The 60,948-nt window shown below is 45.2% G+C and overlaps 1 long non-coding RNA gene across 1 annotated transcript; it reads left to right on the top strand.

Moving 5' to 3' along the window:
- Positions 1 to 881: 881 nt before the first annotated feature.
- On the top strand, positions 882 to 25,423 carry LOC308676047. The gene is made up of 3 exons (XR_014028256.1): positions 882 to 1,008; positions 23,043 to 23,094; positions 24,631 to 25,423. It is a non-coding gene; the product is annotated as an uncharacterized lncRNA (long non-coding RNA).
- Positions 25,424 to 60,948: the final 35,525 nt, after the last annotated feature.

Below are 60,948 nucleotides of genomic sequence, written 5' to 3'. Positions count from 1 at the left end.
CCTGGTTATTTTAACATTCAATCTTTATAGACTATCAATGTCCTAACTAGTTTTTCCCAATTTTTAGTTTCTGATTAATATTTAAATTTAACATTTAATATTTATAATTTCCAAGTTTTAAATAACCACAGTTTCTTTTATCCCAATTCATCACAAAATCTAATGTTCAGGATACACGTCTTATCTATTTGAATATATTCTATTTCTCACCATCTTACACCAACTAATAATACAGTATAACATTCTTATTTTCTGTTAATTTCCAAATGTCTTAAATTTAGTAACAAAAATTTCTCTTATTTCAACATTAAATACTTTCTCTCTTTCTCTTGATGTCTACTATCTCATATTTAAGGTAGTGATTTTTATTATAGCAACTAAGTAAACATTTATTACATTTATCAATAAATTTTTAGCTTATATATATCTTAATTACTTTTACATTCAACCTTTACAAGCAAATCAATATTCAAATTTAACTCTTAATATTTATACTTCCAAGTTTTAAATGACCAATATTTCCTTTATCTCAGCTCATAACAAAATTTAACATTCAAAGTACACATCTTGTCTATTTGAGTATGTTCTATTTTAATTCTCACTAATAAGTCAAAACCCCAATTTTCTTCAGCCTTATTCTAGCTTTCTTTCTTTGCCAACTCGCCTTCCATGTGCGTGCTTTAAAGTCATCAAATAGATCTCCCTGTGTTATATATATTGTTTGGAGTAGAAAAGGCCATCCGGTCGCCATTTTTTTGGAAGGATTAACAGATCGTCTCTCTATTTTTCCATCTTGACGTAGTTGTCCTGAAATGTTTATTTTCCCTTCAGTCTGTTCTTCTTGATCCTCAGGTTTCTTCTGGTTTATATGAAAAGTCTTCCATAATGTTGCCTTCTGAACATCCGCGGTGGCCACGGCAGCAAACCGGAAGTCCCTGGTAATAGGAGATTCTATCCTCAAACAAAACAGAATCATCCATCTGCAGACCGGACATACAATCCAGGGAGGTATGTTGTCTCCCTGGAGCAAAAATCAAAGATGTGGCTGAGAACCTAACCAAAATAATTAGGCCTACAGATTACTACCCTTTCCTCCTCCTCCACATTGGGACGAATGACACAGCAAAGAAACTGAGTACAATAGTGTGAGATTATAAACAACTAGGAAATAAAGTTAAGATGGGAACGCAAGTAGCGTTCTCATCAGTACTCCCAACGAAAGGCCAACAACACCCATTGAGGGAGAAAAGAATTCTGGAAATAAACCATTGGCTAAAGGGTTGGTGTTGCCAAGAAAACTTTGGCTTCCTGGATCATGGACTGCATTACCTACACAAAGGACTCTTGGCAAGGGATGGACTGAACCTTACCAAAAAAAGGGGAAAATGTACTCAGAAAAAGACTGGAGGGCTTTAAATTAAAATTGAGGGGGAAGGGTGACCAATCTTTAGAATCTCTAGAACCCAAAACCAATCATAAATCCCAAGAAAACAAAGAGGTAGGGAGTGATGAGAAAAAAGAAAAACTCAACAATCAGGAGATGCAGGAAACATACCCACAGACAGGCATAAAAGTCTTAAATGGAGGTGGAGGAGGGAACTAGACGTAAAGCTATACTGGACTTAATCCTTACAAATAGAGAAGAAGTGATAGAGGGAATTGAAATTGCCGGAACCTTGGGTGAAAGTGACCACGTCATACTGGAATTTAACATAATGCAAACACTAGCAATAGAAAACAGTCCAACCAGTGTCTTAAACTTCAAAAGAGCTGACTTTAACAAACTCAGAGAGAACCTAGGAAACATCCCATGGATGAAAATCCTAAAGGGGAAAACAACCCAAGAAGCATGGGAAACCCTGAAAAACGCTATCACAAAAGCCTAGACCAAAACAATACCACTGAGAAAGAAAAAGTCAAGAAGAAACCAGCATGGCTGCACAAAGATCTCTCTAACAAACTGAAAAACAAAAAGGACAAATACAAAAAATAGAAAGAGGGGCACGTAACCAAGGCCAATTATCAGCAGACAGCCAGAACATGCAAAGAAGAAGTCAGGAAAGCAAAGGCTCAGAACGAACAAAGACTTGCAACAGAAATCAAGGACAATAAAAAAAAGTTTCTTCCAACATATTAACAAGAAAAAACTTAAGGAAACTGTAGGTCCACTAAAGAGAGAGGATGGCAAGGAAGTAACAGGCAGTAGGGAGAAAGCAGAGCTGCTTAACTCATTTGCATCAGTCTTCACACAAAAAGAAACTACAGCCCAACATACCACAAAAACCACTGCAAAAGACAAACTAGAAACAAAAAATAAGCAGGAAAATGGTAAGAGAACACCTATGCGACCTTGATGAATATAAATCACCAGGACCCGACAGATTACATCCCAGAGTTCTGAAGGACCTGGCAGATGTTAACTCAGAACCACTGCACCATATCTTTAAAAAATCCTGGAGCACCGGGGAAATACCTGAGGATTGGAAAAGGGCTGATGTTCCCATCTTCAAGAAAGGGGGGAAAAACGGACCCAAGAAACTACAGACCAATCAGTTTAACATCAATACCTGGGAAGATCCTAGAAAAGATAAAAAAACAGATCTGTGAACAAGTAGAAGCAAATAAAGTTATAACTAGTAGCCAGCATGGGTTTGTTAAAAACAGATCATGCCAAACCAATCTTATTTCATTCTTTGATAAAGTGACTAAACTAGTAGACCAGCGAAATGCTGTTAGACTCCAGTAAGGCATTTGACAAAGTAGACCACAACCTACTCCTTAGTAAGCTAGAAAAAGTTGGAATAGACAACATCACCACCAGATGGATCTGTAGCTGGCTAACAAACCAAACTCAACAAGTAGTCCTCAATGGCACTACATCCACATGGAGAGAGGTAAGCAGTGGGGTACCACAAGGTTCCGTCTTAGGTCCAGTACTGTTCAATATCTTCATCAATGACTTAGATGAGGGAACAGAAAAGGGGAACTCATCAAATTTGCAGATGACACTAAACTGGCAGGAGTATGCAACACCCCAGAAGACAAACTCAGGATCCAAAAAGATCTTGACAAACTTGAACAATGGGTCCTATCCAACAAAATGAGTTTCAATGTGGAAAAAAGCAGTTTTAGGTAGGAAAAATCAAAGGTACAAATACAGATCAGGTGAGACCTGGCTGAGAGGGACTTTGGAGTCCTAGTGGACGATCACTTGACTATGAGCCAGCAGTGTGCAGCCGCCGCCAAAAAAACTAATACAATCCTGTGTTGTATAAACGGAGGCATAGAATCAAGATCACACAAAGTATTAAAGGTAAAGGTAAAGGTTTCCTCGCACATGTGTGCTAGTCGTTTCCAACTCTAGGGGCTGGTGCTCATCTCCGTTTCAAAGCCGAAGAGCCAGCGCTTGTCCGAGGATGTCTCCGTGGTCATGTGGCCGGCATGACTAGACGCCAAAGGCGCACGGAACGCTGTTACCTTCCCACCATAGTGGTCCCTATTTTTCTACTTGCATTTTTACGTGCTTTCGAACTGCTAGGTTGGCAGAAGCTGGGACGAGTAACAGGCGCTCACTCTGTTACGCAGCACTCGGGATTCAACCTGCCGAACTACCGACCTTCTGATCGACAAGCTCAGCGTCCTAACCCACTGAGCCACCGCGTGAAGTATTAGTACTGCTTTATAAAACCCTAGTAAGACCACACCTGGAATACTGCCACCAATTTTGATCACCATATCACAAAAAAGATGTTGAGAGTTTGGAAAACAAATTCAGCGAAGAGCAACTAAGATGGTCAAAGGCCTGGAGACTAAAACATATGAAGAACGGCTGCAGGACCTGGGTTTGGCTAGTCTGAAGAAAAGAAATAGGGGTGACATGATAGCAGTATTCCAGTATTTGAGGGGCTGCCACGAAGAGGGGGTCACGTTATTCTCCAAAGCACCAGAACGCAGGACAAGAAACAATAGTTGGAAACTGATCAAAGAAGCAACCTGGAATTAAGGAGAAACTTCCTGACAGGACAATTAACCAGTGGAACAGCTTGCCTCCAGAAATTGTGGGCACTCCATCACTGGAGATTTTTAAGAAGAGGCTAGACAGTCACTTGTCTGAGGTCCGTGGTGGCAAACCTATGGCACGTGTGCCACAGGCGGCATGCGGAGCTGTCCCTGTGGGCATGCATGGCATCGCCCCAGAGGGAGGCGGGGCCAGGCTGCTCCCCTCCGCCTCTCCACGTGCGCCTGCGCTCTCGCTTTCTTTCTCTCTGCATTGGGAGTCAGGGAGCAGCTGCAACAGCTGGGCGGATCCGGGCTGGATGGTGGAGGCAGCTGCCAGCGTGAATCCAGGTGTGCCTGCAGAGCGATTTCATGGCCCCCCCCCAGCTGATCTGGGTGGCAGAGGCCTTTTCCAAGACACTGGAGCTTGCATCCATGGCTCCGGGGCAATTTTGCAGCGTGGCAGTGGCTCGATCCGGGCTCCGAAGGCCTGGAAAAGCCTTTGCCACCCGGATCAGCCATGGGGCACAAAATTGCTGTGCAGCCCTAGATCCGGGTGGCAGAGGCCTTTTCCAGGCCTCCAGAGCCTGAATTGGGCCGCTGGCGTGCCGCAAAATCATCCCGCGGCCATGGATACGAGCTCCAGAGGCTTGGAAAAGGCCTCTGACTCCTAGATCAGCAGTTGGGGGGGAAGGTGAAATCGCTCTGCAGCCCTAGCTTTGGGCGGTAGAGGCCTTTTCCAGGCCTCCGGAGCCTGGATCTGGCTGCTGGTGTGATGGAAAATCACCCTGCGGCCATGGTTGTGAACTCCGGAGGATTGGAAAAGGCGTTTTCCAAGCAGCGGCAGCAGGGCAATCCATACAGGGGTGTGGGGGGGAAACGGCAGCAAGGTGATCCGCGTGCCAGGTGGGGAAAAGTTGGCGGCAGGGCAATCCACGTGGCAGGTGTGTGTGTGGGAAACCTGCCCCACTTGTTTCATGGTCATTTTCGGCCAAGCCGCATTGCAGCAGCATTGAGCACAATACGTGAGGTGGCTAACAGCTGCATCATGCTGAAACCGGCCATTTGCCGCCTCCTGCCCAATGCCGCTGCCATGAGGCCACGGTGGGCCGATGGTGTCAGGCAGCAGTCACCTCGGCCCCTGCCTCGCCTTGCCTTGCCCTGCAGCAATAGCACCCCTGCCCTGCCCCCCTGCCTTGCCTCGCCTCACCCCACAGGACAAGCCTGCCCATCGTCCCACCAGCCAGAGACCCCCTGTATGTCCCCCAACCCTGCCTGGCCCCACAGCGGTCCCTCCCCATGAGCAACATCGAGGCAGCCACGCCCACCCAGTCTGCCGTGACCACCGCAGCCATGCCCACCCACTGGGTCACGCCCACCTGGCACCCAACGATACATAAGTGGGTTTTGGGTTGCAGTTTGGGCATTCGGTCTCTAAAAGGTTCACCATCACTGGTATAGGTTCTGCTTGAGCAGGGGGCTGGACTAGAAGACCTCCAAGGTCCCTTCCAGATTTCTATTCTATTCTATTCCATTCCATTCCTATTCTATTCATCATCAGTTCTAGTAGGGAGTGGGGTTTGCTCTTATTTATATTCTAGCTTGCCCTGTCAGTGTTGGTGGCAGTGGTCTTGGTAGTTCCTTGTTTGGGCTGTTGTTTAATGTTAGCTTGAGTTGTGTTTGTGCTCATAAATAGTGTTCTTACACAGTTTCTCTTATTCTCTCCTGATGAGGATATCCCAGAAGAGGCAGTGATGGCAAATTGATTAGGCTGCTTTTTACTGTTACCTTCTTTGTCTGAGTTGGTAGTTCCTTGATTGGGGTATTTTTTGTGTCTTGATGGTTGGTCTGATGTTAATCTTTGTGTTAAATCTCTGTTCACCTGGGTGTTGATTGTTGGGGAGGTGTTTTGATCTTTTTGTTCCCCTTTTGGCTTGCTGATTATCGCTTTTGCATAGTACAGGTGAAACTCGAAAAATTAGAATATCGTGCAAAAGTTCATTTATTTCAGTAATGCAACTTAAAAGGGGAAACTAATATATGAGATAGACTCATTACATGCAAAGCAAGATAGTTCAAGCCGTGATTTGTCATAATTGTGATGATTATGGCGTACAGCTCATGAAAACCCCAAATCCACAATCTCAGAAAATTAGAATATTACATGCAATCAATAAAACAAGGAGTGTACATAGAACAATATCGGACCTCTGAAAAGTATAAGCATGCATATGTACTCAGTACTTGGTTTGGGCCCCTTTTGCAGCAATTACTGCCTCAATGCGCCGTGGCATGGAAGCTATCAGCCTGTGGCACTGCTGAGGTGTTATGGAAGACCAGGATGCTTCAATATTTATTATTTATTTATTTATTTTTGGGACTTATATGCCGTCCTATCTCCCGAAGGACTCAGGGTGGCTAACAACAATAAAAACAACAATACAAAAGTTAAAAGAAATTAAATAAACAGCCCCAATAAATAAGTTAAACTAAACAATTAAAAATTTAAAAACATTTTTAAAAACCCTGCTGTCAGTCCAGGTCAGTCAGCCTGATGAAAAAGGAAAGTTTTAAGGTTGCGGCGAAAGGACCAGAGCTCAAGGGGGAGTTGGTTCCACAGGGCTGGCGCTCCCACAGAGAAGGCCCTCCCTCTGGGGGTCGCCAGCCGACATTGTCTAGCCGATGGCACCCTGAGGAGGCCCTCTCTGTGTGAGCGCACTGGGCGATGGAAAGTCGTTCCTGGCAGCAGACGGTCCTGCAAATATCCCGGGCCTAGGCCATGTAGGGCTTTAAAGGTAAGTACCAGCACCTTAAATCTCACCCGGAAGACAACCGGTAACCAATGCAGCTCGCGCAGGAGGGGTGTAATATGGGAGTATTGGGATGCTCCCATCACTACCCGCGCGGCCGCATTCTGCACCAGCTGGAGCCTCCGGGTGGTCTTCAAGGGCAGCCCCATGTAGAGAGCATTGCAGTAATCTATCCGGGAGGTAACGAGTGCATGAGTCTTGGTGGAGCAGTGGGCTAATGCCTCCTTAAGTAACACCAGCTGCCTGCAATTAGTGCAGGTTTGCATCCCACCAGGCTCAAGGTTGACTCAGCCTTCCATCCTTCCAAGGTAGGTAAAATGAGGACCCAGATTGTTGGGGGCAATAAGCTGACTTTGTAATAATTCCGCTTGGGGTGTGTGTGAAAACCCTAATAAGCAGGCATATACATAGAATGAAGGCTACTGCTAAGCTTGTAAGCCGCCCTGAGTCTTCGGAGAAGGGCGGGATATAAATGGAATTAAAATAAAAAATAAAAATAAAATGAGTGACCGTACGTAGGGCATCTCGGTCCAGATAGGGGCGCAACTGGCGCACCAGGCGAACCTGGGCAAATGCCCCCTTGGCCACGACTCCAATATGATCTTCAAAACTGAGTCGTGAGTCCAGGAGGACGCCTAAATTGCGTGCCCTATCAACGGGAGGTAACACCTCTCCTCCCATAACCAAAGATGGAAACTCTTGGACAAGTCGAGATGCCGGTACGTAAAGCCACTCAGTCTTGGCCGGGTTGAGCTGGAGCCTGTTCTTCCCCATCCAAATCCGTACTGCTTCCAGGCAACGGGACATCACATCAGGGGCATCGCTGGGTTGGCATCGCTGGGTCTCATCAATAGCGGCCTTCAGCTCTTCTGCATTGTTCGGTCTCATGTCTCATCTTTCTCTTGGCAATGCCCCGTAGATTCTCTATGGGGTTCAGGTCAGGCGAGTTTGCTGGCCAATCAAGCACAGTAATCCCACGGTCATTGAACCAGGTTTTGGTGCTTTTGGCAGTGTGGGCAGGTGCCAAGTCCTGCTGGAAAATGAAGTCAGCATCCCCATAAAGCTCATCTGCGGAAGGAAGCATGAAGTGCTCCAAAATCTCCTGGTAGACAGCTGCGTTGACCCTGGACTTAATGAAGCACAGTGGACCAACACCAGCAGATGACATGGCTCCCCAAATCAACACAGACTGTGGAAACTTCACACTGGACTTCAAACATCTTGCAGTGTGTGCCTCTCCATTCTTCCTCCAGACTCTGGATCCTTGGTTTCCAAATGAGATGCAAAAGTTGCTCTCATCAGAAAAGAGGACTTTGGACCACTGAGCAACAGACCAGGTCTGTTTTTCTTTAGCCCAGGTAAGACGCTTCTGACGTTGTTTGTTGTTCAGGAGCGGCTTGACAAGAGGAATACGACATTTGAAGCCCATGTCCAGGATCCGTCTGTGTGTGGTGGCTCTTGATGCACTGACTCCAGCCTCAGTCCACTCCTTGTGAAAGTCCCCAACTCTTTTGAATGGCCTTTTCCTGACAATCCTCTCCAGGCTGCGGTCATCCCTGCTGCTTGTGCACCTTTTTCTTCCACACTTTTCCCTTCCACATAACTTTCTATTAATGTGCTTTGATACAGCACTTTGGGAACATCCAACTTCTTTTGCAATTACCTTTTGAGGCTTTCCCTCCTTAGGGGGGGCGTCAATGATGGTTTTCTGCACAACTGTCAGGTCAGCAGTCTTCCCCATGATTGTGATTCCCACTGAACCAGACAGAGACCATTTAAAGGCTCAGGAACCCTTTGCAGGTGTTATGGCTTAATTAGCTGATTAGAGTGGGACACTTTGAGCCTAGAATATTGCACCTTTTCACAATATTCTAATTTTCTGAGATTGTGGATTTGGGGTATTCATGAGCTGTACGCCATAATCATCACAATTATGACAAATCACGGCTTGAACTATCTTGCATGTAATGAGTCTATCTCATATATTAGTTTCCCCTTTTAAGTTGCATTGCTAAAATAAATGAACTTTTGCACGATATTCTAATTTTTCGAGTTTCACCTGTATGTAGACGTTATTTTTCTCTATGTGTCTGTTGATGGCTGATTTGTCAGAGTGCCAGGCTTCTGGGAATTCTCTTAGAGTTTTTGGACTTGGCTTGGTCTAGGATGGTTACACTTTCCCAGTTGAAATTATGGTGAAGTCTGTCCATGTGTTGTGAAATTAAGGCATTTTCATTATGTCTTCTGACTGCTAGATGGTGTTCATGGATGCATTCTGCTAGTCTTCTGCCTGTTTGTCCTATGTAGTGACTGTTGCAGTCTTTATACTGTATGTTGTAGATGGCTTCTGTTTTTTCTTCTGGGTCTTCTGGGTCTTCTGGGTCTTTTGATTTACTTAGGATATTTTGAAGGGCTTTAGTTGTTTTGTGTGCTACACTGATTCCATGTGGTTGCAGTAGTCTGTTGATGGTTTCTGAGAAGTTCTTTTTTAAAAAAATAATATTTTATTTTACAATTTTACATTTAAGTATTTAAAAAGCAACTTGGTGGCTGGGTTAATCAATAGTTCAATAACATACAAAAATCTTTAGTATGAATCTCAAGTTACAACATCAAATATTTCCTCTCTTTTTCCCTTAATATCTACTATCTCATATTTAAGCTAATACAGTAATTATTATATCAACTAAGTAAAAACATCATTACATTTATCAAATTTTTAACTTATACATATCTTAATTACTTTTACATTCAATCTTCATAGACAATGTCCTGTTATTGATTTTTTCCCAATTTTTAGTTTCCCATCAATATTCAAATTTAACATTTGATATTTATAATTTCCAAGCTTTAGGTCAGGGCTCTTCAACCAGTGGTATGGGTACCACCTGTAGTACATTGGCACCTGGCAGGTGGTACGCAACCATCCTAGAAAAGTGGTAGCGGGGGAGGGGAATGAGCTGAACCGGTGGCAGCATCACACAAGCCTAAGCGAGAGATGGCTGGAGCTAGGCGACTGGTGGTACTCGGATGTTGCCATATCCTAAAAGTGGTACAATGGGTGAAAAGGTTGAAAAGCCCTGCTTTAGGTAACCAAAGTTTCCCTTGTCTCAATTCATAACAGAATCTAATATTCAAAACAGACATCTTATCTATTTGAATATAGTCTTCTTCTATTTCCCACCATATTAAATCATCTAATTAATAATACAGTATCCCCTTTAATAAATCAAAACCATTATATAGTCTGGGTTAATCAAACATTTTTAATTTGAGGGGGGTGTCTAATTTTTAAATATTAAACAAATACAATCCTTATTTTCAACTAGTTTCCAAACATTTTAAATTTAATGACCAAAATTCCCCTTATCTCAACTTCTTCCTTTAACCCTCTAATTAGCAATATGAAATCCCCTCTAATAAATCAAAACCCCAATTTTCTTCAGCCTTATTCTGGCTTTCTTCCTTTGCCAACTAGCCTTCCATGTTAGTGCTTTTAGATCATCAAATAGATCTCCCTCTATTATTATATATATTATTTGAAATGAGACCATTTAGTTGCCATTTTTTTGGAAGGGCTAGCTCATTTGCATTCATTAAATCATCTCCCTGTTACTCCAGTTTCCCACAATTGCCCTGATAGGGTTATATTCCATTCAATCTGTTCTTCTTTCTCAAATTTCTTCTGATTTATATAGAAAGTCTTTTCCATTTTCAATGTTGTCACTCCCTTTTTTGGATTTTTCATTAACTGTATTTGTTGGTCAATTGAGTCCTCTGTCTTAGTATTTGATTGTTCCACTTCTTTTGTTATCTTCTGCGTTGTTCTTTGATTGTAGTAAAAATTTGGGTTTGTGTATCTAAGCTGGCATCTTGTTCTTTTATGTTGGGTCTTATTTTGCCACAAGCTGAAAGAATGGTTTCATGTATGGAAAGGATCTTTTCTTGGTCTTCATATTCTCTTAATAATGTGTTAAGTTGAGGACTTTAAAATCAGACGTTAAAAATAATTTTATAACTAGGTATGGGACCTTTATTTCACATGTTTATAGGTACTCTTTATAGTAGAAGTCGTTTGTCAAGTAAGATTTTATAGTCCAAGGTATTTCATCATTTCATATAATCAATAATAATAAGTTTGAAGGGACCTTGGAGGTCATCTAGTCCAACCCCCTGCTCAGGCAGGAAACCCTATACCATTTCAGGCAAATGGCTGTCCAGTCTCTTCTTAAAAGCTTCCAGTGTTGGAGCATTCACCACTTCTGGAGGCACGTTGTTCCACTGGTTAATTGTTCTAACTGTCAGGAAGTTTCTCCTTAGTTCTTGGTTGCTTCTCTCCTTGACTAGTTTCCATCCATTGCTTCTTGTCCTGCTTTTAGGTGCTTTGGAGAATAGCTTGACTCCCTCTTCTTTGTGGCAGCCCCTGAGATATTGGAACACTGTTATCATGTCACCCCTCACCCTTCTCTTCATTAAACTACACATACCCAATTCCAGCAACCGTTCCCTATATGTTTTAGCCTCCAGTCCCCAATCATCTTTGTTGCTCTTCTCTGTACCCTTTCTAGAGTCTCGACATCTTTTTTACATTGTGGTGACCAAAACTGGATGCAGTATTCCAGGCGTGGCCTTACCAAGGCATTGTAAAGTGGTATTAGTACTTCATGTGATCTTGATTCTATCCCTCTGTTAATGCAGCCTAGCACTGTGTTGGCTTTTTTGGCAGCTGCAGCACACTGCTGGCTCATATTGAAGTGATTGTCTAATAAGACTCCGGATCCCTCTCACAGTTACTACTATTGAGCAAGGTACCACCTATACTATACCTGTGCATTTGATTTTTCCTGTCTAAATGTAGAACCTTACTTTTTTCAGCATTGAATTTCATTTTGTTAGATAGTGCCCAGTGTTTGAGTCTGTCCAGATCCTCCTGTATTTTAAGCCTATCTTCTGGAGGATTGGCTATTCCTGCCAGCTTGGTGTCGTCTGCAAATTTGATGAGTTCCACATCTATCCCCTCATCCAAATCGTTGATGAAGATGTTGAAGAGCACTGGGCCCAGAACAGAGCCCTGGGTCACCCCACTACACACTTCCTTCCATGTAGATGCAGTTGCATTGAGGACCACACACTGAGTACTGCCTGTCAGTCAGCTACGAATCCATCTGATGGTGATGCTATCTAACCCACATTTTTCTATCTTATCAAGTAGTAGGTTGTGATCTACTTTATCAAATGCCTTACTGAAGTCCAAGTAAATTATATCTACAGCATTCCTCTGGTCCACTAGTTTTGTCACTTGGTCAAAGAATGCAATAAGGTTTGTCTGGCATGATCTGTTTTTGACAAACCCATGTTGGCTTTTAGTGATGACTTTGTTCGCATCAAGGTGTTCGCTGATTTGTTGTTTGATTATCTTTTCCAGAATCTTCCCAGGTATTGAGGTCAGGCTGATAGGTCTGTAGTTTCCTGGATCTATTTTTTTCCCTTTTTTGAAGATGGGAACTACATCAGCTCTCTTCCAGTCCTCTGGTAGTTCCCCAGTGCTCCAGGATCTTTGAAAAATATAGTTCAGTGGTTCTGAGATCACGTCTGCCAGTTCCTTGAGAACCTTGGGGTGTAATCCATCTGGTCCTGGTGATTTGAACTCGTCTAGGCTGGACAGGTGCTCACTTACCATTTTCTTGCCTATCTTAACTTGTGGTTCTAATCTGTTTTTTATGGCACTGGTTTGGGTAGGTTGGACTGTTTTTCCCTTTGTGTAAAGACAGATGCAAAAAACGAGTTAAATAGTTCTGCTTTCTCCCTGTTGCTTGTCACCTACTTGCCACTTTCCCCCACTAATGGACCAATCATTTCCTTAACCTTTTTCTTGTTTCTTATATGTTGAAAGAAGCTTTTTTTGTTATTTTTGACTTTGGTCGCAAGCCTTAGTTCATTTTGAGCCTTAGCTTTCCTCACTTCATCTTTGCAGGCACGGGCTGTTTGCTGATATTCTGCCTTAGTTATGTGCCCCTCTTTCCACTTCTTATACTTGTCCGTTTTATCTTTCAGTTTATCAGAGAGTTCTTTATGCAGCCATGCTGGTTTCTTTTGAAAGCTGTTATTTTTCTTCTTTGTTGGTATTGTGCTAGACTGGGCCTTTATTATCTCACTTTTCAAAATTTCCCAAGCTTCTTGAGTTGTTTTCCCCTTTAGGATTCTCATCCATGGAATTCTTCCCAAGGTCTCTCTAAGTTTATTGAAATTAGCTCTTTTAAAGTCCAAGACTCTAGTTTGGCTGTGTTCTGTTGCTTGTGCTTCCAGAATGTTGAATTCCAATATTGCATGATCACTTCCCCCCAAGGTTCCTGTGGCTTCAACACCTTCTATCATTTCATCTCTGTTAGTGAGAATTAAATCCAATATGGCTAATCCCCTAGTTCCCTTCTCTACTTTTTGGGAGAGAAAGTTGTCTGCTAGGTTTGTCAGGAATCTGTTTGATCTTCCACTTGGTGCAGAGTTTGTCTCCCAGTTGATATCAGGGTAATTAAAGTCCCCCATTACTATTGTGATGTGCTTCTTACATACCTTAGTTAGCTGAGTAGCAAAAAGTTCATCTATTTCCTCCCTTTGGTTGGGCGGCCTATAGTATACACCTATGGCAATGTCATTTTTTCCCCATTTTATATTGACCCAAATACATTCAAGTTTACAGTTTTCATCATTGTTGTGCTCTATTTCTGTAGAGATAAAGTTATTTCTTATATAGAAAGCAACTCCACCTCCTCTTTTGTTTACTCTGTTTCTTTTAAATAATTTAAATCCCTCTAGCTGTGTGTTCCATTTGTGGGTTTCGTCCCACGTTTCCGTAATGGCAACAATATCATATCCGCCCTCCTTTACCTGAATTTCTAGTTCACCCTGCTTACTGTTCATACTCTGTGCATTGGTGTATAGACATTTGAGTCCTTTATGACTGACCCTGTGTTTACTTGCTACATAACTTGTGTGGTGCCTGAGTTCCCCTATTTTCTTAGATTGCCGGGGACAGTGATGTTCTGTATCAATTAACTCACTGTCCCCGTTGTTTAGTTTAAATATTCCTCCAGAAAAGCTGTGAATTTATTGCCAAGTAACTCAGTCCCTTCCTTGGATGGATGCAGACCATCTCTTTTGTACATTTTGTCATTGGACCAGCTACAGACATCGTGACCAATATAACCAAAGCCTTCTCCTTTACACCACTCCTTTAGCCACATATTAAATTCTGCTATACGCTGGCCTTTTCCATTTTGCTCCTTATACACTGGTAGGACCTCTGAAAAAGTGAGCCTACAGCCTATTCTGCTGAGTTCCTGCCCCAAGCTCTGGAAATCATTCTGCACACAGAGTACATCCTTTTGGGAGAGATCGTTAGTGCCAAGATGTACAATAGCATCCACATCACAGTCATTGCTGGCATTGTTGACTATTTTGAAAATACGCATCTTGTCCCTACTAGCAGTAGCACCTGGAAGACACCTGACCCGTCAAAACCTCTGTATCCTTTCCTAAATTTACATCCCGTATAATTGAATCACCAACCAGAAGGTGGCTTCTCTTTTGGGGTACCTTTCTTTTCTTGCATGACTGATGTGTAATACCTGATTCACACTTCTCCCTGTCAAAAACAAGTTCATCTCAGACCATGGTCCCCTGCTTATTTGAGTGATCATCACAAACTACCTTGACCTGTTTCCTTAATGTCCCTATTAAGGTCAGCAAGGGCACTGTATCTGTTATGCAGGGACACAGCGAAAGCTTTGGGTTTATGGTTCACAGCTCTCACCCTGCCAGATCCCATGGTTGTCCACACTGCCCTTCTCCTGCAGGATCTTTGCGGTAGAGGGGGCTGATAGTGCGGAGGCTCAGTAGAGTAGAAGGGCTGAGCTGAACACCTAATTTCTGCCTGAAGAGCACAGATTACAGACCCTAGATAAATAATCTGTCCTTGTAGACTAGTGATTTGTGTACAGATAGGACATTTTCCCAGTTTGAAAAGAGTGCTGCGAAAGACAGCTACAAAACAAGTGTTGCACTGAACTAAGCCAGACATGTTGAGATGAAAGGAATCTCAGATGCACTTGCCCTGAATGTACCACCACTATTTTTGATTTTTGGTTATATCCAATTAGCAAGGGCTTAGCTACTTTGCTCCTCCACCCACCTTGACTCACAGTATTGTAGCTTTTCCCAGCAGCCTCTGGCAGTTTAAAAGCAAAGAGGGTCCAATCAGCAAGGGTTTAGCTACTTTGCTCCTCCACCCACCTTAACTCACAGTATTGTAGCTTTTCCCAGCAGCCTCTGGCAGTTTAAAAGCAAAGAGGGTCCAATCAGCAAGGGCTTAGCTACTTTCCTCAAATAAAGAGATAGGAAGGCAATTCCCCACATATAACTCTGAAAGTCAGTAAAGGTTTACATTCGTAGTTCAAGCGGGCCAGTTATGCCGCCCAGAAATTCTCTTTACAGGTGAGTTTCTCACAGGTAAATTTCAAAAGTATATGCATCCAATTAGATTAAAGTTCTTATAATTGCTTTGTTTCCCCTGGGTAGTCAGTTGCCGCTGTTCTTACAGGGTGGGGCAGGAATTCCCCCTCCTTCCTCACAGGGGGAAAAATACTTTGGGCAGCTTTTTCAGGAAAGATATTTAGAGTCTTAAAGAGAAGATCAGATCTCACCCAGTTTCATCTGCATTGCTTTAAAGGTGCTTGGTAGTAATTTTGACTTTGGCTGTCAGCAGCTTAATGACGAGCCATATTGCTATGGCCAGTCTTTCCTCCGTCGGTTTGGAGAGTTGCCCCTGATCAAGCGGGAGGGCTGCCCTCCTGCGATCAAGCAGGGATCCCCTCCTCGCTCGTCACCACTACAGGGCGACTTTCAACCCTTTCCAGGGTCCCCCAGTGGGATGAAATCGGATGCTGAAGACGGAGTTTGCCTCCATGCATCTGAAGGCACTGATGGCAAACTGGAAGTTCTTGAAGTATGGTAGTGTTATACTTGTTATGGCTTGTGTTGGTTGTGCTATAATGGGTTGAGTGGTCAGGCACTTTTTGATAAAGTTGCATGGATATCAATTTTGTTGGAAGATGATATATAGATGCTCTGCTTCCTTTTTCTGCTGTTCAGGGTTGCTGCAGTGAGTTTGTGCTCATCTAAATAAAATCTTATGCAGCTTCTCTTATGGGAGGTTGCGTTATTGCTTTGGTAGTGGAGCACTTGGTTGGTGTGGGTGGTTCTTCAATACACTTGTGTTTCTAGTTTGCCATCGTGGTTTCTGCTGATCAGGATGTCCAGGAAGGGTAGTGAGTTATTTATGGATTTTTATTATTATGGATTCCTTTGAAGATGATGTTGATGGTTTTGTGGGTGTTCTCTAATTGATCCTTTATTATGGTGAAGGTGTTGTCTACATATCTGATCAATAGTTTGGGTTGTATTTGTGGAAGTGCTATGGCTTCCAGATGTTGCATAACGACCTCCGCTATAAGTCCTGAAAGCGGTGATTCCATAAGTATACCTTTAATTTGTTGATAGGTTTGTCCATCAAATTGGAAGTATGTGGTTAGACAGAGGTTAATGAGATCCATAATCTTGGGTGTTTCAATCTTTGTGTATTTGGTTAAGTCAGGTGTGCTGTGGAGTAATGTGGTCATAGATTCTTTAGCTATTTCCAGATCTATGGACATGTAAAGGGCTATAACATCAAATGAGACCATGATTTCGTCATCTATAGTCACGTCTCTGTTTGAAGAAAGTGGGGAGTTGATGGACTGTTTGCTTCCCCTTGTGAAGTGCCCAAGCTTTTTTTGTTAATTCTTTTGCGATGTTGTAGGTAGGGGTCACTGCTTCTCATCCGCCACTGTTCCTCTTTGGTAAATTGGCCTTTCTTGATGGAGAACGGGACTTTTCACCTCTGCCACATACTCGCACCCCCTTCACCCCTGCCCTCCAGCCACAACCAATTGACAGCGAGCCTTCATACTCAGCTGAACCTCTGCTGGCATTTCTCTGACGCCAGTGGACCCCCAGCTCTGCCCAGGATTGGGCTCTTCATGAAGGCATTGGGGCTGTGTTGGCAGGCAGCATTCTCTCTCTCTCTCTCTCTCTCTCTCTCTCTCACACACACACACACACACACTCCACTGCAGGATCAGGCAGGCTATCCTTTTCTGTTGGAAGAGGAGGAGGGTCCCTCTCTCTCTCTCACACACACAAACACACACAAACACAAACACACACAGTTTTAATCCCCTGGATACTGTGTGGATGCCTGGCAAGTGTGTGTGTGTGTGTGTGAGAGAATGCTGCTGCCTGCCAACACAGCCCCCTCCCCAACGCCTTCACGGAAGCCCCGATCAAGGATTGCCTGCCTGATCCTGCAGCGGAGTGTGTGTTTGTGTGTGTGTGTGTGTGTGTGTGAGAGAGAGAGAGAGAGAGAGAATGCTGCTGCCTGCCAATGCAGCCCCCTAGCACCTTCACCGAGGGCCTGATCTTGGGCTGAGCATCCAGCTGCTGCTGCCCCCCGTCTACCTGCCACCACCATTGGCCAGCATCGCCATGTCTCAGCAGAGGCCCACCCCTTGGAGCTCCAATTGGCTCCTGGGAGGCACGGCTGCTTGTCCCTTGTGGTGAATCGCTGGAGTACAATGATCCCTCTACAAAACACCCACGAAAGGGGGACGGAGGTGGAGGGCTGGGGGTTCATTGGCATTGGAGAAACCCCAGCAGAGGTTCAGCTGAGTTTGAATGCTTGGTGTCAATTGACTGTGGTTAGCGGGCAGGGGTGAAGGGGGTGCAAGCATGTGGTGGAGGTGAAAAGTCCTAGACCCTCTTGGTGAGGTCACTGAGAGTTCTGTCAGAATCCATTTATATTTTATTTCTAACTCTCTTTCTGTGCAAACCCAAACCTCACCCCCCCCCCGGATTCTGCCATTCCCAAGGGAGGAAAGGGAATAAACGGGAGTTTATTGCCTCCATTTCCTCTCCTTAGACGTAACTGTTTATCTAGCCTGCCTGTTGGCCATCACAAAAAGATCGATGAAAGGCATCCTCTCTTTCTGATCTTACGAGCAACTAAGAAAGGGGGTAGGGGAATTCTGGTTTGTGTCTCCGGATGGAATGTGAAGGGGAGGGAGTAATTGTGCTGCGAATGGACTGATGGTTCTCCCTTTCCCATGAGGGGCTTGCCACCTGAAACCTGACTGATCCGGAACTGACCAAATGAACTGAGGGGTGGGGTTTTTTCCTGGGGACACTTTAAAAATATTGATCTGTGAGAAAATTTTTCACATCCTGTCTATTATACCTTCTATCATCCATGTCTTAGTAAAAGTTCCTGCTTGGACAATCTTGCCTCCAAGAGTCTTTCTTTCTTAAGATGTGGATTGGAGTGGGTTCTGACATTAGACAGGATTTGCATTAAGAGTCAACCTGGAAGGAAGAACCTTACTGGGGGACTTTGCAAAAAATACAATGTCTAACGACAAGGAGGGAAGCCCCATGGAAAGGGAACTTTCCCCCCGACCGAAATCCCACCAACTATCGGAAGCTGAAGCGTCATATTCCTCCGGGGAAGAGGTGATGGAGATGCATGACCACAAACCGTGGTGGTTGATGGGCGTTGGAAGGAAAAGCGAGTGGGAAAGGCATCGAGGAAAGTGACCCTGAGGTGGGGGGCCCACCAACCTGAATGGAAGCAAGAGATGGAGAGCTCCCTGCGTGTCAGGGAAGAGGACGGGAGTTATGCACCACATGCAGAGTGGATCCTAGAGAAAGCTATTGACCTGATGAAAAAAAACCCCTTGGCTCTCTAAGAGAGGAGAAACCTGAATCCCGCAGCTGCAACAGCGCCTGGAGCCGCAGCTGGAGAGACAGTGCGGGGGATCTGGAACCTGCAGCACTGGGGCTGTCCACTGAACCCGGAGCTACCACTTCAGCAGCCTCCAGCCCCCACCGACCCACAGACGATCAGGATGGGGGGCAATACCGCCCGCAGCGTAGGCACCGATCCATTCAAAGACTACCGCCCCTGGAAGCGAAATTCAAGGGGGAGCTGCCATGCTTGGGTTTTTTCCTAACTCAAGTCCTCAGTTATATGGAGGAATACGGACGGGACATCCCCAGTGACAAAGCCCACATCCACATTATGCAGCCACCCGGCTGCAGACGGGGTGGTGAACCTGCATGACTCCAACACCCCAGAACTCAACGACTTCAACCCGTTCATGTCATCCTTGAGGCGATTTGAGGACCCTTTGGCTGATCATAAGGCCCAGGAGAGAATGAAAACAGTGAGGCAGGGCAGACAGCCGGTGGCTGAATATATCCAAGAATTCCGGGCCATTGCCAATAAGCTGAACTGGCTGGAAGACATCCTCGTTAGCCATTTCAAAGACGGGCTAAACTACGACCTGTATGATGCTTGCCTGCCTCGGGGAGACCCACACCACCTCGATGACTGGTATGTCCTGGCAGAGGAGGTGGAGATAGACCTACTGAAGAGGCACTGCCAAGGGAAACCATGGGCCCGCCCGCCGCCTGAGCAAACATGCGAGGCAGCGAAACCACCGACTACGGCTAAGAAATCAACAGGCTGTTTCAAATGCGGGAGAGAGGGCCACCATGCCACAGAATGCCACTAAAAAGCCCCTCAGTGCAAATCAGAGCCATCATCGCCCAGGAGATCAGGGAAGTCCCCAGGCAAACCAAAAGAACCTGCCATATGGGGGATAGAGGATGTAGAGTCCCCAACCCCTGCCAAGGACTGGGAGGGGACTCCGGCCTACACCGCAGGGCCGGTGGACACCTCGGAAGACAGCTCGGAGGGAGAAACCTTGGTAAGTGGATCCATTCCACCCATTCTTAAGACAGTGACTAATTTAGCTTCCTCCATGCCTGAAGCCGTCAAAGTAAAAGCCCTAATAGACTCTGGCTGCATCCGCTGCCTCATCAGTCTGATGCTGATGGGGAATTTGGGCATTCCGGTGAGACTAAAGCAACCAATCTCTTTTGGCCAGTTAGATGGGTCCATACCCTAGCTACCTTACCAGTTCACCTGTCCCTGGGGACCCATGAGGAAGACATAATGTTTGTAGTGACCCCCAGGCATGGAATGCCCAATGATTTTAGGGCTGAAATAGTTGAAGAAATGGAACCCCTGGGTAAATTGGAGGACAGCAGAACTCAACTTCCCGGAAGGGGAGCATAGGAACTTAAAACCGCAAAGGACCCCCCCAGCCCGAGGAGACAAGACAGCATTAGTGGGGGAAGAGAAGGGGTTACCAGAAATACTGGAAGAATACCTTGCTGAGGTTTTCAGTGAGGAACGGGCAGATGAGCTTCCCCCTCACCGACCCACAGACTGTGCTATAGAATTCAAACCTGGGGCAAAACTCCCGAAGCCCAGGCTGTACTCCACGAGCCCCAAAGAGACAGCGGAGATGGAAAGATTCATTAAAAAAAACCTAGAAAGGGGATTTACTGAGCCTGCCAAACCCAAAGTGGCCGCCCCGGTCCTGTTCAGGGAGAAGAAGGATGCGCTTATGCGTGGATTATAGGGCTCTGAACACCATTAGTGAAAGTAATCTGTATCCCCTACCCCTAATGAAGGATATGCTATCCCACCTATTGAAAGGAAGGATTTTTACCAAACTAGACAAGAGAAGCATACTACCGCACTAGGATTAAGGAAGGGGACTAATGGAAGACCGCATTCAATTGTCCAATGGGTTGCTACCAGTTCAAAGTCCTGCCATTTGGACTGCAAGGCCCCCCCGCAGTTTTTATGCAATTAATTAATGAAGTGCTAAGAGAGTACCTATATAAGGGGGTCCTGGTTTACCTAGTTGACATCCTTATCTTCACTGAGACCAAAGAGGAGCATATTAATGTAGTCAGAGCAGTTCTGAAAAAATTGCAGGCCACCCACCGATATGCAAAATTATCAAAATGTGAATTCCACCAGGAAAGAATAGACTACCTGGGATATCGCATATCCCCACAGGGCATTGAAATGGACCCCGAGAAAGTCAGGGCAGTATTAGAATGGGCACCCACATCCCCCCCGCACAAGGAAGCAATTGCAAAGTTTCCTGGGGTTTGCAAACTTCTACCGCCAATTCATCCCTCCGTTTGCCCAAATAGCCCTGCCCCTCACAAACCTCTTGAAAACGAGGGTGGGGGCACTGAAACCCAGCCAGCCCCTGTAGTGGACAATGGAATGTCAAGCGGCATTTGAGAGGCTAAAGAGGCTTTTTTCTGCTGAACCTGTACTGAGACACTCAGATCCCAATAAACCCTTCATAATACAGGCAGACATGAGCGATGTGGCGGTGGGAGCTGTATTATTACAGGAAAATGACAAGGGGGTATTGCAACCGTTTGCATACTTGTCCAGGAAACTCATGGAGACAGAACGTTGGGCCGTGTGGGAGAAGGAGACTTACGCTGTGAGGTGGTCATTACTTACATGGCGTCATTTCCTTGAAGGAAATAAAATCCCCTTCCAGGTCTGGACAGACCACAAAAATTTGGAAGCACTAAAAACACCCAGGAAACTCATTCCTAAGCAAGCCCGCTGGTCCCAACATTTTCACCGATTCCGTTTCACTCTCAAACGCTTACCAGGGGGGAAGAATTTCCTGGCGGATGCATTATCTCGCATGCCCCAATATAACAGCACACGGGTCACTGACTCTAAACCACTTATGCCTGAACAACAACTGGCAGCACCAGTAATCACCAGGGCCCAAGCTAAAATAAAGCCGCAAGTGGATAGCCAAACTGAAATAGAATTCCGAAAGTCTTTGGAAACTGATGAATAGTTCCAGAAAAATAGACATGTGTGCACAATCAAAGACGGACTACCCTGGGTGGGTGAGAAGTTATACATACCTGCCACCCAGAGGATCAATTTCATGCAGTTGTGCTATGACACAAAATCAGCAGGACATTTTGGGTTTGTAAAAACCTTACACTTAACTAAAAGGTAATTTTGGTGGCCATCCATGAAAAAGGACATAGAAAGCTATGTGGGCAGCTGTCAAACTTGCGCGACGGCTAAGAGGCTGCAAGGGAAGTCACCCGGACTGTTACAACCAGTGGTGAACCTGTCAGCCCCCTGGAAAGAAATAGCCATGGATTTTATAGTGGAACTACCAGAAAACAACGGGAACACTGTCATCTGGGTGGTCACAGATTTATTTTCAAACAGGTGCACTTTATCCCGTGCCAAAAGATTCCCACCGCAAAAGCCTTAGCGAAACTATTCGTGCAGCACATTTACAGACTGCATGGAACACCCCAATGCATCATATCTGACAGGGGAGTACAATTTACGTCAAAGTTTTGGAAGGAATTTCTGTCCCTCTTAGGAACCACCCAAGGACTGTCATCTAGTCATCATCCTCAGACGAATGGATCGACTGAACGTTCGAACTCAGTACTTGAGCAATATTTAAAGTACTTTATTAATTTTCAGCAAACAAATTGGACGGACCTACTCCCTTTCGCAGAAGTTGCTTACAATAATGCAGTTCACTCCATCACAGGCTACACTCCTTTTCAAATAGCCACCGGTCAAAGTTTCAACCCTATTTCAGAACTGATCCCAAACAAACCGGAAATCCCATTGCTGAAGGACTGGATTGCATAATTACAAAACACCTGGCCAATCATTAGGAAAGCTTTAGACAAAGCTAGACAAGCATACAAAGCACAGGCAGACAAAAAGAGAGTCGATCCCACACCATTCAGGGTGGGAGAGATGGTATATTTATCCACAAAATACCTAAAATCCCTACAACCCTGTAAAAAACCTGGACCAAAATATATTGTACCTTTTCCAATTAAAATAATCATAAACCCATTAACAGTAGAATTAGAACTACCCAAAAATCTTAGGCAGATACACCCAATTTTTCACTGCAGTTTACTAAAAAGGGAACAACAGTCACCCCTACAACCAAAAACACCACCACCACCACCACCACCACTTGTCATGGTTGAAGGAGAACAACACTTCAAGGTAAAAGAAATCCTAGATTCTAGGAAACACCACGGAGCAACTCAATACTTAGTAGCTTGGAAACACCTCTCCTCTTCAGAAAATGAGTGGGTCAATAAACGTCACATTAGAGCACCCAAGTTGCTAAAGAAGTTTCATACAGAATATCCCAGCAAACTGAGCTAACATCTATATTTTTGTTTCCTCTACAGGTGGACCTCTCTTTTTTTTAAAGGAGGGCAGGATGTCAGAATCCATTTACAGGTATATTTCATTTCTAACTCTCTTTCTGTGCAAACCCAAAACCCACCCCCCCTTGGATTCTGCCATTCCCAAGGAGGAAAGGGAATAAACAGGGGAGTTTATTGCCTCCATTTCCTCTCCTTAGATGTAACTTTTTGTTTATCTAACCTGCCTGTTGGCCATCGCAAAAAGATCAATGAAAGGCATCCTCTGTCTCTGATCTTATGAGCAACTAACAAAAGGGGTGGGGGAATTCTGGTTTGTGTCTCCGGATGGAATATGAAGGGGAGGGAGTAATTGTGCTGCGAATGGACTGATGGTTCTCCCTTTCCCACGAGGGGCTTGCCACCTGAAACTTGACTGATCCAGAACTGACCAAATGAACTGAGGGGTGGGGTTTTGCTTGGGGACACTTTAAAAATATCGATCTGTGAGAAGATTTTTCAGATCCTGTCTATTAAACCAGGGCTTTTCAACCTTTTCACCCATTGTACCACTTTTAGGATATGGCAACATCCGAGTACCACCAGTTGCCTAGCAAGGTGTCAAAAAAATGACCAAAAAAAGAGAAAAAAGTGATGAAGTACAGGTAGTCCTTGACTTACAACAGTCCACTTAGTGACTGTTCGAAGTTACAATGGCACTGAAAAAAGTGCCCCCCAAGCCATAGCTGAGCAAGACACCTGCCTGCCTGCCCAGCAGCCCTGTTCCTCCTGTCCGAGGTTTTCATTGTTGTGAGCATTTCTGTTGAGGACTGGCAGCGGGAGGGGGTGTTGTTTGGTTTTTATCCCTCCCCATCTGCTGGGTGGTTGCAGCAGGTTTTGGTCACTTCACATGACCCTGGGACACTGTGACCGTCATAAATATGAATCAGTTGGCAAGCATCTGAATGTAAATCAAAAGACCCTGGAGATGCTGCAACATTGCAGCTGATCGGTGCTTCTTCTGGGCTCAGAAGCACCAGGATCAGCGCCGAGCTCCAGCTGGAGCCTGGTGCTGATCCTAGCGCTTCCGCTGAGCCCTGACAGGCCTGCAGCTCCAGCCATCTCTCACTCAGGCTTGTGCGGTGCTGCCACCGGTTCAGCTCATTCCCCTCCCCTGCTACCACTTTTCTATGATCGTCGCGTACCACCTGCCAGGTGCCAATGTACCACATGTGGTACCCGTACCACTGGTTGAAAAGCCCTGTATTATACCTTCTATTATCCATGTCTTACTAAAAGTTCCTGCTTGGACAATCTTGCCTCCAAGAGTCTTTCTTTCTTAAGATGTGGATTGGAGTGGGTTCTGACAAGTTCTCTTGATCAGGTTGTCTAGTTTCTGTATTTTGTTGGTGTTCACGGGGATGTAAGTTTCTTTGTCTTCTAGTAATTCTTCCACTTTTTGTATATATCAATGTATATATAATTTTGCTGCTGTTTGGAGTCAAAAGGTAGAATACACATAAGTGAAAACTGACCCTGGCCAAATTATTTGTTTACTTTAAACGTACCAATTTGTATGCATAGTTTCCTTGGTATCTTAATATATGAATTTCTTCTCTCATTTCTGTTGTAGTGGACAAGAAAATGGATGCCTTGTCTCGCAGCTAATGGAGCTCCTTTAGTAGAAAAAGGTTTGGTTTCTGGAAGCAAAGTTCTGTGACACTCAGACTCTGATTATAATAGAAGTCAGTGCACTACAGAACTTTCTCTTCAGGGGCTGCAGCAGCCAAGGAGTTAACACAGTACTCCTGAAACTCAGCTGGACAAGTCACTACTAGCTGCTTTCTTTTTTTTTAAAATAAATCTTTATTTACATTTCGTGTTAAAAACACACCATACACCGACAAAGAAAAAAAACATTTACAATATACAAAAAATGAAGAAATCAAAAAATTGAAAACCATTTCAAAAATTTCACATTATATCTACTTCTAAACTAACAATTATATTCCACTCATTAAGTTTCTTATAACCATCCAACTCCAAAGCTTATTCATTAACAGATTGTTGGGGGCAATAAGCTGACTTTGTAATAATGCCGCTTGGGGTGTGTGTGAAAGCCCTAACAAGCAGGCATATACATAGAATGAAGGCTACTGCTAAGCTTGTAAGCCGCCCTGAGTCTTCGGAGAAGGGTGGGATATAAATGTAATAAAAAAAAAACCAAAGACTATATCACTTCATTTTTGACCAACCTCCAAGCCACCCTCATTTCTTTAATCTTTTATCCATCCAAATATACCATTTATTCCATGATAGAAATGCTGGTGTCTCTTCTTTACCCTTCAACTTCTTGGTCAATGTGTCTGCTTCTGCACAATCAAGTATTCTCCTAATTATAACTTCATCCAGCGGGGTATGATTTGCCTTCCAAAATTGAGCATACCCCATCCTTGCCGCCGTTAAGATATGTAAAACCAAATACCATATTTCCTTCTTAATATTTCCAGGCCTGGAGCCAAGCAGATACGTCTCTGGTTTAAGATCAACTAAACACCCTGTGATTTCCTCTATCCATTTTTGGATCCTCATCCAATATCTAACCACTTCTGGACATGTCCACCATAAGTGATAGTATGTGCCAATCCCTTTACCACACTTCCAACAATCGGCCGACAATCCGGGGAACATTTTGGAAAGTCTAGCCGGAGGGAGATGCCATCTATAAAGCATTTTGTCTATGTTCTCCTTATATGACATGGAAACCACCAGCCTCATATTAGTCCACCAAATCTCTTCCCATTTCTCAAGTGGAAGTGCATAACCAAAATTCTTCCCCCAGGCAATCATCGCATCTTTTACCACCACCTCCCCTACTACCCTAGTTAGCAGCAATTTATAACACTTAGATATCATCCCTTTCTCCGGACCCAGCAGAATCTTATCTAATTCCTGCAGATTCAGATAAATACCCCTTCCTTCCTTATCCTTCTTATACCTTGACTGGATCTGCAGGTAGGCCCACCACTCCAATTGAAACCCTTGCTGAGCCAGATCCTGTCGTGTTTTGAGTTCTCCCCTGCTATCTAAAAGTTCTTTGTAAGTTGGTCTTCCCTTCTTGAGTAGGGTCGGATGGGTCAAGGCTTCCAAAGTTGATAACCAACACGGAATTTGCGCATAGTACTTAGCCCTTGTCGTATCCCAATTCCGAATCAGTATATCCCTTATGTAGTGGCGAGTAAACTGTTTGCTTGGAGGAGTACCTTCCCGCCAAAGAGCTGCATGCCATCCCTGCAGCAAATCAAATCCTTCCAAACTCAACAATCGATTATTCCTTAAACTTATCCATTCCTTGCCCCAAACTAAGAGGGCAGCCTGATAGTAAAGTTCCCAGTTCGGTAGGCCAAGGCCCCCTCTTTCCTTAATTTCTTGCATCATTTTTTTCCCAATCCTGGGCCGTTTCCCCTGCCATACGAATCTAGAAACTACCCCCTCTAACTCTTTTAAAAATTTCAGCGAAAGTTTAACTGGTGCTGTCTGAAAAAGAAAATTCCATTTCAGCAAAACATAAGATTTCACCGTGGCTACCCTTCCTAATAATGACAACTGTAACCTACCCTATTTTCCCAGGTCCATTTTTGTATCAGTAATTTAGAATAATTATCCTCCCTAATACTTGAACATCTTCCCGTCAACCAGATTCCTAAATATTTCACCTTCTTCACGATTTTAAACCCTGTAGTGTCCTCTAACATCTGTTTACTTCTATTTGAAAGATTTTTCGTCAATATATTTGTCTTATCTTTATTTACTTGTAGACCAGCCACGTTTCCAAATTCCTCAATCCTTTTTAGTAATTCCGTGCTAGATTCCAGAGGATTTTCCAAAACGAAGACCATATCATCTGCAAACGCCTGCAGTTTATAAATTTGGTCTCTTATCTGAAGCCCAGTAATCTCATCTTTCCTTATTATTCTCAATAGGGGTTTTAAGGTTAGGATAAATAAAAGTGGGGAGAGTGGACAACCCTGCCTAGTGCCCTTACAGATATCAAATTTGTCAGTTAAATTCCCATTTATCAACAATCTCGCTTCCTGCTTAGTATAGATTGCTTTAATCATATTACAGAATTTAGCCCCAAACTCCATATGTAACAACTGACACATCAGGAAATCCCAATTAACCCTATCAAATGCTTTTAGAGCATCGATAAATATTAAAGCTAATTGTTTATCTGGTCGGCTTTCATAATACCGTATTTTCCGGCGTATAAGACGACTTTTTAACCCATGAAAATCACCTCAAAAGTTGGGGGGTCGTCTTATACGCCCAGTCGTCTTATATGCCGGAAAATCAGCGTCTGGCGTCTGGCGGGAGCCGGCAGGGCAGTCCTGCGCACGCGCGCACTCCCCGGCTGCTCCTTAGCAGCTGGGGAGTGCGCGCGTGTGCAGGACTGCCCTGCAAGCTCCCGCCCGAGGCTCTTCCCTCTTGAGGCAGCATCGCTCCCTGGCTCCTAAGGAGTCCTCGGGGATGCTGCCTCAACTGTCCTGTATTGCCCCCATTCGTCCTCCTTTCCAATTCTCCAAATCCTCCTTTGCTTCATGAATTAAGGCTAAGCAACGTGGAAGGGAAGCGGTATTAATTACACATTAAGGCACCCGGAGTGATGCTCGTCTCTGCCTCATTTTATTTCAACAATCTGTTTGGGGGGGGAGGGGTAAGTATCGAAAGGTCATCCCATTCACCAATGGTTTATTTGGACACGAATCTGCGTATAAACATAAACCCACCTTATCCTACAGCAGTTACAAGCACCCAAAGGAGGAATTCAACAACGATTATAGAGATCTCTCCAAGAGGGAAGAGAGCAACATTAACCCCTCCCTCCCTCTCCCCTCGGACGCGCGACTACTCTTCCCCCGCTAGCAAAGAAAGCGCTCCTGCTCAAGTAAGCCCGCCAGCAGTTGGAAAGGGAAGAGTCAGAGGGTCGTCGAAGGCAAACGCGCGTGCAGGCTCTGATTGGTGACTTCTCGCGCAGGCGCCCGAAGGCCGGAGCCAAGTAGGCCGCGGGGCTTTTTGTCAAGGAAACGCCTCTGTTTACAGTTGTTGCGTCCTTCTCTGCTTCCACCGCAACCGCCTTCTTTTCTCTCCCCTTAGAAGACTTGCACGTTTTCGCTGTCCACGTCTAGTTCCAGGCAGGCGAAGAGTCATGCCTGTACGCTGGAAGGTGAGAGGGCGCTGCCGTCGTGTCCTCGGCGAGAGGCTCTCCCCTCTTTTCCTAAGAAGCTTTAAGCTCTAGACAAACGCTCGGCTTCCGTTCTTTATCTCTCCTCTCCTCTCCTCCCCCCGCGCATACTTGGTATTGGCCGTTGTATTATGGTCGTTTCAAGAGAAGCGCTCATTGTTGCCGCTTCGGGGGTTTGTTCTGTCTTCATCAGGAAATAATTCGGGTCGGCAGCTGCTGGTTGTCTCGCAAACCCTCGCAGGACTTCCCTGCCGGCTCCCGTCCGACGCTCTTCCCTCTTGAGGCAGCATCCCCGAGGACTCCTTAGGAGCCAGGGAGCGATGCTGCCTCAAGAGGGAAGAGCGTCTGGCGGGAGCCGGCAGGGCAGTCCTGCACACGCGCGCACTCCCCAGCTGCTAAGGAGCAGCCGGGGAGTGCGCGCGTGCGCAGGACTGCCCTGTCGGCTCCCGCCAGCCTGCCCTGCGATTTTCCGGCCTATAAGACTGAAAATCACCTCAAAAGTTGGGGGGTCGTCTTATACGCCCAGTCGTCTTATACGCCGGAAAATACGGTACTCCAGAACATTTAATATAATTCTGAGATTATCTTTTATTTGTCTAGTGGGAAGGAACCCATTCTGGTCTGTATGTATGAATTGGTTTAAGTAAATTTTTAATCTATCTGCAATTATTGTTGCAAATATTTTATAGTCTGAATTAAGAAGGGATATTGGCCTATAATTTTTAATATGCTTCGAAGGGAAGTCATCCTTAGGAATCAAACTAATATTTGCCTCCAACCAAGTTTGCGGGACTATAGCCTCATCCAAAATTTCATTAAATAGATCTTTCATATGTTTTCCCAACGCTTCCACTAATACCTTATACAATTCTGCAGGAATTCCGTCAGTGCCTGGGGTTTTTTGACATTTCTGTTGTCTGACCGTTTTTTCAATTTCTGCTATTGTTATCTCCTGATCTAAGGCCTCTTTCTCATTAGGAAATAACTTAGGAAGGTCTGACACTGTCAGGTATTGTTTAATCCTCTCCTCAGGAACCTTTTCTTCCTGATATAATTCTGTAAAAAGCTCAATCGCTATCTTTTCTATCCCTTCTTTATCCCCTATCAGTGCCCCCCTCTTATCCTCTAACTGCTCAATTCTTCTACTTTCCTTCTCTTTCCTTATTCTATAGCTAAGCCATCTCCCTGGTTTATTGGCATATTCAAAATAATTCTGCCTCGCCACCCTAATTTGACGTGCTATTTTCTCTTGGTCCACAAGGTTGAGTTTATGCCTCCAAAAATCCACCTGCTCCTTCCCGTAAACTTTCTGTGGGTTTACCTGGAGAGCCTTCTCTGCCTTAGTAAGTTGCTCAACAATTTCCCTCCTACTTTCCTCCTCCTTCCTATGTTTAACTGCCATCTGTTTTATTATCAAGCCTCTCAAATAAGCTTTAGCTGTATCCCAAACTATTCGTAGGGGCATCCCTTCCGTCCTATTTTCTAAAAAAAACAGACTCATCTCTTGTTTAATTTTTTGTACAAAAACCGTATCCTTCAGGGTCTCCAGGCTCATCATCCATCTACTCCTCACTCTACTCCCCCTTATCAATGTAATAGCCACCGGGTTGTGGTCCGCCCATTCGTTTGTCAAAATCATGGCATCTTTTGCATAAGGTATCAGCCCATCCGACAACCATACCATATCCAACCTAGACCATGAGTTATGCCTGGGGGAGTAGTAGGTATAACGTTGAGAGGCTGGGTTAATCACACGCCATATATCCCTAAGGCCAAATTCTTCACACATATCCCTAAATACTTTGGGTAAGACCCTCCTATCTTTCCCTTTTTTCTTCTTCAAATCAACCCTCCCTGTTTTGTAATGCTTAGCCTTATCTACCACCGCATTAAAGTTCCCCAAGAGACACATCTGCTCATACTCCAGATCTAATATTTTCCGATATATTTTCTGGAAAAAGTCTCCCTGATTATTATTAGGTGCATATATGCCTACCAGTAACACTTTGCTTCCCACCATTTCTATCTCCAGCATCAGGCTTCTCCCCTCCGGGTCCACCCATAATTCTTTAGGACACAAGTACTCCTTAATATACATTGCTACACCTTTCTTTTTCTCCTCAGCAGATGCTACAAATAGTTTCCCTAGTTTAGAGTAACTCAACAAATTAATTTGGCTTTTCTTAATATGAGTTTCCTGAAGGCATAATACATCAGCTCCACATTTCCTTAATCTGGTTAAGATATTTTTTCTTTTAACAGGAGCATTGAGACCATTAACATTGAGTGTCAAAAAATTCACCCCTTGACACATCCTTACTTACGTGGGGCCTTAGATTTGGTAGTGTGTCTAGTTACCCTCTTATATTCTTCTCCCTTTCCCTCTCCCCCCCTCCCCCCTCCGCTCCCCCCAGATTCCTCTCCTCCCTCTGACTTCTACTCTCCACTTCTCCATCACTCTCCTGATCACTAGTCCCACAAAAATTTTTACAGAAATCTTGTGCGTTGCGTAGACTCTCAATCTTTATCTTTTGGTCTTCCCACATCACCAGGAGCCCCTCTGGAAGCAGCCATTTATATGTCACACCTTTTTTCCTCAATTGCGAAGTAACAAATTGATAGCGTTGACGTTGCTCTCGGACCCTTCTTGGCAGTTGCTTAAGAATTGTAACCGGACGGCCTTTATACTGAATTGGTTGATCTCTAGCTCTATGGAGCACTTCATCTCTAAGCACCTTTTTGGTAAACCTAACATGCACTTCCCTAGGGAGGCTGTATCGCCTGGCATAATTGGTATAAACTCGAAAAGCCTCATCAATATCGCACCGAACCTCTTTTTTCTCTCTCCCCACCAGGTCTGCAATCATTTCTCCTACCACTTCTTCCAGCTGTTCTTCTCTGTCTTCCGTAACATTTTGGAAGCACAAAAAAAAGGCCGCTTTCTCCATCTCCAGGTACACCATATCATCTTCCAGCTTCTTGGATGCTTGCGTGCACCTGTGCTCCCATTTCTCCATCCGCTTCTCCATATTCTCAGAGTCCTTTTCTACTGTTTTAATTCGCACTTCATGCGTATCCAGAGTCACCTGGACTGCACCCAATTTTTCTTTAATTTCCTTCATCTCTTCTCTCATGTCCCCCAACTCAGCCTTCAAGCTGTCAAAATTCCTCTCCACTTAATTACGGCAGCAAGACTTTTGATAGGTTAGTACTGGAAAGAGGAACTGCCGACCATAGAAGAGTGGACTTTAAAGGTTTCCGACCTGGTTGAAATGGCGAAGATTTCGGCCTATTTGAAAGATTACTTGCAAGAACGCTATATTATGGAAGGGAGAAAATGGTTTGAGTTTATCCAGAATAAGTATAGGGTTAAGAAGTTTCATATTTGAATAAGTCTTCTTTCTTTGTTTCTTTTTCTATATTAGTTTTTTTTATATATATTTAATATTACTAAGGTTTGTTTTATCCTATATAAGCTAGAGAGTGATAGATTTTAGAGTTTATGGTTGTTAGTATATGGTTGTTTATGATTGTTTTTTTTAATATACCTTGTATTTAGCTCTGGGAAGTCGGGGGGGAGGGGGGAGGGGGGAGAGGAAGGGGGGAGGGAGAAGGGAGGGGGAGGGGGGATTTTTTAAGGGAAAAATTGTATGTTAAAACTTTTCAATAAAAAAAAAATCCTCTCCATTATGTCCTGCATATTTTGTAACATCGTATAAATCCCTTGAATTGTAGCAGATTTTTCTGTCGCTGGTAGGTTCTCCATCGACTTCCTAACCCCTGGTGGCGTCGTAACCGGAGAGGCCGCTGCTGTCAAGGTAGGGGCCTTCCTTAAGGTTTTAGTTGACGTTGTCGTTAAAGACATTTCAGTTTGTCCCAGGAGGTTTCTCCACACTACTGTACACCACAGGTTGACTCCTTCCCAGAAACTTTATCACAAACCCTGTACTTCCTTCTAATAATTTCACTTCCGCTCTTTAGGTAGAAAAAAAAAGAAAGAAGGAGTCACATCAATATCCATCAGTTTCTATAAGTCCGCAAAGCAATACACTAACTTTTTCAGGGAAGAGAAAGCTTCCACCAATCATGTCATATTCGTAGACAAGTCCATTTAAGCCTCTAATCAGCATTCACGGCAGCAAAAGACAAAAGGGGTAACAAAAAAAAAGAAAAAAGAAAAAAAAAGAAAAGAAAAGAAGGAAAGAAAAATATTTGTTGCCAAAACCACCTCCGATAACTGGCTGCCGCTCCTTTCACTTCTGCTTAGCACCCCGCCGGCGCGCTCGCTCAGAAAGTCTTTAAACTCACTTCCACTCTTTCTCACTTCCCTGCTTTTTCTCAAACTGCTGAGTCATTGGCTTCGGGGCTGCCAAACTGCGGCCCTCTTTCAAGCCTCCGGATCCTCGGGGTGCTTTCCTTTTTCCAGTGAGGTGATTGCATCACACCTCGCCTCCAAAGATGCCCCCTCCGCTTCTCCCAGCCTCTCCAGGGCTGGAAACGGCAGAATATCGCCGCAGGAGGCCTGAAAAACAACAAGAGGCTCGGCCGTTTATCGCCTCTCCTCCCAAGGCAGCGCCATCTCGGCCTGGCCTGAATTCTTGACAACGCTTCTGTACTTCTGTTTCACTACTAGCTGCTTTCAATAGGATGGGAAGACTGAAAACTCTTGTGGGAAGGTGGCACTTCTCTAGTGGTTATGCAAAATCACCTCAGCATATTACTGTGTTTAACAACTTAGTTCTTTTGAAACTTGACCTTCTAGTTTCTGGTATTTTAAATAGCACAACATCTGGGTGTTATTTACATGTCCTATTTAATTGAAGCCTGAAAAAGGAAGTTTGATAAAAACCATTGTAAACTGTTAAATTTAAGAAGTTGTCTTAATGATTGTTTGTATGGTGCTGTTAAAGAAATCTAAGTTTACTACTTGCCTTTGAATTTAAGCTTTTATTAAATTTTGAAATTGTTACAGCATTGATTAGTTGTATAATGGCTTGAGTTTTTGTAAACCTACTTCGAAATCTATGAAGTACTATGCATGTTTCTGAATTAAGTGATTGTGCTGCATTGAATGTGCTTGTTACTTAATTACTTAAGAGGGTTGAAACCAATTACCTGTTATTGTTGTGAATACTATGAGGACTTTTTAAAGTTCATATTTAATGTGTTCTGGGAAAATTTTGTATTTCACACCTAGGTTATTAGACCAGGTCTTCCTGATTATCATCTTTCCAAAAGCCTGTTAATAAAATGAATATTTAAACAAATAGTACAAAAATAGAGGTATAAGTAATTCATATTTAAAATTCAAAGGGCAGTTCCTTTAGAAAACACCTCTACTTTGATAAAGACACAGCTGATAGCAAATGGCATTTGCACTAAAGCTTGCTTAGAAATGATGCATTAAATCTAACTTTTGAGTGCATCTTTTGGTGAATATCTTTATAGCAGGAGAGGGCAACTATGGCAATTCTGTGGACTTCAACTCCTAGAATTCCTGACCCAGGCAGCAATTCTGGGTGTTGAAGTCAGCAGGTCATAAAGTTGCCATAGTTTCTCCACCCCTTTTATAGCAGATGCTTACAGCTTCCTATAAATTAGGAAAAAAACACAGAAAAAATAATTAGGGTAACAATACAATTTTTGTATTAACCTGTTTCAATAATATAAAATTGTGAAATTTGTATTCTGCTCCTTCTGCAGTTTACATTTATGCAGAATTGGTTCTGTAGGGAAATATAAGTATAAAACTTGTGACTATTTTCTGTGCTTTATTGTGGGAGGAATTCATGTTTTACTTAAGTGTGGATGTAATCACAACACTACTTAAAACTGGATTCAGTAAAATGCTAAAAAATTCAGTTACTTGCTTATGTCAAATATTCTAAACACTTGATTTATTTTATACAGGTTGAACTCTTAAAAGTTTAGAATTTGTGAAGGCAGTTTTTTTGGTAATTACATTCAAATATATGAAACTTGTACCCAAGTTTCTTTTTGAGTAGTTTCTTTCACCCAAGCAGAACATATAGACACTGATCAACTGTGCAAACATGGTTCAGCCTTGTTCTAGTGTAGCAGTTGGTAGAATACATACCATTCCTCTGCTTGTTTCCCACACTTTATTTTAGTGAGTCATGTGATAGGTAGTATAGATACTACTATACTTAAAGAACATTCGGATTAAATGTTAATAGCAGGAAGCTGTTGGATCTTGAAGTAGGCCTGGAAAAAAAATATGTACAGTAATTCTAAAATGTGAGATAGTTATCTATAGAGTGTCGTGGTTCCGACTGATGAAACTTTGAGGCATGGTTTACCTTAAATAATCTTTTATTCGAGAAACAAAGTATCGACACTACATAGTTAAAGCCAAAAACTGAATTCCCCTCCCCTGGGCACAAAGTTGCAAAGCACAATTCCATGCTCCAATTAATAGTCATAAATCACATTCCCCAATTAGTTTGAAGTGCGGGCTTTCTCCCCAGCTCTCCAGCCCGCCAAATCTTTATCAACTCTGGGCGCAATAACCTTGGATTCCCACGGCTGAGTTATTATTGTTATGACTAGCTGGACTCTCATCCACATTCCCCCTCCCAGCATCAACGAACTCTAAAAGCGATAGAGAAAAGATGGCTACATTTCCATCTCTTGTCAAAGCAAGAACATCCGATTTTAGCAGTGTTGACATCCGGCCCCCCTTACAAAAAGGACAAATCCTGTAACGTTAAAAAAAGCACAAATTAGGGGTTGCCTCTTGGTTTGTTAGGGTGTTTCTTATAGAACCTATTAATGAGTCTGTCAACTTTTACATTACTAGATTTCACCCAGGTGGCCTCAGACAATGGATATCCCTTCCATTGCACTAAGTACTGCAATTTCCCCTTAAAAATTCTAGAATCAAGAATATGCTTTACTTCTGTCCTGCCACCATGAGGGGCCCGGGTGCCTTCTTAGGGAGAGGTCTTAAGGTGGAACCCCGAAAAGGTTTCAACAGGCTACAATGGAAAACAGGGTGAACCTTTCCTAAAAGCCTAAGAAGTTTTAATTCCACCGTGACCACGTTAATTATCTTAACAATGGGGAAGGGTCCTAAGTACTTCAGTCCTAACTTCTTACTAGGTAACTTAAGCCGTAAATATTTAGTTGACAGATAAACCTTTTCCCCAACTTGGAATGTTCTTTGAGGAGCCCTTTTTAACCTGCCTGTTTTTTGTATGTCTCAGAAGCCTTTTTCAAAGCAGTTTTCGTGGTTTTCCAAACTTCCTCCCACCCCCTCACCCATTGATCAAGAGTCTGGGAAGTGGAGGGTGCTTGGGGGTATTCGGATATTGGGCTGAACTCTTTTCCTGTGGCCACTTTAAAAGGCGTGAAGCCGGTGCTCATGTGAACAGTTATTGTAAGCCACCTCTGCAAAAGGGAGGAGGTCAGTCCAGTTCATTTGTTGATAATCAACATAGCATCTGAGACACTGCTCCACCATTGAGTTCATGGATTCAGCCGCCCCATTGGTAGATGGGTGAAAAGCAGATGATAGTCCTTGAGATGAGCCCATTACAGGTGAATCTCAAAAAATTAGAATATCGTGCAAAAGTTCTTTTATTTCAGTAATGCAACTTAAAAGGGGAAACTAATATATGAGATAGACTCATTACAAGCAAAGCGGATAGTTCAAGCTGTGATTTGTCATAATTGTGATGATTATGGCGTACAGCTAATGATGTCACTGCACGTTTTTTTTAATTCGACAGAAAAGTTCATTTCTAACTGTACATTTCCCCTGCTCTCTGCACCTGTGGTGATATCTTATCATGTAACCATAGTGACTCTCATATGTCCAGCTATGTTATGGTTTCAGACTGTTTTGTGCACATGCCTAGAAAAAGTTTCTCACAGTTATTCTTTTATTGTCTTTCACTTTGCTGTTACTGTCTGTTATGTTAGGATGTAGTCAGCTAGCTCTCTTTATAATATATATTTAGTTTTTGTAATTAAAAGGTATTTAGTAAGATTATGCGTCGTGTTTTATTTCCTTCCTTCATGCACATCATGCATCCTCTGAAGCACGGTCCTTCGCCCTCTACTAAGGTGATTTATACCTTGACATTTGGTATCGAGGATGGTTTGATTTATGTTTTTAGAGATGCATGTTTCTGCGGCTGTTATCAGTTAGTTCTAGCGAGGCAGCGGTGATTAACTGCTGAAACATGTCAGGAAGGAAGCCACGGATGAAAAGGGAGGCTAGGAGCCTGTCTGTGGGGCATCTCCCTTCAACTTTACAAACTCCGATTGCTTCAGCCACACGCCTTGGAGAAGACGCACCTGCTCCTGTCGACGATGCAAGGTCAGTCACTCCTTTTTCTACTATTCCAAGCTCCCTGGCAGCTGCTCTTGAAAATGTTCACACTCCAGGGGCTCAAGATGAATTTCAAGGGCTTGGAGTGAAACCTAAAGTTAAGCCGAAAAAAATTCCTTCTTCTCCTTCAAGCCCCAAGCAAACTATGCGAGATAGGGCTATGCAAGGCTACTGTGAACAAATTGGGGGTTTTGAAAAGCGTTTGCAGCAGGCAAAGGAATATGTATCAATGGTTCAGCAATATGAGAGGAGTTATGAGCAAGAATCGGCCATATTGCCACACCCACAAGAAGAAGCCATATTGCCTCCTCCTTTCCCAAAGCCAAAGTCACGCCCATCATTGAGTGTCATGCCAGACGAATGGGAACTGGAGGCTCCTATGTCACATGATTATGGGCTGTCCCAAAGGACATACAGAGCCACAGTGATGCCTGAAGCAAATGTTATAGCACCATCTACTGGTGAAGCTGCATTAAGACATGAATTGGAGCTCTCACTCTCGCAATTGTCCACGCAGGAATCTTTGCTCAGAGATGCAAGATTTCTGCCGTTATCTGAGGCTCCAGCCCCTGATGGTGCTAGGATTCCTGTTACTATTGCTTCTCCTGTTAATATTGCTTCTATGCAAGTCCCTCTACCTGACAGAGCACAGCCATATTTAGCCCACACGCAATTGCCACTGGGGCCAGTGTCATCTGCAGGTTATGCTAATGCACCAGCCCCAGCGCCAGCGCTTCCTGCTGGCCAGGGTGGAATAGCACCTCAAAGACAGTCACAGCCAACACCAATGCTACCGGCAGCTTCAATGCAACTGCCGCATGTCCAGGCACAGGCACAAACGCCACTGATGCCCCCTGCAGGTCATGGTCGGATAGCAGAACCTGCACAGCCAGTACCTCAATTGTATATTCCTTATCAAACACCTTCTATTGTACCACTGGCTGGTGACTCAAAATTAAAGAAGTCAGGACAGAATTACAGGGCATGGGTCAGTGAGGTTGGACTTTTGCTACGCAGAGAAGTTACTCACATGATGGTGTTTAATCCTCCTGCCCAGCCATGGACTCCTGAAATATGGGACTTGGATAATAGTGCATGCACAACATTATTGATGTCAATGGACACTGAATTGCAGCTCACATTTTTACAAGATGCAACTGGCCAACAAATTTGGACTCAGAGACATGTTATCGGCCTACATCAATTGAGTCTACATGTTTACTTTTGTCTGAGTTCTATGGTTCCAGATTAAAACCTGGTGAACATATTGGAGCACATTTGACTAAAATGAAAGGTATTAGAAAAAAACTGGGTGAAAAAGGCTATCCTATTGATGATTTTCAAATGATCAGCGTTATCAATTCTTTGAATCATGAGTGGAAAGATGCTATTTCCAAGATTAATCAAGTGCCTATTGCTCAACGCACAGTGGATCATGTATGCAGAATTTTAACCGAAGAAGAGGCACTTATGCAAGCTGTGCCACATTTAAGGGAACCACCAGCATCAAGAGCTCCAGCGAGGCGTGCCTTCCGTGGAAGGGCCTATGTTCCAAGGATGCCAAGATGCTACATCTGCAATTGTGTGGGACACGCCACCCGGGATTGTCCCCAATGAGTTCCAGCGCCTGTCACGTACCAGCCCAGTGGAACAGATTCCAGAGGAGGCAGAGGTAGAGGCGGATGACAAGGTCATGGTCGTGGTTCCAGGCGTGATCCACAAGCTCCACTTGTCACATTGGTTGTGACCAACGATTCACAGTCTCAACCAGAGTACGACAGACGACTACTTTGGACTTTGGACAGTGGAGCAGCATTACATGTTACCTACAGAAAAGAGCTTTACACAGAGATGCACGAGCCTGAACCTGAACTTCGTGAACTTTACTCTTTTTCAAATCATCCTGTTCAGGTCATGGGAAAAGGAACTGTTTATATTGAAGAGCTCGGTGCTCTCATTCCTGATGTTTACTATGTTCCATCTGCCAGTAGTAATTTGCTTAGTCAGAGTCATTTGTCTAGGTTTTCTCATTTTCAGGTCCATCATCTTGAAAAAGCAAGTTATATAGTTAAAGATGGAGATATTGTTGCTGAAACCATGGTGATTGGTGGTGTTTATTACATAAAACCAGAGTCTAAGCAGCAAGAGCAGGCAAGTATACACGTTCCAAAAAGCACAGGCCCAGAGAGAGATGCCACAGAGAGAGATCCTGTTGCTACTCCAAAGGTTCCTAAAGATAATGAAAATACAAAAAAGACACAGGTTGCTCATGACAAGCCTGGGGTTCCTAATAAAAATGTTGAGAATTCACTAACAGGTAAACCTTTGCATTCCAGGTGTATCCATAAGTGGCATAGAAGATTGGGTCATGCCAGTTTCCGTGTTCTGAAAATTATGCCAGAGTTTGCAAGATGTTTGGATCTAAAGGGGTGTAAGGTGTTCTTGGACTGTGCTGTCTGCAAGAAAGCCAAATCCAAAGCAGCAGCAATTCCAAAACACGCTACACGTCTGTCAACACGCATTTTTGATTTGGTACACACTGACATAGTGGGTCCTTTTGCACCAACACTTGGTGGTAAAAGATATTTCTTGACAATCGTTGATAATTATTCTAGATATGGATATGTATATCCTATGAAAGAAAAATCTGAGACCTTTCAGATCTTTAAAGACTTTGCTAGTCTTGTCTATACCCAATTCGAGGTCAACATTGCCAGAATCCAGAGTGATCACGGTGCTGAATTCATGTCTCAGCGTTTCCAGGACTGGATGCGTGAGAATGGGATAGTACATCAGACATCTGCTCCTTATACTCCAGCTGAAAATGGAGTGGCAGAATGCAGAAATGGGGTTTTGCAAACCATGATGCGTTGCCTTCTTGAAGATGCCAACCTTGGTCTTCCATACTGGGGTGAAGCTATCAAATATGCTAACCATATCATCAACCGTACTTGGAGTAGTGTGATAAATCAGACCCCTTATTTCATATTGTATGGACACAAGCCTGATCTCTCACATCTCCATATTTTTGGTTCATACGCTATGGTGGATATTCCCTTAGCCCAAAGAAAGAAAGGGGGTCCTGCAGCAAATAGGATGAGATTTATGGGTATTGATGATAATTCAAAATGGAGCAAATACATTGACTGTCATCGTGTTATTGTGGTTTCACAATCTGCTACCGTATTTTCCGGCGTATAAGATGACTTTTTAACCCATGAAAATCACCTCAAAAGTTGAGGGGTCGTCTTATACGCCCAGTCGTCTTATACGCCGGAAAAAAATCAGCGATCGGGCGGGAGCCGGCAGGACTGCCCTGCGCATGCGCGCGCTCCCCAGCTGTTAAGGAGCACTCCTTAGCAGCCGGGGAGTGCGCGCGTGTGCAGGACTGTCCTGCCGACTCCCGCTCGACGCTCTTCCCTCTTGAGGCAGCATCCCCGAGGACTCCTTAGGAGCCGGGGAGTGAGCGAGCGGGAGAGCCAGCCAGCGGGCGAGCGCACAGGCAGGCGGGCGAGCAGCACCTGCTTTCGCGCCGCGCCGGAATTTCTCCCGCGCTCGCGCGCCGGCCTCCCAGATGCCCCTCACGCAAGCTCTGGATGCTGCCGCGCGCCGCCCGCCTTTCTAGCGTGGCTTCGTCTCTTTCGTGCTGTCTTGCGGGCGCCGCCGCAAGAGGGTGTCATTTGTCGTGAAAAAAAATTGGAAGGGGAGAAAGCGCCCGACGTACGTGTGGGCTATAGGTAACCCAACCCTAGACCGTGGCAGCAGGCGGCGTTGGGATAGGGGAGGCGAGGCGCACGTTCTTCCTTCCCTCTGAAGAGGCAGCCCCGGCAGTTCTTCTTCCACCGGGCTTACTCCGTTTGCTGAATCTTTGTAGTTACTTAAGTAAGTGCTAGGCATTTTTAATAGGTCGCATCCTTTCTTTTCTCCACGTATTGGCACCTCGCCTGTCTACGCTCTTACCTCTCTGGCTCTGTGTTTGAATACACCTACATGCTGCACGCACCGGTAACTTTAACAAGCCAAGATGACGTCAAAATGATTGTACCACTGATACGACAAAATCATTGTACCATTGATATGAGGGTTTGGTCATTAGCATTCCTCCACATGCCTCCCTTTCCCCGACCCGTGAATCCTTTGCAAACACATCATCAAAATCCCTTTTCAGGGCAAACCATATTATGAATTCTCTTTTTCCCCCCCCAGCATTTTCTTACATGAGAGATTATAAATTAGTCCTAAGGAGTGCTCGTTAACAGCTGGGGAGCGCGTGCGTGCGCAGGACTGCCCTGTCGGCTCCCGCCAGACGCTCTTCCCTCTTGAGGCAGCATCGCTCCCCGGCTCCTAAGGAGTCCTCAGGGATGCTGCCTCAAGAGGGAAGAGCGTCGGGCGGGAGCTGGCAGGACAGTCCTGCACACGCGCGCACTCCCCGGCTGCTAAGGAGTGCTCCTTAACAGCTGGGGAGCACGCGCGTGCGCAGGACTGCCCTGCTGGCTCCCGCCAGACGCCAGCCTGCCCTGCTTCCTCCACAGTGAGAGGGGAGGGCGTGCCTTCCCGGGCTCGCTGATTTTCCGGCGTATAAGACGAAAAATCTTGAAAATCATCTCAAAAGTTGGGGGGTCGTCTTATACGCCCAGTCGTCTTATACGCCGGAAAATATGGTACTTTTGAGGAGGACGCTGACTGGTCCAGGATTCATTCTAACGATCCTGGAGTTTATTTTCCTAGAGATAATGCTGCTGATGCCACGCAACCTGATGATCAAGATCCACAGGAGGTTGTCCCTCCCACGAGTTCTTCTCAACCTACTGTTCCGTCTTCGCAAGCTGCCGATGCTGCCACTGGCGACGATGATGAAGACGAGGACGACACGGAAGAAGAATGGATGGTTGTTCCGAGACGTTCCAAGAGGTCCACAAAGGGAATCCCTCCAAAACGTTATTCGTGGCAAGTAACAAAAACACCTGTACCTTTGATTTGTAATGTTACACTTCCACCTGAGAAGTTCACACAGATCAAACATCTTCCTGAATCAGAGCAAGATAAATGGTTTGAGGCAATGCAGGCTGAAATGGACAGTCTAAAGAAACTTGCGCCTGCAAGCCCTCCAGCAAACAAGAAAGTTATTGGTACTCGATGGGTCTACAGAATCAAAAAGAAGCCGAATGGTGAGTCGTTGTACAAGGCTAGACTTGTAGCCCAGTTTTTCGCTCAACGTTATCCTGAGGACTATACAAATACATACCCACAGTGCGGACTGAGAGTGTGAAAATTGCTTTAGCCACTGCAACCATCCTTGGTTTAGAGGTTTTCCAGTTCGACGTTGAAACGGCTTATCTACACGCTGATCTAGATGAAGACATCTACGTGAAAGGTCCTCCAGGTTTTCGACAGCAAGAAGGGGATACCTGGTTTCTACACAAAAGTCTTTATGGTCTGAAACAGTCTGGTTTAATGTGGTACTTATGTCTTTCTGACAAACTAAATTCAATGGGCTTTATTAAGTCTGAAACAGATGAATGCGCGTTTACTAAAAGATCCGGTAATAGGTATGAGATAATTCTTGTTTATGTTGATGATATTGTTTATATTGGTCCAAATAAGCAGTTGAGTGAGGTTTTTGCTAAAGCGTTACAAAAGTTTTTCACATTGAAGTCTTTAGGATGTATTAACACTTATTTAGGTGTTCAAGTTGTCAAAACTCAGAAGGGGTTTAGTCTCACACAAGAAGAGAAGATTGAACAACTGTTACATCACTGCAACATGGAGGACGCTAAGTCTGTGAGTATACCCATGCAAACCGATTTTCACAATTTGGCACATGAACCAAGTCCTGAGTTCGAAGATCAAACACTATATCGCTCAGTCATTGGGTCACTGCTGTTTATTAGTAGTTGGACTAGACCCGACATTGCACTTAGCGTTAATCTTTTATCGCGACATGTAGGTAAGGCAAAACAGTTTCATTGGACATGTGTTAAGAAGTTATTGAGGTATCTAAAACACACAAAAGACATGAAGTTGTTGGAACCAACACATACTGATTATGCAGAGTTATGTTGTTATGCAGATTCAGATTGGGCGAGTGATAAGAAGTCACGGAAAAGTACTTCAGGTTACATGATGTTCTTAAATGGATGTCCTGTTTACTGGCATGTGCGTAAACAGAATTTTGTTTCTTGTTCCTCCACAGAAGCTGAGTATTAATTTAATTTAATTAATTTATTATCATTTCTATACCGCCCTTCTCCCGAAGGACTCAGGGCGGTGTACAGGGCAAGAATAAAACACAGAAATTTACAAAAATTAAAAGATAATTAAATGCATGCCCGATTAAAATACAATTGATACATAGTAAAAACCCCAATAAGAATGATAAAAAACCCCACCAATCCCCCCTCAGGCCAGGCCGGCTTGCTCGAACAAGTATGTTTTCAGATCGCGGCGAAAGGAGCGCAGATCGGGCGCCGTCCGGAGCTCAACCGGTAACTGGTTCCATAGCTCCGGGGCGCCCACAGAGAAGGATCTCCCCCTGGGGGCCACCAGACGGCATTCTCTGACCGGTGGCACCCTGAGGAGGCCCTCTCTGTGGGAACGCACAGGGCGCAGGGAGCTTGATGCCGGCAGCAGATGTTCCCTGAGGTACTCCGGCCCCATGCCATGGAGGGCTTTGAACACCATTACTAGCACCTTGAATCTCACCCGGAAGACAACTGGCAACCAATGCAGCTCACGGAGCAGAGGTGTCACGTGGGAGTATCGGGAAACTCCCAACACAACTCTCGCGGCTGCATTCTGTACCAGTTGGAGCCTCCGGGTGGTCCTCAAGGGAAGCCCCATGTAGAGAGCGTTGCAGTAGTCTAGACGAGAGGTCACGAGCGCGTGAGTGACCGTGCATAAATCATCCCGGCTTAGATAGGGCCACAACTGGCGCACCAGGCGAACCTGGGCGAAAGCCCCCCTAGTCACGGCCACCATGTGATCTTCCAAGGTAAGCCGCGAATCTAGGAGGACTCCCAAGTTGCGAGCCCCATCTACGGGGGGTAATAATTCACCCCCCATAGAAAGAGATGGAATATCCGAATAGACCCGGGATGAAGGTATGCAAAGCCACTCGGTCTTGTCGGGGTTGAGTTGAAGTCTGTTCCTCCCCATCCAGACCCGAACCGCCTCCAGGCAACGGGACATCACGTTGAGGGCATCACTGGGGTGGTTTGGGGTAGAAAGAAAAAGCTGGGTATCATCAGCGTACTGATGATACCCAACTCCAAAGCCACGAATGATCTCACCCAGCGGTTTCATATAGATGTTGAACAGGAGAGGCGAGAGGACCGACCCCTGAGGAACTCCACAAACGAGAGACCTCGCGGTCGACCTCTGCCCTCCTGTCAACACCGACTGCGAGCGTCCCTGGAGATAGGAGGAGAACCACTGTAAAACCGTGCCTCCCACTCCCAATCCCCTGAGACGCCGCAGCAGGATACCATGGTCGATGGTATCGAAAGCCGCTGAGAGGTCTAATAGGACTAGAACAGAGGAACGACCCCTGTCCCGAGCCCTCCAGAGATCATTCACCAGCGCGACCAATGCCGTCTCCGTGCTGTGCCCGGGCCTGAAACCCGATTGGTACGGGTCTAGATAATCCGCTTCATCCAGGACCAAAGGGAGCTGATGCGCCACCACACTCTCAACAACCTTCGCAAGAAAGCGAAGGTTGGAGACCGGACGAAAGTTGTTCAATACAGCTGGGTCCAAGGCAGGCTTCTTGAGGAGGGGCCTCACCACCGCCTCTTTCAAGATGGCAGGGAAGCTACCCTCACTCAAAGAAGCTGATATAACTGCCTGGAACCAGCTGCGTGTCCTCTCCCGGGCTGCATAAACCAGCCAGGAAGGGCACGGGTCCAATAAACATGTGGTGGAGCTCAGTCTCCCCATAATCCTGTCCACTTCCTCCGGAGTCACAGAATCAAACTCCTCCCAAGTGATATCGACAAGACCACCCGCGTCCTGATCGCCAGACTCTGCCCAGTTGGAGTCCAGACCGGTCCGAATCCGAGTGATTTTGTCCGACAGATAATTGTTAAACTCCTCGGCACGACCCTGCAAGGGTTCCTCCCTCACCTCCTGATTAAGGAGGGAGCGAGTCACCCTAAACAGAGCGGCCGGGCGATTATCTGCGGACGCGATAAGGGTAGCGAAGTGATTAGACCTCGCCATCCTTATCGCAGCGAGATAAGACCTAATATGGGTTCTTAGTCGCAATCGGTCGGATTCGGATCGGCTGGACCTCCAACCGCTCTCTAGGCCCCGTCTCCGGCGCTTCATCTCCCGGAGCTCCGCGGAGAACCATGGAGCTCGACGGGATCTGCATCGGGTCAGGGGCCGCAAGGGTACAACTCGGTCAAGAGCCTCAGTGGCTGCCCTTTCCCAAGCTTCCACTAAGGCATCTGCCGAGCTGTGAGTGGGGGAGGCAGGTGGGGACCCCAGCGCTGCCTGGAATCTCGCGGAATCCATTAAGCGTCTGGGGCGGTACCATCTAACTGGTTCCACACACCCACGGCGGGGGGTGGCAAAACGGAAGACCAGCCGCAGGAGATGATGATCGGTCCATGACAGGGGCATAATAATTGGGGAGCCCCCACCAAGATCATCTAACCACCGACCAGATAAGAAAACTAGGTCAAGGGTGTGGCCTCCCTCATGAGTCGGTCCTGAAATTACTTGCGTCAGGTCCATGGCCGTCATGGAAGCCATGAACTCCCGAGCCAACTCAGATGATCCTCCCAGAGATGGTAGATTGAAGTCCCCCAAAACTATAAGTTTCGGGAACTCAACCACCAACCCAGAGAGGACATCGAGAAGCTCAGGCAGGGCTGCTGCTGCGTGACTGGGCGAAAGGTACACCAGCAGCAAGCCCAACTGCGCACCAGGGCCGCATCTCAAGAAGAGAGACTCACACCCGACTATCTGCGGAACGGTGGCCTCCCGCGGAGCTAAGGTCTCCCTCATAACAACAGCCACTCCCCCACCCCTACCCTGAGCCCGAGGCCGGTGTAGCACCCGGAAACCTGGTGGGCAGAGATCAGCCAGAGGAATACCGCCCTCTGGGCCCAACCAAGTCTCCATGATGCAAGCCAGGTCCGCCTGCTCACCCTCGACCAAGTCACGGACGAGAGGAGCTTTATTAACGACAGACCTGGCATTCAGGTACACCAGCCGGAGCTCAGGAGGCTGCACATCCTCACTCCCGGGACCTCGGGGTAGAACAAGAGGGTCGGAACGCCTCACCGCTTGCAAGTAGCGGAGAGGCCTTCCCTGAGGTCGATACGGCCCTCTGTTCCTGCACCTGCTGCCATTCCCTAACGTCGTGGGAATAGGCATTCCCACGACTTGCCCTGGAGCCCCGGGGGCGACCGACCTCTGCTCCTCCCCTCCGCGATCAATCCCGGCCCTGGCCTGAACAGTGGTTGCTGGACTGCCCCCCATATCCGAACAACCAAAAGAAGTTCCCACCCCCCTCCCTAACCTCCTAAAAAATTTAACCAAAAAACTAACCAGGGGCCTCCTATTTGGCTTATATTGGAGGCCCCTACCCATGCCCAGCCATCTCTCAGGGTCCCAACACTCGGGCCCTTCATCAAGAGGAGGTGTAAAAAGTAAGGCGGGTCGCTCCCAGGATGGGGGGGCCCCCCTGAGAGCGTATAAGGTCGTGCTCGAATAAGTCAGACGCATGATCTTAACAAGTCCGACAAAAAACAGCAAGGCAGACCAGATCAACTCAACATGGGAAGATCTCAAAATAAATAAATCGAAGGCAAATGACCAGAGAGCCAGCCCAGCTCCACTGCCACTGGAGCTGTGAAATCCCGGGATAGATCGAATCCCGCCCTCTCACGGCGGTCAAAGCCGGGGGGCAACCTGGTACATACAAACGCCGCCGTCCAGCTGGGAGTCCTGGTGGGTTGCCTCGACACCACTGAACACCTGGGAGCATTGGCAACCTTCTCTAAGGGCTGCCAGTCAGCTGGGAGCCTGGGGCTTGACAGCCACTCCTGCTCAAAAGTACCGGTGCTCCCAGCTAACTGGTGGCCCTGAGAGAAGGTTGCCGATGCTCCTGGCTGTTCGGCGGTGTCGGGGCTGCCTGCCGGGACTTCCAGCTGGCTGGCGTCATCAGATCTGGAGTCCCATCCTCCCAGCTGATCAGTGGTACTCTCTTCTGATTGGTGGCTCAAATCCAGAGTCTCAGCCTATCAGCTGATCGGCGTAGCAACGAGCGGCTGGCAGGCCAGGTAGCTGGGCTGCTGCACGGATCTCCCCCCTCCTGTTTGATTGTCGAGCCTGGGCTTTGACAGCCACTCCTTCTCGAAAGGCAGGGTTCAGTGGCCGGCGAGGCGCTTGCGCGGGGCTCTCCCAAGGCTGGCGAGCCGAATGGGGACCAGCCTCCCTCTCTTTGCGCTAGAGCAGCACCTGCGGAGGGGGCCAACGGCAAGCAGGGCAAGGCCAATCATGCTCAAAAGGCAGGGTTCAGCGGCCGGCGAGGCACTAGCGTGGGGCTATACCGGGGCTGACGTGTGATGGGGGAGGAGTAGGCCGATCGCCTTACCGGTACCTGGGACTCTGACGCACCTTTCCGGCCATGTGTGCCCCAAAGAAGCACCGATTAGAAGTCAATCCAGTTGCTGCACAACGAGTCCCTGGGGAAGGCGGGGCCTCGCTTTACGCCTGTGTGCGGCTTCTGTAGGGTTCCTGCAGGCCACTGCCAAGCAGCATGTTTTCTGGCAGCAAGTGAGCTGGGAAGGAGCGGAGTGCAGGGCGGGAGGAGGAGGTGGGGGGGAGGAAGGGGGGAGGAAGGCAACACCGCATACCACCAGCCAGGTGCTTGCATACCACTAGCCAGGTGCTTGCGTACCACCAGTTGAAAAGCCCTGCTAAAAGTGGTACAATGGGTGAAAAAGTTGAAAATCCCTCTCCTAGATGATGACTCATACACAACAACCCAGGCTCCACCATAACTCCTTTTCCCCTTCCCCTTACCATGCTCTTTTCATGTAAGCAATCACCTGTACCTAAAGCATGAAACATTTGCTTTTATATAACTTATTTCCCAATATAAAGCACCTACAAAACTGCTTGCACATAAACAAAGATGATGACAAAGTATCACTAGTAATATCAATATTACTAACATCAACCTTAAGCATAATAAAATCCCTTCATTCCTCCCTTTTTAATATAAAAGATGAATAGGCTTAGGGACTCTTGATGAGGGGAATATAGTCAGAAGGTAAAGGCTTCAAAATCATTGCTTTAGCTGGCTTATCGTTATAGATAGAAGTGGCAGCAAAAATTGGTCTAGATAGAGTGGATCTAACAATTCTCTAAATGGGATAAGGCATGATAAACACAACAATCCTCCTAAGGGCAAAACCACAATGAACAATATTCTTTTCCAATTATTAAACATTCCCAAAAACCATCCTCCAGTATCCAGTGCTCTTGTCCATGTCTAGACAGGGACATGAGTCAACTTTCGCATTTTGTCAGTGACTTCTTTGACATATTCCTTAAGTGTAATGTCGGACTGGGGTCTAATAATACAGTGTAGGGCCACAATGATGAAATAGAGGACCCATTTGGTTGGAGAGTCCTTTTCTTTCCAAGTCAAATGAAAATAAGAAGTGATGTCCTCTCAAGCTTCACATTTAAAAATGAAACAATTCTTTTGGGCCAGATCAATAAAAAAATGTCTTTGATACTGAGGGAATCTTAAATGTGGTTTCCAGTTCAGGAAGATCAACTTGGACCCACATTTGTATCTGGTTCAATTGATAGCAAATTCAAATGATGCTGAAAAATCCATTGGTCTGGTTATCTTGAAGCACACCGGGTTGCAGGAATCCTTTGATTATGCCAGGTTGGGTAGGATGTGCAAACATATTTGGAATTTAATGAGTAGGCCTGTCTCCACACTTAGTCCATTTAGCTTGATTACAGTCAATAGCTTTACATGTATCAAAAAAGTTTCTTTTTTATTAAAGAGTTTTAAAACAAAATTTTACAATACATATCCCCAAAACCCACCCACCCCAAACCACCCCCCTTCCCCCCCCACTTCCCAGTTTCTGGCACTTGTCCATAAGTCTCGTGTTATTCTTCCCCAAAAGGTAATGTCTGTATGTTCCTCCATATGTCCAGATTTAAAGTTGTTGATAAAGCTGCACTGTATTGACAGGAGCATAACAAGTGACCCTGTTGCCCCTTTGCAAGTGGAATACGTAGTCGTGTTAGAAACACAACTCCCTTTTTCCGCCATAAAGTATTGGGCCCATGGTCCTTCCTTCTACCAAAGAAGGTACGAGGGAAACAACAGTAGCAGAAGAAAAATATTGCAATACATAGTCCAGGTTCCAGGAACACGATTTCCAGGATAGTCCAATCTATTGAGGTTTTTCTCGTACTTGGATGGAAACAGTTCAACAGGCGAGGCAGGTTGAAACTCCATTTGCAGGCCGTCCAGCTGCGGAGCTTGTCACTGGAGAGGGAATGAGGGGACTTTCCATGGACTCACACCTTGATTCCTTCAATCAGGAGGACTTGGCATGGTTGAGACTACTCAGGACTGGTATTTCTAGGTGACAGTTCTTTTCACCTGAACCCACTCTCCAGGAACAACAATGGGCAGAGACAGGTGGTAGGGCAGCCTGGGCCTGTACTGAGATAGAAAACAAAACCTGCGCCAGATTAAATATTGAGTAACTTTATATTCTTCCTCATTGACATTCTTGAACCTTCATGTAACAAAAGTCTCCCATACACCATTTGAAAGGGATAAAGACAGCTTTCCAATTGAGGCCTATATTGAAATGGTCTCACAGCCAAATTTTGTAAAGCTTTTTATTTACTTGTATTTATCACAGATTTGTTTAACTAAAATATAAATACAACCATATTTTTTATCTGTAAATATTTTTTTATGTTTGCGTCACAGTTTCTATTTGTTGTGATTCAGGGTCAGCCTGTGGGTTTGGCAGTTGGGTCGGATGACTCAGATGAGGGGGAGGAGGGGGGTGTTGAAGACCTTGCTGATGATAGCCCTCAGGCAGGCCCCTCCCACCTGGTCACCATGGAGACCCAGCTGTGTGAGCCTGACAGTGTGGATGAAGATGACCCACAGCTGGCCCTGTTCAAGGACGCCCGACGCAGGAGGCAGTCAAGTAGGAGTAAGCAGAGGAAGGCAATGGGGCTTCTCGGAAGGAGGGAGAGAGAAGCCACGCCCTGAACTCTTTATAAAGGACTTGTTTGGGGAGGGCTGGTTTGCTGAAAGCAACCGCTCAGATAGTGTTTCAAAGCTCCTGTATCTTGGTACGTGTCTTGTTTGTTTTTTGTAGTAATAAATTTGGCAGACGTCATTCCAGCCTCTTGCCGATTATAAAGGGGTTGCCTTTTCTGCAGGGCCGGTAGCAGGCTGGTACAGAACACTATTGTAGGAATGAGAGAAACTGTGAGCAAAGAATAGAATGACAAAGATCATACAGATATTTCCACTTTTTCAACACAATTTGAAATTCACATTCTTCATGGCAAAAATCCCATAAGTTTCTGATAAAGCAAACCAGTCTTTCATTTATTACACATCCGATGAGGTTTGAGTGTTCATTGCTTAGTACCATCAGCATTTATCCCTTGCTACCCCCTGTTAGTGGCTGCTTCTGTGTTCTAGCTATTGCTTTCTTTTTTCTTTTCTTTCTTTCTGTCTTTTCAACATCCATCTCCCATCATGCAACATCCACTTCTCGCTTTCTTCTACTTCCCATGTTTCTCTCTTTCCATATTTCTATAGTACATTCTTGTTCCTTCAACATTCTAAGGCTTGTGTTAAGGCATACAATTCATACATTTGAGCTGACCCCATTAGTGGCAGTCTCCCTGCTTCCAACAATTTTAATGCATGCAATTCACAAGTCTGTGCAAACCAACTTAAAAACAACTTTCCTGTTTCGTCCTTCTATTATCCATTGCTTCCCTTCTCTTCTGCCACTCTGGCTTAACTTCTGTCTTTTCTACTTCCACTATCAACTTTACATGAGCCAACTGTTTCTTTTTACTCTTAATGAATCCTCTACATTTCTCTTCTCAAAAGTATTCAAGAATCCATAAGCATACTTGGAGTCAGTATATATATTCTCCTTCTCCCTTATTAACAACCTCAGAGCCTGGTGTAAAGCATAAAATCCACAGGTTAGTGCTGACCAAGGGAGGGAAATTCTCCCAGATATTACCCTCCATCAATGTGTCCTGCACACAGACACAAAAACATAAAAAACAAAACAAAAAAAAACAACTCCACAAAAAGACAAACCAGCTTAATGAGATATTCTGAGTTACTGAAATTGTTTTATATCAGACTTTAGTATTGCTTTTAATATAAAGTTAGTCAAATTCCAATTTAATCAGATTCCAATCAGATGGAAACAAATTTCCATTAAGTAGGTTAAAACTTACAAATCTAAACAAAACAATGCAGAATAATTTCTTTTAAAACTCAAAGATTTAAAAAAAAATTGTCCAACAATTACTGTTTCCTCTTTCCAGGAAAAAAATATTGCAAGCTGAAACTGCAGGAGTTGGTATTAAATTTCACATCCACCCCCCTTCTTCAGACCAGAATTCTAAGCAGAGGTAATAAAACAGTTAAAACGACCAGCCCCCCCCATCTTCTGGCTGTCTCTCTCACTCTTAAAGTAATATAGTGGGGGGGGGGGGAGAAAGAGACTGGAGGGGAAAAGAAAAGGTAAAAGGAATTGTACAAATTTTACAAAACTCTCACCACTAAAAAATAGTTTGCTCTCCTTCTCATGCATTTTCCATAAATTCACTCACACATCCTTGCTATTGCTTTTCCATTTACAACAATAAATGTTGCTGGATTATCTTCAAGAGAATTTTACTCACATGTGGTATCAAGGCTATGGTTCGGTGGTTGGAACAGTCTTTTGTATCACCTTTCTTTGGTATTGGGATAAATATTGATGTTTTCCATTCATTTGGCCACTGATCAGACTTCCATACATTTTGGCAAAGTGCTGTTAGTGCTTTTGTTGATCATGCAATTCCTTCCCATCACGTCCTTTGACCATAGCCTTTCTTGCTATGAAGGGGTTTCTGGTCTTCTTCACATAAGTGAAACACTCTCTTGTATGACCTCTCATGGCTGATTCCTCCAGTTTCTTACATTGCTCAGCTCAGTACTCTATTTTTTCTTGCCTCTCTCTGGAACTTTACATTTAGTCTTCACATTTCTTCCCTGTCACCAATGGCTTTTGCTTTCCTTCTCTCTTCTGCAGTGTCTATTGTAGTTTCTGATATCCAAGTGGCCAATTTCATTGGTTTCTTGTATCTAATATGCTTTTGGGCTACTTCAGTGATGGTTGTTTTTATTTCCTCTCAGATCATCCATCTAAAGAAGGTGGGATAGTCTGGCAGATGTTTTTGACATTTGATAGCCATGGCCTGAGTTATTCAGCATTGCTGACACAGGAATCAGTGCAATGACAAACAAGTAGTGCCAAAAGTGAGTCTCCTTGGAAGATTCCTGATATTAACCTTTCCCGATCTATCACCATTTACCAGCAACCGTCTCTTACATTGTGCCATCAATCTTTGCACAAAGATTCTGATGCTTGTACTGACACCTGTTATTTCTAGGCACTTGATTATCCAGTTATGTGGCAGTGAGTCAAATGCCTTCTTGTAATTAATCCATGTAATCAATCAATACAATTAGGAGTAGAATTTTGTGAAAAAAGAAAGCCTATTCATTCCTTACAGATATTCTGAAGATGATAAAAAATCCCTTTTGTTGGGATAAGCTTGAGGGGGTGACACTTACTTACCATGAACAAAGATTTCAACTGAACTCTATAGATAAAGCCAAGGAGTTTTTGAGCAGGCATAAATTAATTTCAGAACCAGGTGATAAGATGCAGATGGATAAGTCTTCGGAAACAGACCAGCTTCGAAAAATGGACGTTGAAGAAGAGATGACTGAGGTGTCTATACAGGAATCTGATGTTTCATTTAAAGATGAAAAGGTGCTGGTTCTTACCTATAAAGCCCTACATGGCTTAGGGCCGGGTTACTTGCAGGACCGTCTGCTGCCAGGAACGACTTCCCATCGCCCTGTGCGCTCACACAGAGAGGGCCTCCTCAGGGTGCCGTCCGCCAATGTCGGCTGGCGACCCCCAGGGGGAGGGCCTTCTCTGTGGGGGCACCTGCCTTGTGGAATCAGCTCCCCCGGGAGCTCCGGATGGCCCCAGATCTCCGGTCCTTTCGTCGTGACCTCAACACATACCTTTTCCAACAGGCCGACCTGGACTGATGATAAGGGTTTTTAGTTATGTTTTTAATGTTTTTATTGGTTTTAGTGGGGCTTTGTGATAGTTTAATTTTTTTTAATATTTGTATTCCATATTTTATTGTTGTTAGCCGCCCTGAGTCCTTCGGGAGATAGGGCGGCATATAAGTCCCATAATAAATAAATAAATAAATAAATAAATAAATAAATAAAGTCATTACATGGGAAATCAATGGGGCTAATGCCCCAGCTAAGCATAAAAAAGTATTTCACCATTTGAGAAAACTTAATGCTGATATAATCTGTCTTCAAGAAACACATATTAAAAAACAAGATGAGACCAAATTGGTAGACCTACAGTAAAATAATGTCTCTTAATTTGGGTGAGGCCACCCTCAAATCCAAGGAGGAGCTACAATCAGAAGGTCATGTTTGCCATTGGTTTACATATATAAGATAAGATAAGATAACCTTTGTTGTCATTTTTTTTACTGTGGGCAAAACGGCACACATCAAAAATGAAATTTAGTTGCCCGCTCTCAAAGTGAAACACATATGTATAGACCCACACCCCTACATATACATAACATGTTAGATGTTTAGTGCCAGCCATGGCAGTTACCCAAAAGGGTCATCAGATGGAAGCAAAGAGGCTTCTTTGCTTCCACTGATGAGCCAAGGGTCTCAGACCCCTACAGCCCCATTGGCAGAGTGTTTTATGGTCAGGGAGGGACCAAGACCCCCCATAAATACCTCTGCACGAGGGGCTGCTCTTTCTTCAGATTCTCTTCAGTTTAGTTCTTCTTCTGTTCCAGTTATGCTATGCTAGCTTGCTTTCTTTTCTTTTGTTCTCTCTCACATGCAGGCATGAATGCCTTCATGCCAAGTAATTCTTTCTCTTTAATCTATCATTGAATAAAGCTAATATGATTGCATCTCTGCGTGATGCCTTTTACTTGGAAGCACCTTAACGATCCATCGACCTCATGAGATCATCTCACAAGTTGGTAGCAAGAGGATGGTTTAAGGGAACGCTTCCAAGCCAGCCAGTGGCTATACTACAAGATGTCTGGAAGATCCAGCACAAATCCATTTATAACAGATGGCAGGAGATCTCCGATTGTGACCAGAAGTCTTCAATCAAAGACGGCATCCCTGCCTACAGCCAAGGCTCCAGCCCTTGAAGCAAACTCCATTCCAGGTGAGAGCACAGATGACCTCCATTCTCTCAGAGGATCCAGCAGAGCATCTAGGACCCCTTCACATGCCTCTCTACCCCTGAACGCCATAGAGGAAAGCATGGAAGGCTTGCAAACTGCCCAAGACTGCTCAGATGCTGCAGAAACAGACCTGGCTGAAGCCAAACGCCGCGTGGGCAAGATGACTGCACAGGAACGTGAAGAGCTGCTTGTAAAGCTCCTTACAACGCAAAAGAGGAGGACACCAGCTCAGGAAGCCTCTGAACACCTGGTGAGTCTTTCCCAAGCGACCATGAGGCCCCCAAATATGGCGCCCGCCACCCTTAGTGACCCCGGGACCCCAGGGCTTTTGGTGTGAAGCCCCCCGCCCAGTTGTGAGCTACAGCTTCCTGGGGCAAGCGGAAACAAGATGGCTGCTCCCAGAGCGCCCACATGGTCTGGCACAGGAAACAAGATGGCGGCCCCCAGTAACCCCACATGGTCTAATAAAGACAGGCCTCAATTAAGCCTGGAAGCCCAGCAATCCCTGGCATCCAGCCGAAATAGCATGCAATCCCTGGCATCCGGCCAAAGTAGCATGCAAATTCCTGGGTCCTCCCCACCACAAAGCCTAAAGTCCTATGATGGCAATGAGGTCTGTCCAGCCGAGGCTGATACAAATACAGCAGCACTTGAGACAGCCATCCAGGTCCTAGCTGCAACCCTAGAGGCCAAAAGGACAGCAGCTCTAGCATCGGGAGTGACCAGCCTCCCTCCAAAGCCTCCTACCCTCCCCCCAGGGCCTAACTGCCGGGAGGGGTCCAGCCTGGAGCCTCCCAACAATCAACCCCCGCGGCCTCCCACCTTCTCTTCAGGTCTTCAGGACCAGCGATGGGCTTCTCAAGGCAAATCAGGCAATCCAGGCAATCCATGTGCCATCCAGCGTCCATCCTGCCAGGAGGCATCTTACAATCCTCAGGAAAAATCTTTGGAGCAAATGCAGGCTGGCAAATCTGGGCTCCGCCCCTCCCATGCCTCATGGGAAGAAGAGAAAAATCCCGAGCATGCTCAGATGGATTTGCCAAATAATCAAGGAAAAATTCCCCCCACGACCACTAGAGGGATCCCTTTACCTTTTATGTCAATGGACAGCTCTGAAATGTATGCTAACGGAACTGAAAAGGATTTTTCTCCAGCATCTAATCTTCCAAATGACTTTAAAAAACTGCAACTTGGGGGGGAGAATTACAACAGTTGGAGTAGAGATGTACAGGTATATCTCTTAAAGAATGGGACTCTAGAAATGGTTCAGAAACAACCTCCTCTCCCATGGGGACCCCAAGAAGAGTGGAGACACCGGCAGGCTTACTCCACTCTGCTCAGTTCGCTGGATAACAACTTGTTCTCCAGCATTCCAGAAGGACTCAGAGCTGGTGAAGTTTGGCAGTTATTATACAATTTATTCAACAGCGACACCATTGGTTCCATCACCAGACATACAACTGAGTTTTATACAGCCAGACTGAGGTTTGGTGCCAGCATGCCTGAACATCTTGCAAAATTAAAGGCACTCAGGGCAGAACTGATGTCCAGAAACTACCCAGTGACTGATGCGAACATGGTCGCGGTCATTCTTGCTTCCCTGGACAGGAGTTGGAGCAATTTCATTGTTTCACTGGAAGCGGCCAGGAGGGAAGACATAAATCTGTCCTACCTCACAGGGAGACTCATCGAGGAAGATAGAAGGAGAAGAGATGCAGGAGAATATGCCAGAGTCACCACTCAGCAAGCCAGAAGGGGGCGCCACAACTCAGAGCAAATTAATGCACTACTTAAGTGTTTCATCTGTGGCTCTGAGGAGCACCTCAAGAAAGACTGCCCCCATCAACAACAAGCCCCCAAACGTGGTCCCAATCAAGTAAGGGGCAAAGGGCAAGAAAGGGGGCGTGGCAGGGGCAAAGGAAATACCAAGGGAAATTTTCTGCATACTTGTTCCCTCACCCCCACAACAAAGGCTGATAGCTCCACTGACTTATGGTTACTGGACTCTGGAGCTTCTTCTCACATTACTAATATGAGTCAAAGGTTTAAAAGGTTAAAGAAAATTAACTCATCTGTCAAAGCGGCAAATGGTGATAAAGCTTTAGTTGTTGGGGAGGGCATTGTTTCTGTACCCGGACTTGGAAAAGTTGAAGGTGTTTTACATGCCACCTCCATTGCCAACAACCTATTAAGCATTATCAAATTATGTGACGATGACAAGGTGGAAGTTTTATTTCGCAAGGGGGGAGGTCATGTCACCCGGGACCAGAGGGTCATCGGAAATATTGCCATCATAAATGGTTTGCCATATTTCTCCCCTGAGAGCCCACCCACCTCAGAAGGGGCCTCACAGCCAGCCCCAAGGCTGTTTAAAGAGCGCAAGGCTGAAGCAGTTGCACCCAAGCCCCCACAGCCTGCCCCAAGGCTTTCCAAAGGCAGTGTAGGCAAGAAGCCTGAATCTCAGCAGGCACCTACAGCACCACTCAAAGCAACTAGAGCCAAGAGGGTGTCAGTGGGGAAGCCACTCCACGATAAGTGTACCCATCTCTTACACAGAAGATTAGGTCATGCGAGCTTCCCTGTAGTTAAAAAGATGGGAGAATTTGCTGAGGGAGTCCAGCTCAAGGATTGTGACGTGTTTCTGGACTGTGCCATTTGCAAGAAAACAAAGAGGAAGGCTGCCCCTATCCCAAAGGTGTCATTGCGTAAAGCTCAGTACCCGTACCAACTAGTACATGTTGATCTGGTTGGGCCTTTTACACCATCCCTAGGAAAGAAACAGTATTTTCTCACTGCCATTGATGATTTTTCACGATACGGCCACGTGTATACCCTCACAGAAAAATCCAAAGCCTTTGACGCCATAAAGTCACTGTACAACTTTGTAGAGACCCAGTATAAGACCAAGATCGCACAATTGCAGAGCGATCGCAGGGCTGAGTTCATGTCCCGAAAGTTCCAGGACTAGGTAAGGCGTAAGGGCATCCGCCATTTTCTTACTGCACCATTCACCCCCTCTCAGAATGGCGTAGCTGAGAAAAGAAATGGAATCCTGCAAACCATGATGCATAGTCTGATTGCAGACGCTGGAGTCGCAGAATCATACTGGGGGGAGGCAGTCCACTACGCCAATTACACCTTAAACCGCACCTGGAGCAGTGTTGTGAACCAGACCCCATATTTCCTGGTTCACGGTAGGAAACCAAATCTGGGACATTTGCGTGTGTTTGGTTCCTACGCATGGGTGCACATCCCCAAGCAGCTGCGGAAGAAGGGGAGATCTGTCTCCCAGAGACTAAGGTTCTTGGGCTATGCTCCTGGCTCCAAGGCCTATCGTTTCCTGGGAGAAGGGGGCAGGCCTGTGACTTCCCAATCTGCCTCTTTCGAAGAGGACTCCAATTGGACCCAGATCCACTCGAATGATCTGAGCCCATATGCCAACCGACCCAGCAAGGACACACCGACCACGACATCACCTGAGACGACCACATACCCTGCCACCGACGAAAGTGAGGAACAAGACGAAGATGCATCCAGTCCCATGGAGGAAGACACGCCGTCTTCACCCCCAGCGACGCCTCAGAGACCCACGGAAGAAAAGGGCGGTGAGTGGCAGAAGGTAAGGAGGTCAAAGCGGTCCAACAAAGGAATCCCACCAAAGAGAATTGACATTGGCCACATCGCGTCTGTCAACAGCGTTGTGGTCACCCCAAAATCCTTCTCTGACATCCAGGAGCTGCCCATCGAAGAGCAGGAGAAATGGCAGCTCGCGATGGAGAAGGAGATGCAGAGCTTAAAGAAACTCAAAGTCTTCACCCCCCAGCAACCACCAAAGGAGAGGAAAGTCATTGGCACAAGGTGGGTTTATATGGCCTCAAGCAGTACAAGGCCAAACCACTTGCCAATGGCCTCTACCTGTATAAGGCCCGTTTGGTAGCTCAGGGCTTCGCTCAGCGCTACATGGAGGACTACGCCGAGACCTACTCTCCAACTGTCCGGGCAGAGAGCGTCAAGGCCACCCTCATGACTGCAGCCGCTCTGGGAGAAGAAGTCTTCCAATTCTACATCCAGACGGCTTACCTCCATGCCAACTTGGACCGGCAGATCTACGTGAAGGCTCCTCCTGGCTACCAGCAAGAAGGGGGAAATACATGGTTGCTCCACAAAGGGTTAGAAAGAGTCTAGAACGAGTTGGTTTCACTGCATCCCATGCAGATGAATGTGTCTTCACATGCAACTCCAAGGGTACCACAGATGTGGACGACCTACTATATGTAGGGCCTGACAAGGAAGGGTGTGATGAATTTGCCAAGGCCCTGGAAGAAAAGTTTACTCTGAAGTCTTTGGGGCGGGTTGACAAGTACTTGGGTGTGCATATTTTGGCCACTAAGGGGGGGTTCGCTCTATCTCAAAAAGAAAAGATAGAGGAGTTATTGGCCAAATGCAAAATGACAGAATCTAATCCTACGCATAGCCCAATGCAAAGCGACTTTTACAACCACACCCACAAGGACGGTCCTGAGTTCACAGATAACACGCTTTACAGATCTGTGATTGGCTCCTTGCTATACATCAGCAATTGGAGCAGACCTGACATAGCTTTAGCTGTGAATCTATTGTCCAGGCACGTGGAACACCCAAAGGAATTCCACTGGACTGCTGTTAAAAGGGTACTTAGATATCTTAAGGGCACAGCTGATGCTCTCCTTATGCTAGAACCAGAGAAGGGGAAGACGGCCCAGCTCTCCGCTTACTCAGACGCAGACTGGGCTGGCGACACCAAAAGTAGACGGAGCACCTCTGGTTTCCTCATATTGCTAAATGGCTGTCCAATACATTGGCATGTTAGGCAGCAAAAATTTATTTCTTGCTCCACGGCCGAGGCTGAATATGCCAGCCTGTCAGACACGGCCAATGATTTGATTTGGTTCAATGATCTGATAACAAGCATCTGGGCATCTCCTCCTCTGCCCATCCAAATTCTAGAGGATAACACAGCCGCAATTGCAATCTCGGGCGCTTATGCAGTAGGCTCTAGGTCTCGCCACATAGACATACGCTATAAAAATGTCAGGCAGCTTGCCAAAGAGGGTTTTATACATGTTGAGCACTGTCACACAACTGACCAGATAGCTGATCTGTTAACCAAACCTGTTCCCATTGACCGGCACAACCTTCTGTGTAAGCGTTTGTGTTTGGCCTTCTGAATGTTTTTATGCATGTCCATGGCACCTGCTCGCCCCTCACACACGTTCACTGGTCCCTGTCATTGGCTGGCAAGAAGGGGAATTGTTAGATGTTTAGTGCCAGCCATGGCAGTTACCCAAAAGGGTCATCAGATGGAAGCAAAGAGGCTTCTTTGCTTCCACTGATGAGCCAAGGGTCTCAGACCCCTACAGCCCCATTGGCAGAGTGTTTTATGGTCAGGGAGGGACCAAGACCCCCCATAAATACCTCTGCACGAGGGGCTGCTCTTTCTTCAGATTCTCTTCAGTTTAGTTCTTCTTCTGTTCCAGTTATGCTATGCTAGTTTGCTTTCTTTTCTTTTGTTCTCTCTCACATGCAGGCATGAATGCCTTCATGCCAAGTAATTCTTTCTCTTTAATCTATCATTGAATAAAGCTAATATGATTGCATCTCTGCGTGATGCCTTTTACTTGGAAGCACCTTAACGATCCATCGACCTCATGAGATCATCTCACATAACAAATAAATATTAAATGCTGTCCATCTTGAATATATAACGGAAGGAGGAAGCTTGAGAGTTCACAAGGTTAATGCTGTATGGAATGAAACTATGGCTGAATCTGGATGTTCTGCTATGGATACCATGAAGCCTCCTCCCAGAAGGTAACAAGGAAAACAGGTCGTGAAGAGGATGAGTAGTGTCCCAGATAATCTTTTGGACCCTGCTCAAGCAACGCTTCTGTGCTATGTCCTGGATGGGAGGGAGGGAACTGCCAATGATCTTTTTGGCCATCCTCACCACTCTCTGCACTGCCTTCCTGTCTGAAGCAATATATGCAACTGAAAGAAAGATTTAACTTAGATAAAAAGAATCATGGGTTTAATTTTGTTAAGAATCAACTGGAAACCCTACTGTATGGTAGTGATGAACATATTATTAAAATTTACATTAAATTATAATTTAAAAGAAAAATTTTACAAGATGATGTACCATTGGTACTTAACACCAGACAAGTTATCAAAAATGTATAAAGGTATTTCAAATGAATGTTGGAAATGTAAAGGTAAAGAAGGGACTTTTTACTATTTTATGGTGGACATGTGATAAAGCAAGAAAATATTGGAGCAGGATTCAAATGTTAATACAGAAAATTCTTAAAGTGAATATAGAAAGAAAACCAGAGACTTTTCTCTTGGGGCTAATGGACCTGGAAAAAAATATGGAACTTTGATGTTATATATGTTGACAGCAGCAAGATTACTTTATGCTCAGAAATAAAGGACTACATTGATTCCCACAATGGAGGAATGGTTACAAAAGCTGATGGAGCTAGCAGAGATGGCTAAAGTAACTATTGATTAAAGAAAAGAATACAAACACTTTTTTTTACAAATTTTATTGATTTTCTAATATTACATTCACATATTTGAAAAGCAACGTGGTGGCTGGGTATTAGTAATTCAGTTACATACAGATATCACTAGTACAGATTTCAAATTGCTACCATAAACATTTCGTATCTTTTTCCCTTCATATACAGTATACTGTCTATTTGTAAATTTAAAAACAAGTTTTATCCTATCAATCA

Source organism: Vipera berus (genome assembly GCF_964194415.1).
Source record: "Vipera berus genome assembly, chromosome: W".
NCBI classification, from domain to species: domain Eukaryota; kingdom Metazoa; phylum Chordata; class Lepidosauria; order Squamata; family Viperidae; genus Vipera; species Vipera berus.
The sequence above is the reverse complement of the archived record's forward strand: the minus strand, read 5'-3'. Positions and strand labels throughout refer to the sequence as shown.